This window comes from Zea mays, chromosome 8, assembly GCF_902167145.1.
Source record: "Zea mays cultivar B73 chromosome 8, Zm-B73-REFERENCE-NAM-5.0, whole genome shotgun sequence".
Lineage (NCBI taxonomy): Eukaryota > Viridiplantae > Streptophyta > Magnoliopsida > Poales > Poaceae > Zea > Zea mays.
The window spans coordinates 9,373,210-9,445,298 of record NC_050103.1 but is presented as its reverse complement, the minus strand read 5'-3'; the positions used below and the strand labels follow the sequence as shown (position 1 = coordinate 9,445,298).

At 44.4% G+C, this 72,089-nt stretch overlaps 2 protein-coding genes and 4 pseudogenes across 3 annotated transcripts; 4 read left to right on the top strand and 2 right to left on the bottom strand.

The window, feature by feature from the left end:
* Positions 1-26,592: 26,592 nt before the first annotated feature.
* On the bottom strand, positions 26,593-29,390 carry LOC103636736 (EEF1A lysine methyltransferase 1). Its single transcript, XM_008659074.1, has 6 exons — positions 29,370-29,390; positions 29,068-29,137; positions 28,510-28,617; positions 28,092-28,309; positions 27,892-27,973; positions 26,593-26,714 (listed from the first exon to the last, which is right to left on the bottom strand). Exons 1-6 carry the CDS (start codon positions 29,388-29,390, stop codon positions 26,593-26,595), a joined length of 621 nt encoding a protein of 206 aa, XP_008657296.1.
* Positions 29,391-29,562: 172 nt separating this feature from the next.
* Positions 29,563-31,776, bottom strand: LOC103634755 (uncharacterized; annotated as a pseudogene).
* A 1,454-nt stretch (positions 31,777-33,230) lies between these two features.
* Positions 33,231-35,808, top strand: LOC103634753 (probable LRR receptor-like serine/threonine-protein kinase RKF3). The gene is made up of 3 exons (NM_001154412.2): positions 33,231-34,176; positions 34,296-34,483; positions 34,583-35,808. Exons 1-3 carry the CDS (start codon positions 33,392-33,394, stop codon positions 35,656-35,658), a joined length of 2,049 nt encoding a protein of 682 aa, NP_001147884.2. The 5' UTR covers positions 33,231-33,391; the 3' UTR covers positions 35,659-35,808.
* Positions 35,809-41,444: 5,636 nt separating this feature from the next.
* Positions 41,445-42,548, top strand: LOC109941503 (rust resistance kinase Lr10-like; annotated as a pseudogene).
* A 9,278-nt stretch (positions 42,549-51,826) lies between these two features.
* On the top strand, positions 51,827-53,356 carry LOC109941632 (receptor protein kinase pseudogene; annotated as a pseudogene). Its single transcript, NR_161321.1, has one exon. The product of NR_161321.1 is annotated as a receptor protein kinase pseudogene (transcript).
* On the top strand, positions 54,785-56,134 carry LOC103636735 (40S ribosomal protein S4 - DUF4505 superfamily pseudogene; annotated as a pseudogene).

Below are 72,089 nucleotides of genomic sequence, written 5' to 3'. Positions count from 1 at the left end.
ACAGAGGATGAACAAGGCACGATATGGTTCAAGAATCGGATCTGTGTTCCCGATATTGATAGTCTTCGGGAAACTATATTGAAGGAGGCACATGACTCAGTTTTATCTATCCATCCTGAGAGTACTAAGATGTATCAGGATTTGAAGCAAAAATATTGGTGGTACGAATTGAAGAGAGATGTGGCTGCACATGTGGCTATGTGCGATGTATGCCAAAGAGTTAAGGCTGAACACCAGAGGCCAGCCGGACTACTGCATCCACTGAAGATACCTGAGTGGAAATGGGAAGAGATTGGCATGGACTTCATTGTTGGATTACCCCGCACGTCTGCTGGATATGATTCTATATGGGTGATTGTGGATAGGCTAACTAAAGTAGCCCACTTTATTCCAGTAAAGACCACGTATTCAGGAGCCAAGCTGGCAGAGTTGTACATGGCACGGATTGTATGCCTACATGGTGTGCCAAAGAAGATTTTGTCAGACCGGGGATCACAGTTTACCTCTCGGTACTGGAAGAAGTTACACGAGTCATTGGATACGAGATTGAATTTTAGTTCGGTTTACCACCCCCAGACTGATGGGCAGACTGAGAGGACTAACCAAGTGCTAGAAGATATGTTAAGAGCTTGTGCCCTTAAACATGGTGGAAGTTGGGACAAGAGTCTACCTTATGCAGAGTTCTCCTATAATAATAGCTATCAGGCCAGTTTGAAGATGTCACAGTTTGAAGCTTTGTATGGCAGAAAGTGCAGGACTCCACTGTATTGGGATCAAACTGGTGAAAGACAGTTGTTTGGTCCTGAGATTATACAGGAAGCAGAGGAACAAGTTCAGCAAATAAGGGAGAATTTGAGAACTGCGCAGTCAAGATAGAAAAGCTATGCTGATACCCGGAGAAGATTGCTTGAGTTTAAAGAGGGAGATTATGTCTATTTGAAGGTGTCACCAATTTGGGGTATGAGAAGATTTAAAGTCAAAGGAAAGTTGTCCCCTCGCTTTATTGGACCCTTTTTAATCTTAAAGCGAGTGGGAGAAGTTGCATACCAATTGGAGTTACCGGATCATCTTGCGGACGTTCACCATGTATTCCACGTATCTCAGCTGAAGAAATGTCTCAGGGTACCTGAGGAACAATTACCAATGGAGGACCTTAGTGTTCAAGAGGATCTGACTTATGCTGAGTACCCCGTCAAGATTCTTGATACATTGACTCGGGTTACGAGGAATAAGGTTATAAAGATGTGCAAAGTTCAATGGAATCACCATGGCGAAGATGAAGCAACTTGGGAAAGAGAAGAAGAGCTTCACATAGATTTTCCCCACCTTTTCCCTAGATCTTCCTAAATCTCGAGGACGATATTATTTTTAAGGGGGGTAGGATTTGTAATACTCAAAATTGTATACAAGGAATATATAGTGATTTCCTCAATTTTATGTGCCTCCTTTGCATCATAAGAAGAGCATACCTAAAAATTTAGAAATGAATTAAAACAATGATGAAAAAATATGCATCATGCTGGAGTTATATGTTTGTGCATTAAATAAAAATAGGAAGAATAATAATAATAAGATAACAATTCTAAGGTTGGACTAAACCCTAAATTAAAATTAGGGTTTTGAAAATAAGAAGAAGAAAAATGATATGAAAAATATAAATAATATATATATAAATAAATATATCCAGAATTAATACCCCTAATTCCACAAACATAAATTATAGTGATGAGCTCAAGTTTGAATTCAAATTTGGGTTTGAAAATAGAGAGAAAGGAAAAGGAATAGAAAATAAAAAGAATAAAAACAAACTCAGCTAAATGGGCTTCTCACCATCTATTCAGCCCACCGAACCTAACACACTCACGCGCGACCCACACCCACGCAGATGCTTCCGCGCGCACGCCACTGACCGTCCGGACCCACTTGGCGATCTCTGTCCCTCGCGCCCGCTTCTCTCGTCTCCGCTGACTTGCGGGGCCGTGATGTCAGATGCTCTTCCCTCCGCGCGCGGACTCCGTCCGCCCACCCCGTCAACGAGCTCCGTGCATGGCGGGCCAAGATCCAGGATCGTCCCCACGCGCAACTACCCGCCCATAAGAACCCTCGCGCAGCGCTTCCCGTGACCCGTCTCTCCCCCTACTATCCTTGCGCGAGCTCAGCTCTCCCAGAACAGCGCCACCTTCGTGTTCCTTACCGCCGCCGCGCCACCTATCCATATTCCCTTGAAATTGCTGGCCAGGGTGTAGTCACGAAGCCTAGCGGGGATCCTCACATCGTGTCTTAACCGGGCGAACCGGGGAGGCGCTCTCAATCGCTGCGAATTGGTCATCGGAGTCTTTACCGCCGGTGTGATCCGCACCCTCCCGTGGGTAGGAAACTGCGTGCCATAATCGCCGTTAAGCGCTTGACCATCGTGTTCGCTACTCCCTCTTCTTCGCGTACGACTTGTATTAGGGGGGGGGAGTTAGTCTTGTTTTACCCGGTTGCCCGAACTCCGGCGAGTTGCGCCGCCGCGGTTCCGCGCAGCCGTGGTCGAGGATGGGGACAACGCGCGCACCGTGAGATGGGGAATGGGCGGTCGATCGGAACCTGGCATCCTCTCGGGTCGGTTTGATCCGAGCCATTGGTAGTTTGATCGGGCGGCTCAGAGCGAATCTCGTCTCATAAAATCGGAACCGTTGATCCCAGATCCAACTACCGTGATTGAATACCGGTTCGCTTTAGTACAGATTTAATCTTGCGCGCTGAATTCGGATCCAACGGCTAGCGTAGCATGCGGGTTCGGTATGATGAAAGATTCATCTGCGCCGTTCGGATCTAATCCAACGACCCACATCTAAGGATACCCCTTCACGACACATTTTTTTATTAAAGAACCCTTACAGTTTTAGAGAATAGAACCCGCAGTCCATGGACCCTATTCCCTGAGTCTCGGTAAACTTACGCCAGGGCCCCTGAGCTTTCCAAGAAATGTGGCCCAGTCCAGAGAACATATAAAATAGGTAAATAAATACATAAATTGATTTTTAATATAAAAAGAATCCCTAAAACTTGTTTATTGCATAGAAAATTCATTTTAGCTCCAAATTGAACCATTCCAATTTCTAAAATTTTGTAATAATATTCTCTATCATTTAGTGTCTCTGTTTTGACATGAAAGAAGTTAGAAAATTAATTTATCATTTAATCCTATTTCAACCACATTAAATCTTAGGAAATTCATAACTAGAAATCTATAACTCCAAATTTAGTGATTCCAGTTCCTATGATCTCATTTTAATGTGTAGATTTTTACTGTATATTTTATTTACATGTTTAGTGTGATGTTGATTTTGGCTATACTATGTATGTATTGTGTTGATGCGAATAGACGAGCAAGCCACTGTGGAATCTGAGGTTCAGCAGGTAGAGATAGCTGAGCAGGAGCTCATTGAAGGCAAGTTGTGCCCTTGATCACTTACTTTTTCCCAGCCATGTTCTTGTTAATTATAATGATCTGCATAGGTTAATTTTGATGGGATCATTTATGTTACCCCAGTTTGGTTATCTTTATACCTTGTTCACCACTGAAACATTTTTGGGTAGTACTTGCTATTGCTTTATGTGGATTGGGTATGGAGATACAACATTCATGATTACTCTTTTATTATATTGTTATTATTACTATTCATGTTAAGATCATTAAATTAATGAGAACATGGAGCGACCACCCGGGAAAACAGTGCTACCACAAGGGTTTAATGGGACGCCCTTGGCTGATTAACTAGGAAAGCTAGTGGAGGTCTTCCTTACCCGAAAGGGGCAAGGGCAGTAGGGGAGTGGTCAGTGTAGGGAGGTCCTTGGGTTGATTTTGCTGCGATGGCCGTCAGGCGAGGGATTCCTGCACTGGAGCTTCCTATAAACTGTAGCGAGATTTCTGAAGCTAGTGGAACTTTGTAAAGGCCTCGTAGTGTTACCCTGCCTCGCCTCCTCGGTAGAGGTGTATGGGATTGGCCGTCTCTTGGCAGATGGGTAACATGACTTGTGGGTAAAGATGCGCAACCTCTGCAGAGTGTAAAACTAGTATACTAGTCGTGCTCACGGTCATGAGCGGCTCGGACCCTCACATGATTAATTATGGAACTTAAATTTAATTTGACATTTGCATCGCATTTGGGATTATTTCACTATTACTTTTCTTTATTATTATTAAGGTTTGGTATTTACTTACACTTAGTAATTGCTAATAAAATTTTGACCAACTTATAAAAGCAATGCTCAGCTTCAACCTTTATTTCATTGATCAGCCTTACACTTCATGAACTCCCACCTTTGGTGAGTTCATGACACATTATTCCCCACGACTTATTGAGCTATGAACGCATGTGAGCTCACTCTTGCTGTCTCACACTCCCCCCACAGGAGAAGAACAGGTGGTCGAAGAGGAGCCGCCTAACACTGAGGCATTCGACTTGATCTAGGTGGCGTTTCTCAGTTGACATTGGCGCCAACGATCCTTAGTTCGTTTTACATTTATTCTTTATTTTGTAATAAGTCTTCCGCTATGTAATAAATACTCTGATGTTTTGTGACATTTATCTCTATACACTCTGTTATTATATATGTTGTCTTCTTTGGCGCATGTATGAGATGCACCCGGCTTTGTCCTTTAAAACCGGGTGTTACATTCGTCTTCCCGGCCATCGCCCTGTTCTTCCTCCCCAACCTACTGCCCCCACCCACGGTCGCAGTCGTGAGCCGACGGACGCTCGTCGACGCGGGTATGGGACGAGTCGGTTATGCTCCTGGCCTTTCTCCATGTGTGCCGTCGAGGAGGACATGGTGGCGCCTGCCACACTTTGGTTATCTTGGCGATGAGGAGTCCAGGTTTGAGATATTGGACAACCAAGGCCCGTAGCGTGGCAGCAGTCGATATATGCTACGGAGTTGGTGGTGGTGTTGTGTCGCATCGGTGGATCTAGGGCTGGGAAGACACTTGCATTCTCTCGCCCTTCTCGGATTAACGTCTGGTGCGGGTGCCTCTCAGTTTGGAGCTGCTCCGGCTAGGCTTTTTTATCCGTTTGCGTGCTCTTTCCCTATATATCTAGCGGTATACTACCTATGTCGCCTCCAGATGCCCAGGTCTTCATCATGTCCTTCTCCGGCAACGAACAAGTATGTCCGCCTCTTCCCTTCCTCTCATGTTGTACGAAACCTTGAAAGTGGGGGAGATAAGGGATGTGAGGTCTCTGATTTGCTGCCTTTGGTACCCGTACGTTCATAAAAAATATTATGCGAAGAGCGGAGACAATCAATAAAAAATCTTGATATTTTTTGGTAAATAATTTATGTAGGTATTGTTGTGAGCCGTCGCAACACACGGGTAACTGACTATTATGTAATTAATGTACGATCAACTGACTAATAAAAAACAGAGGCCCTTCGAAATACGTTCGGTTTTTAACAAAATATTCCCCATTCGAACTCCGAATGCTTTTCTACATGAGCTAAATCAGGCCCATGGGCCATTAAATCACATCTCCTCGCGCTGACGGCCACCTGTTACAGCCGACACAACGCCACTGTTCGTCGCACTTTTTTTTTGTGTGCGTCGCCCGCTAAACTGCGCTACGGCTACACGGCTACGGATTTCACTAGTACCTCGTAGCCACAACGAAGGAAGTCGCCAATCCCAATGCCAGGAAGGAAGTCTCACGAATTCCCTCATGTGCCGATGTGCGCACCGCCTCCGAATGCTGGAACGGGTATTCCTCTTCTCGCCGCCGTCCTCCGCTCCGGTAAGGGTCGCTACCGCTTTCCGGATGCGCTTCCTACTCGTTACTGACAGAGGTAATAACACCTTGCTTTTGCATACCACGTTGCTAGATTTTAGGACAGTTGCGCTCACAAACCTGGGGTATATGCGGGGTGACATTGTTACTTGGGGTGTGGCTGTGTGGGGAATAAGAAACTATGCGTAGTTCAAGTGCAGATCTAGGTCTGACCCTGATGGTTTGAAGTTGAAAATCACTGTACGCACTGTATTACTGCAGTGCAAACTCTAGCTAGCAAAGTGGATGACCTGGCGACTTACTTGGCTGGCTTCGTCCCTGGCACAATTTAGGTTATAGTGTCTTTGCATCTTGACCAATTATGGCCCATCGGAAGGACATATAGAACACATTGCTGAGGTTTAGTTGTTTATCAATTACCCAGCATGATGAATTTATAATAACTCTTATGCACCACAAATAGGAAAAGTAGAACACCTTGTTCCACACACACACAAACACAAAAAAAATGAGATAAAATGGTAGAACATATTTGTTCTACTATTTGTTCGCTTTGGATTAAAGCCGACTGTTTGGACTGCTGCAGCTGCAATCCATAAAGACAAAAACACTGTAGAAACAGTAGAAATACAAAGTTTTGGAAGGATAAGTGGTTAAATGGTAAGAGAATTAAAGACCTTGCTCCAAGTTTGTATAATGTTATACCCAAGAGGATTGTCAATAACATGACTGTTTATGAGGCAATTACAGATAGAAAATGGATCTATGATATTAAGGGTCCGCTGACAGTGGGAGTCTTAACAGATTATCTCCAGTTGTGGAATATGACTTCAGTTTGGCAGCTGCAGCCTGAGGTTGACGATAAACGTCTTTGATGACTGCAACCCTAGTGTTACCATGAGTCTTAGAGCCGCGGATGAGGAAAGGGCACAATGGGAGATTGCTGGTGCCAAGGGGCTTTGCCATTTAGCAGCACCCTTAGCTGAGAATTAAGAAGGTCTGATGGATTCATTTATGTATGCTTCCTACTGGCCTCCGTAAGGAGGCCGTTTGTATTGGTCTTTTTTGGCCATCCCTTTTTCTGCTTAATATATAATGGGGCACAGTTCTCCTGCGCTTTCGAGAAAAAAAAACAGTAGAAACCGGTACGGATTAAAGCCAACCGAACAGGTATATTTTCTGGAAAATCACAATAATTGAACAACACTGGAAATCAAATCCAATGTGATACGTCTCTAATTAAGTTACCACACATCGAAAATTAAAAGAGTCACAGTTCATGTGTCTGATACAGTGGAATGATCCAAATACTGTGTAATCTATTGCTAAGCATTACTAAGCTCGCAAATGAAAGTAAGCATAACTGCTTTTCATGCTTCCTAAAACATGGTGTATATCCTCCATGTTTTATGGCATAGGATGTCTTTCAGGCTAGGCATATGGCTTAGGTGGTATTGGTAAATTCTGTAACCTTCCAGTCAACATGTTAACCACTTTTGTCATTGATGGCCTGTTTTTGGGGTTCCACTGAATGCACCAGAGTGCAACAATGGCCAGCTGCCTCACTGTTTCTTTCTCCTGATCAGCTATTTTCTTACTAAGTGTGAGGTCCTGCCCAGTGACTACTCTCTCATAGACCCACTCTGGTAGATACACCCCATTTTGGTTCTCGATACCTGGGTCTGAATTCCTCCTTCCACTCACCATCTCTAACACCAGCATGCCAAAACTGTAAACATCTGACTTGTATGATACCCCACCGAAATTTGGAGAATATATTTCTGGTGCGATGTACCCCATTGTGCCTCTTGCTGCGGTCAAGGTAACAATGTTTTGGTCCCTGGCACACAGCTTAGCAAGACCAAAATCTGAAATTTTTGGATTGAAGCTGTAGTCCAGCAGAATGTTGTGAGGCTTGATGTCAAAGTGGAGGATGCGCTGGTTACATCCTTGATGTAGGTACTCCATTCCTCTAGCAATGCCTGTAGCGATATCTAGCATTTTTTCTGGTACTAGGAGCTCTTGCGGCAAGAATATATATCTCCCCAATGACTCGTTAGGCATGAATTCATAAATAAGCGCACGTCTTGTTCCTTCAGAGCAAAAACCTAGGAGGCGGACGATATTTGCATGATGTATTTGTCCAATGGTTGCTACTTCATTGATGAAGTCTTCTCCCTCTCCTGTAGAGTTCTCTAGCATTTTGACCGCCACTGGAACACCATTTGGTAGCTGCCCTTTGTAAACAGTTCCGAATCCACCTTGGCCTACTTTTTCCTTGAACCGCCTTGCTATCTTCTTAACTTCGGAGAAAGTGTACCTTGTGGGTTTTGATGTGCCATATGTTTTGAGAAACATTTCTACTTTGAGATGTATTGCTTCATTATATCTTTTCTTCAGTGAAAGATAGAGTGCAGTGACTACCAGAACAACGAATGTGGCTACTGATGTTGTAGCTGAATCAAAGGAAAACAAATGAGCTAGCTGCATTAGGACAAACAACTATGTCCCATGACCAAATTTCTTGTTTGAAAAATATTAGTGTTATTGTTGGAAAATGACAATGTAAAAGTGTATTGTATTGTAGCAAAAGAAAAAGAATCAGAATGGTAGAATTTTCAGTGGCAACATTACCTGCAATGAGGATGACATGTGAACCTGCAGGTATGAAGAGTGAATATTATTAGACAAGTAACCATGGGTTGAGTAGTGTCAAGGACACCAAATCCCCGACTGGCCGGACCCCGGCTACGTAACTTGTAGCCGCTGTCCGTCACGCTGGCGAGGTTATACCCCTCAGCCGTCGGTTTGTAGAGAAGAGAGGGAGATTAGGACTGACTTATTTCTTATTCCAAATGATATCTCGTACATGCTTATATAGCCACAGAGGGAGCAGCTATAAGGAAATAACTAACAAGGAAACAACTAGTAAGGAAATAACTAACAAGGTAACAACTCACAAGGAAATAACTCACAAGGAAATAACTAACAAGGAAACGACTAATAAGGAAATAACTAACACAGGAAACAACTAATTAGGTGGCTAACTTTCCTTCTAGCCACTTGCCTTCCCTTCCTGTGTCTTGGCTGCTCGCTCTGTTCCCCTGCGCACATCACGCGCGCGCCTGGCGTATGTGCGCCCGCACATCACATCTCTCCCGCCGTCGAAGACCAGCTCGTCCTCGAGCTGGAAATCAGGGAAGCGAGCGCGAAAGTCGTCGTAGTCCTCCCAGCTTGCTGACGCAGCTGGCTCACCTTGCCACTGGACCAATAGCTGGCGAATCCCACGAGCCAGGCGCCCGGCTGTGACCACTGCTGGCACGGGCACCACAGCGCCGTTGTGCGTGGGGGGTAATGCCGGGGGTGATGCCGGTGGTGTGCCGACGAACTTCTTGAGCACTCCAACATGGAACACATCATGGAGGCGGGCCCCTGGCGGAAGCTCGAGCCGGACAGCCACGGCGTTGATGATCTCTTGGACGCGATACGGTCCAACGAACCGTGGCTTGAGCTTGCCGGTGGAGGTCCGTGGAAGTGATGCTGCCGGGCGTTGTCGGAGTCGTAGTAGTGCCCAGTCCCCAACTTGGTACTCCACCGGACGATGGTGCTGATCATAGACACGCTTTTGGACCGCCTGGGCCTGTTCGAGGCGGTAGCGGACGTCGGCGAGAAAAGTCGTGCGGTCCTCCATCTCCTGTGCAATAGCTGCCACACGCGTCTCGCCAGGCTCATAAGAGCGGATGGAGGGCGGGTCGCGACCATAGACCACGCGGAACGGCGTCTCCCAGAGCGACGATTGGAAAGCCGTGTTGTAGGTGTATTCGGCCCACGGAAGCCAGCGTAGCCACTGCCGAGGACGATCGCCTGTGAAACAACGGAAGTACATGACGATTACCCTGTTGGCGGCCTCCGTCTGTCCATCCGTTTGCGGGTGAAAAGCCGACGACATGAAGAGCTTGGTGCCAGTGAGCCGCATGAGCTCGGTCCAGAATGTCGACGTGAACACCGGGTCGCGGTCCGAGACGATGGATTGCGGCACACCATGAAGGCGGACGATGTCGCTGAAGAACGCTTGGGCGACGGACTCGGCGGTGTAGGGGTGTGCTAACAGGATGAAGTGGCAGTACTTGCTGAAGCGGTCGACGACGGAGAGGATTACGGTCTTGCCCTGCACCCGGGGCAGTGCTTCAATGAAATCGATGCCGATGTCGGCCCACACGCTGGATGGAATGGGCAGTGGCTGGAGCAGCCCGGTCGGCCTCAGGTGGTCAGTCTTGTACCTTTGACATGTGGCGCATGCCTTCACAAAGTCCTGCACCACACGGCGCATGTTGGGGAAATGAAAATCACGCCGCAGGCGGTGCAGCGTGCGATGAACGCCTTCATGGCCGTCGTCGTGGACCGCGGCCAGGATTTCCTGAAGTAGTGGCGATGCTGGCGGGATGTAGAGGCGCCCCTCCAGGGCGACCATGCCGTCGGTGATGGTCCACGGCGCCGTGCGGGTCCCCGCCCGGAGCTCATCGTGGACGACTACCAGCGCCGGGTCGGTAGCCTGGGCATGGCGGAGGCGCTCGATGAAGTCGAACCGGGGCGCTGAGATGGCCAACAACTCTCCTTCCTCGTTGTCGCGGCGGGACAGGGCGTCGGCGACAGTATTCGTGGCCCCGGAGCGGTACTCCACTGTGAAATCGAAGCCCAAGAGCTTGCCGACCCAGTGGTGCTGCGGAATCGTGGCGAGGCGTTGGTCGAGGAGGTATTTCAAGCTGTAGTGGTCCGTCTTGACGAGGAAGCGGCGCCCCCATAGGTATGGCCTCCAATGCCGAACCGCCTGGACCATGCCAATGAGCTCTCGCTCGTAGGCGGCCAGCGCGCGGTGGCGCGGCGCTACTGGCCGGCTGAAGTATGCCACCGGATGTCCCTCCTGGACTAGGACCGCCCCAAAGCCGATGGTTGACGCGTCGCATTCGACGACGAACAGCTTGGCGAAGTCGGGCATGGCGAGGACTGGTGCCGAAGTGACCGCCGCTTTGAGCGCGGAGAACGTCGTGGCCGCTGCATCATCCCAAGTGAAACCGTCCTTCTTGAGCAACGCCGTCAGGGGCGCGGCCACCGTGCCATAGTTATGTACGAACTTGCGGTAGTACCCCGCGAGACCGAGGAAACCACGGACGGCACGGGCGGATCGTGGCGTCGGCCAATCATGGATGGCTTGCACCTTGACGGGATCCATGGCGACGCCTGCCGCAGAGATAACGTGGTCGAGGTAGGCGACGGCGGAGACCCCGAAGGAACATTTGGTGCGCTTGACGAAGAGCTGGTGACGGCGCAGTTCTTCCAGGACAGCACGCAGGTGCTGGAGGTGATCTGCCCAAGTCCTGCTGTAGATCAAAATATCGTCAAAAAATACGAGGACGAAGCGACGGAGGAACGGCCTCAGGACGTCGTTCATGAGGGCTTGGAATGTGGCCGGCGCGTTGCAGAGTCCGAACGCCATGACCAAGAACTCATATAGGCCGTCATGCGTGCGGAACGCCGTCTTGTGGATGTCCTCGGGTCGCATGCGGACCTGGTGGTATCCCGACCGTAGGTCGAGCTTGGAGAAAAATTTGGCGCCGTTGAGCTCATCCAATAGCTCATCCACCACCGGGATCGGGAAGGCGTCCTTGACCGTCATGGCGTTCAGGGCCCGGTAGTCGATGCAGAAGCGCCAGGATCCATCGGCCTTCTTGACAAGGAGGACCAGCGACGAAAACGGGGAGTCGCTGCGTCGGACGATCCCTTGTTCCATCATGGCTGCACACTGCCGCTCCAACTCATCTTTGTGGGCAGCTGGGTACCGATAGGGGCGCACGGCGACCGGCTGTGCATCGGGCTTTAGCAGGATGCGGTGATCATGTGCGCGCTTGGGGGGCAGTCCCGTTGGAGTGGCGAAGATACTTGCAAACGCTCCGAGGAGAGCATCCAAGAGCGATTCTTCAGCGGACAAGGCGCACACCGTCGGACCCGACGTCGTGGATAGGCCCGCCCATGAGATCGTGCGGTCCCCTCGCTGGAAGGACATGCGCCTGTTGGCCAGGTCCCAGACAATGGGTCCCAACGCGCCGAGCCATTTGGTGCCGAGGACGATGTCGTACCCGGCCAAGGGCATGACGAACAGCTCCGCCGGGAACGCAGCACCAGCGATGATTAGTGGGGCTTTGCGGATGACGCCGGCGCAGGTGATCTTCTCACCATTGGCCACCATGGCCGTTAGGCGGGGACGTTGTTGGAGCGGAAGACCCGTTCGCCGAGCGGCTTCTTCGGAGATGAAATTGTGGGTGCTGCCGGAGTCGAGGAGGGCTACGAGCTGGGCGGCCCCTAGTGTGACCGCGAGCTGCGTGGTGTCCGTCATGGACACCCCAGCCACCGCCTGCAGCGAGAAGCAGGGGGCGTCCCTGTCCCCGTTGTCGGTGACGGGTTCGGTGTCATCAATCTCAACCCCGTCCACGAAGAAAATCCGCTTGCAAAACCTGTTATGGCCACGAGAATACTTTTCATCACAGTTAAAACAAAGGCCAAGGCGACGTCGTTCCGCCTGCTCCGCCGTAGAGAGGCGCCGCTGGTTGCCCTCGCGTCGTCCCTGGTCGTTACCCGCCGGCAGGTTTGGAAGAGCCAGCTGCTGGGGTGGCGCGGCCGGAGCGGTTCGAGGCGGCGGTGGCGGAAGGAGACCGCACGCTCCCTGTCGTACCGGCGGTCGCTCGAGCTCCATGAGCTCCACTTGCCGCGCCAGGCTCATCGCAGCGGCGAGCGTGGTCGGATTATGGATGCGCACCGCATGACTGAGAGGCGGGAGGAGGCCTCCGGTGAAGAGTTGCACTCGTTGAGCTTCGTCCAGCCGACCGGCACGGGGCAGGAGCGTCTGGAAACGATTAGAGTACTCCACAGATCCGGTGCGCCGGCACTCCGAAAGTTCGAACAGCGGCGCGGAACGGAGTGGAGGTCCGAACCTCTCATTCAGGAAGTCTTTGAATCGACCCCATGACGGGGCACCATCATCTTCTTCAAGCTGGCTGTACCACAGCTGCGCGACGTCGTCCAGATGGTACGATGCCATCCGAACACGTTCCTCCCCCAAGGTGCGGTGATGCCGGAAGTATGACTCACATTTGTTGATGAACAACATCGGATCGACGGAGCCGTCGAAGCGGGGGAAGTCCCACTTGCGGTGCTGGATGTACGGATCGGGGTTGCGCTGCCCCTCGGGTCGCCGACCGTGGCCCCCGTTGTCCAAGGCCGACGCGGACTTGTCCTTCATGGCCGCCATGTCGAACTGCAGCGTGTTGACGTCCGTGCGGAGTGCCCGCAACTCAGCGAGGACGTCGGCAATGGTGGGCTCGGCCATGGCTGTGGTGGAGGCTGGGGAAGGTGGTGGCGTTGGCGGCTGCTGGGCGTGGTTGGAGCGGGTGGGTGAGGATCGACGAGACCGTGATGCCAGGTTGTCAAGGACACCAAATCCCCGACTGGCCGGACCCCGGCTACGTAACTCGTAGCCGCTGTCCGTCACGCCGGCGAGGTTATACCCCTCAGCCGTCGGTTTGTAGAGAAGAGAGGGAGATTAGGACTGACTTATTTCTTATTCCAAATGATATCTCGTACATGCTTATATAGCCACAGAGGGAGCAGCTATAAGGAAATAACTAACAAGGAAACAACTAGTAAGGAAATAACTAACAAGGTAACAACTCACAAGGAAATAACTCACAAGGAAATAACTAACAAGGAAATGACTAATAAGGAAATAACTAACACAGGAAACAACTAATTAGGTGGCTAACTTTCCTTCTAGCCACTTGCCTTCCCTTCCTGTGTCTTGGCTGCTCGCTCTGTTCCCCTGCGCACATCACGCGCGCGCCTGGCGTATGTGCGCCCGCACATCACAAGTAGATTGATTCATTAGATGTAGAAAGGTTTACAATATATAGGCCAGGAGGGTGGCGCACCAGGGAAGGTGCGGCAGCCTGGTAATCAGGATCCTGATTAGTGATTACCATATAGGTAGCTCTTGATAGCTATACTAAAATAATAGATCCTAGATGCCATATAGGACTGCTCCTAGTTGCTATACCTGACAGAGTGACAGAGTTGCCATACCAGCCCTCATGCAGGAGGGGAGATGCAAAGCAGCCTACAAATTATAGTAATAATCTAACACCCCCAGTCGAAACATCTAGCCACTGCAAATGTTGAGACTGGACTTGAACTCAAGAAACACTGATGTCAGAAGCCCTTTCGTGAACGTAGTGGCGAAGCTAGAGCAAATATAAAGGGGGTGCACCTCCCTTGTGGATTCATAAGGATGAGATGTGGGTGGTGCTTATATGGTGAAAAATTGAACACTATAATTGATTTTTGGAATTTTAGGGGGTGCACTTGCACCCACTGGCTACACAGTAGCTTCGCCCCTGCGTGAACGTCACCAATAGCAACGCGTTCTCGAAAAGTGGAGATCAATTTCAACATGCTTCGTATGATATGTTGAACTGGATTGGTGGATAAATAGACGGCGCTGACGTTGTCACAATAGACAAGAATACTCCTGTGAAGGGGGCATCGAAGTTCCAACAAGAGATGGCGTAACCAACTAGCCCCGACAACTCCATTACCAAGTGCAAATGCACCCCGACGACATCGCCAAGACAACCTTCCGCACTCATGAACGAGGTGTTGAAGTCGTACATCCGCAAGTTCATGCTGGTCTTCTTTGACGCATCCTCATCCGCAAGTTCATGGGTCGACCATCTCCAACACGTTAAGCAGACGTTCCAGTTACCGTGGACACACAAGTTGGCGCTCAAGTGTTCTAAGTGTCTCTTCGGCACTCACACAGTCGCGTACCTTGGTCACGTCATCTCGTCGAACGGCGTGGCCATGGACCCCGCCAAGATTGAGGCTGTGGAGGCATGGCCACCGCCAAAATCACTTCGAGCTCTACGCGAATTCCTCGGATTGATCGGGTACTACCGCAAATTCATCGCGGGATATGGTACAGTGGCCACGCCTCTCACCGCTCTCCTCAAGCAGGAGGCGTTCCGCTGGACCGACGACGCCTTCAAGACCCTCAAGCAGGCGCTCATGTTGGCACCTTTGCTACAGATGCCGGACTTTGAGTGGCGTTTTTACATCGACTGTGACGTCTCAGGTGCCGGTTTCGGCGCCGTCCTGCACCAAGGCGACGGTGTGATCGCCTTCTTCAGCAGGACCGTGGTGCCTCCCCATTAGAAGTTGCCTGCCTACGAGCGTGAACTCATCAGTTTGGTCAAGGCGGTTCGTCATTGGAGGCCATACATTTGGGGACGACCTTTTACTGTTCGTACTGATCACTATAGTTTAAAGTATATTTTGGATCAACACCTCTCTACCATTCCTCAGCACACATGGGTGAGCAAGCTCTTCGGATATGACATTGCTGTCGAGTACAAGCCAGAGAAGATGAATGGCACGACTGATGTGCTGTATCGCATGACGAGTAGGTGGTGGCCTCCCTCCACACCATCTCTACGCCCTCCTTCGAGCTCTTCGAGGTGTTGCGCACCGAGCGTCTCACCGACCCGCAGGCTGCGACATTACACCGACAGATAACCGATGGCTCTGCTCCAGAAGGCTGGACTAAGGTGGACGACCTCCTCACCTTCGGCGGTGGTGTCTATGTGCTAGATGCTTTGGCCCTTTGGCCACACCTACTGGCGTACGTCCACGACTGCAGCCATGACGACATCCAGAAGACGGTCAACCGTTGGCACACCTCCTTCCACAACCCAAGCGCATTGCAGTAGATCCGCCGATTATGTGCGCGGGTGTACCACTTGCCAGAAGAACAAGACGGATCATCTACATCCTAGCGGTCTCCCGCAGCCCCTAACCATCCTTTTGGAGGTTTGGAGCGACATTTCCATAGATTTTGTGGAAGGATTTCCACGTGCTGGTGGCAAGACAGTGGTCCTTACTGTGGTGGACAGATTCTCGAGGTATGCAAACTTCATCGCTATTCGGCACCCCTACACGACAGCGTCCGTGGCCAAGGCCTTCTTTGATGACATCATCTGCTTACATAGGCTCCACTACTCAATCGTCAGCGACCGCGACACAATCTTTACCAGCCTTTTCTGGACCGAGTTGTTCAAGTTGGCTAGTGTCAAACTGAACATGAGCTCAGCATTCCACCCACAGTCCGACGGTCAATCCGAAGTGGTAAATCGGGTCATAACCATGTATTTGAGGTGTCTTGCAGGAGATCGACCGAAGTCCTAGCTGCAGTGGTTGCCATGGGCAGAGTATTGCTACAATACTTCATACCAGACAACCATCAAGTGCTCGCCATTCCGTGTCGTCTATGGCCGGGAACCGCCAACCCTGCTGTCCTATTAGCCGGGCTCCACTAAGGTGGCAGCACTGTACCACCAGCTGCAGGACCGCGTCACGTTCTTGGTGGAAATCCGGGAGCGTCTTCTTCAGGCCCAAGTAACCATGAAAGCTTACTAGGACAAGAAACGTCGCCAGGTGGAGTTCCATGTTGGCGATTGGGTGTGGCTTCGCCTACAACAGTGCACAGCAGTCAGGTTGACTTCTGCTGCTCCCTCCAAACTTGGGCCAAAGTACTACGGTCGATACCAGGTCCTCCTTCGGGTAGGGCTGGTCTCATACAAGCTGCAGTTACCACCTCATGCTCGAATACACGATGTCTTCCATGTTTCCTTGCTGAAGAAGTTTGAAGGGGAGGCGCCAACACAAGTGGTACCATTACCTGTGATCTTGCATGGTCGTGTCCTACCAACACTATCCAAGGTGGTACGTGCCAGGCTCAACAGAGGTGTTTAGGAATTGTTGATTCAGTGGTTTGGTCGTGCTGAGACAGATGCTTCCAGGGAACCACTCGAAGAATTCAAGCAGAGGTATCCAGAGTTCGAGCTCACGGACGAGTTCTTTGTCGGTGTGGAGGGAAATGTTGTGGACTAGTTTGTGGGCCGCCAGTATCACAGGTGCCCAAGGCTGGCAGCAGGCGCAGGAAAGGGGCAGCATGCATAGGAAAGGAAGGAGTCAGCGCAGGAAAGGAAGAAGAGGTCAGTAGGAAGGTTTTGATTGAATAAATCAAATCCTCCAATCAAGGGCTGAGTTGTTAGGAAGTTTAGATTTGATATTTCTGTTTCCAAATATCTAGGTTAAGTAATAGGAAAGGTTTGGTGGCTCATCATCTATAAAGCCAGCCGATAGTTTGTACTAGGGGTCTATCGAAGAAGTTATTCCTTAGTGGACAGCTCTTCGGTCACCCTGGCTCATCCAGCCAGCTGCGACATCAGCTGCCCACTACCCCCATATCCACTGCGTTCCAACCCTCAAGCTCGCCTCCTTCTCTACTCACCTCTGAAGAGTCCCCGGCGCCATATCATAATCTAACAAATATTAATCTTCCCATGGTTTAGTTTTGAGAAGCTAAAGTAAAGCACTTATGAAATGGGTTCAGGAACAAGCATTGTTGATTCCTACTTTGGCACCAAATATGAACTTAGATATTGGGTATTAAACTGATGTTTAGCTTCGGCTCAGAAAGACTGGTACAAATCTGGCAGCCGACACAACCAACTACAGCAGCATCGTCAGGAGTCTCAGATATCTGGTAAACACCTGGCCCGATCTTGCTTACTCTGGTATATGTGAGTCATTTTATGGAGGCACCCAGAGAAGAACACTTAGTTGCAGTGAAACACATCTTGCGGCATGTGGCTGGAACTGTGAACTGGACGTCAGGTATGGCGCAGGGAGAGGAAAACAGAGGCTGGAGGTTATTGGATACATTGACAGCGATATAGCTGGAGATGTTGAAGACCGCAAGAGCACCAGCAGCATGGTTTACTAGTCAACCAAGCAAAGGGTAGTGGCTCTGTCTTCATGTGTAGCAGAGTACATTGCTGCTTCCATGGCAGCAACTCAAGGTGTTTGGCTAGCAAGGCTGATGGAGGAGCTGCTTGGGAAAGCAGGTGTTCCACCTCTGCTGTTGGTAGATAATAAAACTACGATCTGATCAAGAATCCAGTTTTACATGACAGGAGTAAGCACATTGAGATTAGATTCCATTACATCCAGGAGTGTGCAGACCATGGTTTGATCAGAGTCGACTACATCCAAACAGAGGAGCAGCTTGGGGATATTTTCACCAAGTCCCTGGCGGTTATAAAATTTGAAGAACTTCGATCAAAGATCGGGGTTCAAGAAATAAAGTAAAAGTGCCACAGGTTTTAGGAGGAGATTGTTAGATAAAGCCCTGTGATCCACTTAGTTTTAAGTCAGTTAGTTTGTTAAGTCATTCTGTTTGCTATCCGTTTGAGCTCGATGCATGCCCAGTTCATACAGAGCGGACTACGCGCTGCGCAAGCCGTGCGCATGGCACGCGTTTAGTCCGCCACCACCTGTTGAGTGGCGTGAGTTCAGAAGGTCGTGTTTAGACTTAGCATCCTTTAAATACTGCAATAAAAAACAGAAAAGCTGCACTGTCATTCACAGCACCAATCCACTTCCACTCTCCACGTTCATGTCTTGCCAGAGCTCGCCATTGGCGTTCACTGTGCTCAGCGCCGGTTCACTCTAATCCATTTGGTCCTCATGGTTTGGGCGTGTTTGTAAAGCCAGAGTTGTTGCGTCGTTGGGATGTGATGTGGCTCGGCAACAATGACACAATATGCCTGTTCTTGCTAGTGACAATGTGGTTGCTATGGGTGAGAGATCGACAACCTTGGTTTGAGCTGAGGTTCATCGTTGGAAGTCAGAGCTGCTCTTCACTTACGTGTGGAGCTTGGCAACGACGACCGGTGGACTCCGTTAGTGTGACCTTGCTAAACTTGGTGTGCATGCCGGTTCACTTTGGATTCAAGCCGGCCGGCTGTTTGGACTGCTGCGGCTTTAATCTATAGAGACAAAAACACTCAGCAGAAGCCAGTACGGATTAAAGCCGAGCGGACAGGTATGCCTTCTTGGTGCTGCTTCTTTCTCTTGGCGCCCTGTTGATATGGAGTCCGGCCTGTTTCGTTGGGGGCATGATGAAGCTTGGTGACGATGACATGTGGTAGCCTCTTTCTAGGTGTGTTTGGTGAATCCAGTTGTGTGCAGGTGGCTGTGTCTTGGTAGCAGGGGCTAAGGTTTGTCATGAAGAATCCACTCTGTTTTGTTCTTTTGCACGGAGTCTTGGCAACGGTTTGTGTTCACTCTGTTTTGTTGCTTTTGCACGAAATCTTGGCAACGATTTGTGTCTTAAGGGCTACTGGATCGGCTGTTGTGCGGTTGTAAGAGTACAGTGTGTTGTTGTATGAACTTCTTTAATTGAGTGGCAGAGCTCCTGTCTTTTCATTAAAATTAGTACTGCCAGCCCCTAACCATAATATGTGCCTTGAATGGACACAAACATCAATTAAAACACTAACAATTTACTGATTATTTCAGTGGCGCTCTTGTACAAATGTCCCATATTTATTTTTTCTTGACTAAACGATTGTTATTCTTTTGGAAAATTCTTTGAGTCAAGTAAAAAATAAATATGGGACATTTGTACCCTCCGACAGAGGTATGGAATACCATTAGCAATTACCCTCCGACAAGGCTCCCGGTCCGGATGGTTTTAGGGGTCAATCTATAAAGTTTGTTGGCCTATTATTAAGGATGATATTATGTCTGCAGTGGCTGCTATTTGGAGGAAAGATTTTAGAAATCTCAGATTTCTTAATACAGCCTTTATTGCTCTTTTGCCTAAGCAGGATGGAGCTGTTTTTGCTAAGGATTTTAGATCTATTAGCCTCATTCATAGTTTTGCCAAGCTACTTACCAAGGTGCTTGCTAACAGGCTACAAAATTACATGGAGAAACTGATATCCAAAAAAGTGCTTTATCAAAGGGCGCTTCATCCTAGATAATTTCATGCTGGTTCAACAAACAACTAGATTCCTCCTTTCTCAGAAACATCCAAGGATTTTACTCAAATTGGACATTTCTAAAGCATTTGATTCTGTTTCCTGGCCTTTTCTTCTAGAGGTGCTGGAGAGGCTTGGTTTTGGGCCTATATGGCGCGATGTGCTTAGTAGGCTGCTCATGACATCATCTACTCAGATCCTCAATGGGGTGCCTGGTGATTTCATTACCCATAGGAGAGGGCTGCGGCAGGGGGACCCTTTGTCCCCATTACTGTTTGTGCTGGTCATGGACATTCTCAATGCGCTTATTGTCAAGGCAGCGGATGATGGTCTACTCCAACCTCTATCTTCGGATTCTATCAAGCATTGAATCTCTCTATATGCTGATGACATGGTACTCTTTCTAAGACCAGTGGCTAGTGACCTTAATATTGTTGCTCAGATTTTGGATCTTTTTGGAGATGCTACTGGTTTGAAAACCAACATTCAGAAGAGTAGAGTGGTGCCGATTCAGTGTTCTCCTGCTCATCTCTAGACGGTCCAGGAATGTTTTCATAGCGGTTTGAATGTGTTTCCATCCATGTACTTGGGTTTACCTCTTACCCCTAAGAAGCTCAGTAAGGCTCAATTGCACCCCATAATTGACAAACTAGCTGACCTCCTTCCTGGTTGGAAGGCCAATTTGATGACTAGTGCTGGTAGGGCCATCCTAGTTCAGTCTGCCCTCACTGCCACCATTATTTACCGTGCTTTGGCTCTTGACCTTCCAAAGTGGGCAATTAAGGCCTTTGACAAGATTTGCCGCAGTTTTGTTTGGAGAGGTCGTAAGGATGCCAACGGGGGTCACTGTTTAGTGGCATGGCCCACTGTCACTCGGCCTAAAGATCTTGGGGGTCTTGGTATTTCCAATCTTCAGTATTTAAATTGGGCTTTGCGTGTAAGATGGTTGTGGTTGCAAAAAAACTGACTCTTCGAAACCTTGGGCTGCTATTCCAATGCAGTCCCACTCCATTGAGCCTCTAATGTGGGAGATGGCAAAACTACTCTTTTTTGGCAAGATAGATGGCTGTTGGGTCAGAGACTGGTGGACTTGGCCCCTCGCGCTTCCGCCCTTGTCCCAAAAAGGATTGCTAAAATAAGGACGGTTGCAGAGGCTTTGGAAAATTCACGTTGGATTAATGATTTCAGGGGGGTCCCTGGGAGGTCATCCCGGACTTCTTGACCCTTTGGGAAGCTATCTTTGGTTGTGTGCTAGGATTCATGATAAGCATTTTTTGAGGCTTTCCAATTGTGGACAATACTCTTCTAAGTCGGCTTATGATTTGTTGTTTAGCGGCTCTACTTTTGGTCCTTTTGAGCGCATTTGGCACTCTTGGGCGCCAGCCAAATGCTGTTTTTTCTTTGGCTTGTGATGCACAACCGGTGTTGGACAGCTGATAGGTTGGCTAAAAGAGGCCTTCCGGATCTGGCCTTTTTCCCCTTATGTGATCCAAAGGACAAAACAATTAATCATTTGTTGGTGTCTTGCGCTTTCGCTAGGCAATTTTGGTTCAACATCTTCTAGAAGAGGGGATTGACTGCACTATCCCCAGGCATTGAGGAAAGCAGTTTTGAGGCTTGGTGGAGTTCTTCAGCTGCTCGCCTTAATGGAGGCATCCAAAACGGCTTCAACTCTCTAGTGATTTTAGGAGCTTGGTGTATTTGGCGGCACTGTAACGAGTGTGTTTTTGAAGGTGTTCCGCCTAGTGTCGCTAGGGCCTTGTCTTTAGTTGAGGATGAGTATTGTTTGTGGTGTCTTGTTGGTGCTAAGGGTTTGTCTGGCTCTCAGTTTATGGTCATGACCTAGGCTGAGGCACGTTGTTTCTTCTCTGGAGTAGGTGTTTAAGTGTTAGCTTTTTTTAGTGTTTTTAGTGTTATGTCTTTTTCTTTTTCTGTAGGGCTTTTTGGCCCTTGTATTGTTCTCTTATCTTTTAATGCAATGATACACAACTCTCTTGCGTGTTCGAGAAAAAAAACCATCGTGATTATAATTCGACATTGGCGTCTAATAATTTAAGTTTCTGTGAGGATGTCCTTGAATGACTAGTCTTAAACTCTTAATGTAAGCTACCACAAAAATCTACAATACTTTGTCAGAGCAGCAGCCAGCGACCCAGCTCTGCTACAAGATCGTAGCAGGAAACCATTAGACTTAGGTTTATTGCAGTTGAATTTTGCAAAACAATTTAAGCATAGACAAAAGCCTTGTAGGATGTTTAAAATGCAGGATTTCTTTGAATCTTACTGTAGCAGAATTCATTAGGTTTGTTTGCAGTACAATTTCATAAAACTATTAAAATTTCTTGGCATGAATCTTGTGGATGTGAAAGGATCTTGGATAACACAGAAGATTCTAAGCTAATAAACATCAATCATGGCACAACTTAGAACGGAACACCACAAACATTATGGGATCTAGGCTGGAAAACAATACCGTGATGCAGGCAGAATGCTTGTCGCCTGTTTGAACTGAATCCACAATGTTTCCCTTCCTGTTCACACCTTTGACAAGAGCCGGTGATGTTGTTGAGGTTCCAATTGAATGATGTTTCACCAAAATTGATTGCTCTATTTGCATTTTCGTTGAACAGTGACCTTCCGGAGAATGTCTCATCTATTGGACCATTTTTGTCGTAAGTGTAGGGTACTGGGATTCCCTTTGCAACAACCTCGCAGCCCATGGGAAGAGTAGACATATCTGTAGAAGGATCCACCAGGTACCAGAGCTGGCTTGCATTGTTAATGAGGCTTAAACAAGAGCTTGGGCCGACAATACCATCTTGATTTGTTGCTTCTCTTGAGCATCCTACAAGTACTGAGAAAGGATGTGCTACAGGTGTGTACACATCAGTTGATTGATTTCTTTTAACAAGCTTCTGAAGTTGGCAGTGTGATGATGAGTCCTCTGGCGGGATGACATTCATGACACGATGCCTGTAATATATTGCTGTCACTCTGCAGGAGCCAAGAACTGGATGATCAAGGATGGTGTCATGCCCAGAGCATGATAATTGCATCCCAGGTGCGCCACATGATGGAGGGTGGCTTGGAAGCCGAAAGGGGAACCGGATCTCTGGTCCATGCTTGTGGCATCGATGCGATGGGCAAGTTTTGAGGAAGTCATCATCTTCCTTCGATGTGGCAGCATAGGATGCATAGTTGTGAAGCAAAAGCAGCAGCACTGCCAGAAGAAATTTATGCGAGTTCATGGGATGTATTTGGAGATGAAGGTGGGCGAGGAGAAGGTTGCAAGTGTTTCAGAATGAGCACCTATTTCTATTTGCTTTAACCTCTCGGGAGGAGAGATTCTGTGAATGTCATGACCGCTACGCGGTGGCAAGGAATTCCTGCTGCCAGTATTGCTTTACCAGGAAGATGCCTTTCTTCTTCAGTCTTATTCCTCCCTTCTCGAATATTATATTTATTGTCTGTTACTGCTCCCTCCGTTTCTTTTTAGTTGTCGCTGGATAGTGTAATACTAATTTGTGCACGCCTAATGACTTGGCTTTTATTTTCCTAGTCAAGTCACTATAAGACTTTTTAATTTCGGATAGGGCTTGTGATAGATGAGTGACTGGCGTGAGTAGAAGTTCAGCTATCAGACGGGACCTCTGCCGTGTTCCAGCTTCCAGTGATTGACGTGTTCCAGCTTCCAGTTGCGTGAAAGACCCAAAAGAGAGACCCATGCGAACCAAAAAAGTGAATACACAAAAGAAGAAAGGACTCTAAGTCAATGGCATCACAATCATGTAGGGCCAGTTGAAGTGTGATTCTCTTGTTCAAATAGCTGTTACGTGGAAGGTGCATACGAACCATAAGACAGACAAAAGAAGATAGACTACCAAGTCAGCGGCATCACAATCATGTAGGGCCAATTGAAGTGCGATTTTCTTGCAAGTTGCTATGCTCGGCCTATCTAGGGTGTACCGTCCCACTAGCAGGAGATAAGAATATACCTACATGTTTCGGACGTGACGTTGGATGATCGTCAAAAGTAGTGTTTTATAGTAGTTGAGATTGTGATGCTCTAGATATGCTTAAGTTATAAAGGATATGTTGTTAAAATTTTACTAGGTGAGTGCCCGTGCGTTGCAACGGAAACATATAATATCATGAGAACTTATTACTAATATGTGTTATACTATTACGAAAAAGGTTACATAATCCATTCGAACGGAATTAATGAATCCGAATCTGGATCAAGCAATTTCTACATTTCTAAAGGATAGTCTCTTTCAGCTATCGTACACACAGACTTCAAACCGTTTGCGACCTCTAGCAATTAAGAGCATCTCCAACAAATCTATTTAGATCCAAATATCTTAGATTAGTATCTCCCTAACCATATTTGAGATCTAAACAAATACCATTCTCTAATAACTCCCTAGCGATCTCCCCAAAAAGAGTTAAACTTCCATGCACGTCATATCAGGTTGTTAAATCCAATACTGTCAGACGGCAAATGAATCGCTAGAAAAAGAACAATCATCTCACTAAATAAGGATATTTCTTTCAGAAAACAAGAATGATAACAACTTAAATATATTTACCTGCACAAATAGGAACATAAAAATAAAATTCAAGCTAATTAATATGAACAAAAAGGATATAATAAATTCTCCCTCTATTTTTTTACCTTAGATTGCTCGAGTTGCTACCATAAACTACCAGAGATTTGCTGCAGCAGGAATGGCAAGAATCCAAACAAACTTGGGTTGGTGAAGCAACAGCAAGACGATGAGGATACTTAGAATCCATTACAATCACTTGTTCTGCATACATCAAGGATAGAGCCAAACGATCTGGCTTTCAGAAAAAGAAAAATAAAAAAGACATATACTTCTCTTTGCACTACTATCATTTTCCTTAGCATGGCCAATTCAGAGTGGCCGTGTGTTAACACCCCCCCAAAAAAACTTCTCTCGGTCATGGCTGGCTACTTATCTTTACATCCAGAACTATGTGACAAGAGGGCGTAGGACCACGACCTAAACAGAACACTAAAACACGATAACGAGAGGATATTTATGGTTTCGGTACTCTAGTGGCAAAGCATATTTTCAGATCGTCCTGCAAAGGCTTTGGTGAGGTTGTTGTGCTGTCTTATTTGGCTGTGTCGTTGTGTGCTTCAGGTTCAGGTTGGACTTGATGGCATTCGGTCCTAATCCGAGCCATGCCTGGCTCTCGGACTCCTTCTTGACTGGTGCAGCGTCTAAAGGAGAAGTTTGGTATGGTCCATTTGCATATATTGAGACTGAAGAACATCAAAAGGGCACAAATTAGTTCCAAACAGAACACTGAGAGAGAGAAAAAACAAACAAATCGCCACACCAAAAATAACAATCACAACAACCACAACTTATCGGTCCTTTCTCTTCTCAAGGAAGCGGTGAAGAGAAGCCTTCCTCATAATTGGCATATCTACAAAAGAGAAGACATGTCTTGATTAATAATCGGTGTGGCAAAGTTCACCAATCACATTTTAAAACTTCAACCAAGGATAAAAACACAGAGAGAGGAGTATTTACCAAAGACATTGGTACAGAACGTTGTTTTGCCTCAACCCTCTGCACCTGCTCCCTCTATAGAATCAGAAAAGAGGAAGAGTAACAATAGTTGCAGACACTATTCTATCTACCACACCAGCAGGCAAATGTCTTATTCTTATTTTCCTTCCATCTATTGCCGTCTCACCATTCTCATCCCCAACAATAGGGAGCTTTACTATCACAATCTCTTCCTCCTGTTTGTGTAGAGGGAAATACAGTGGGGGCAATCTGCATTGTTTAATTGCTTATAAGAAGTTGATGAACAGCTAAAAGGTAATACAGATTCTAGGGTTCAGTTTAAGTATCGTTTGCATATCTATATGTTAGATGATGGCCTAGTACAAAAAAACAACACCAGCTATTTTGTCCTTTTTCTTCTCCAGAAAACTTCTAACAGTTCCTGCAGAATATAAAATAAATTCAAAGAATAAAATAGCTATTTACCTATAATATTCATGGAGTAAAAGCATGAGTGTAGAAAGAACAATTCATCCATAACTTCCATTTTATACCACTAACTGTGTTGTCCTATACGTGGTTGAGAAATGGGAGGAGTGTTGAGAGTTACTTTTTGCTAAGGTTAGTACCACATCTAACATCAATATTTATAGATCTCGAGCGGTCACCTTGCAGCCGCATCCTCTGCCATCCCGAGCGGTCACCTGTTGCTGCGGGCGCTGTACATGGCCCGCCAGTAGTCGTAGTACTCCAACGCCCCCATGGGCTCCCACCTCGCATCCACCTCCACCGCCATCTCGAGCGATCGCTTGTCCACCGGCACCCGCAGCGAGCGCCAGCTGCATCCAGGGAGGGAGCCAGGGTGGACCGCACAGCCGTGAGGGGTAGGGGCATCCACGCGACCGTCGTCCCAAACCCCAAATGCACCGTCGTCGGCCTCCATGGGTTGTTGCAGATGGAAGGAGGTGCCATCGCCGCTGCCGCCGATGGGAGCAAGAGGGTGCCTCTGTCGTTGACCCATCACATCTGGAGAAGTCGAGGCCCAGTTGCACACCCAAATGGCCAAATACAAATCAATCAATTCAACTGAGTGATCTATACATTGATGCAAGTTCAACTTGAATCCAATAGCAGAAATTAACCAAGCATAAATCTGACAGGGACTGGTCCATCTGGTTAGCTGAAGCAATTTCAAGGCATCATCGGTTCAATTTCAAATACTATCAATGAACACAGTAAATAAACAATGTTGGGACCGAGATGAGAAGAGCAGGCAAGCACTTACCCACTTGCGTCAACAATTTCCCTAGAAATCTTCAACTTCTTGGTGATGCCCTTGTACAGCTACTCAAGGTTGCACGACAGGTTCTGCTCGATGGTGGGTGCCTTCACGACCTGCCCGCCGGTGTGCAGGCTGTGCCCGTCCGGGATGCCGCCGCCGAACGAGATAATGAAATTAAAAAATACTGATGAACTATCCCCAAGATAATGTCATTTTGGCTATAAATCTGAATAAGCCAACGAGACATTCTAAAGAATATTGATGAAATTAAAATGAAACATACACTAACAGTGTATTTTAAAATGAAATTAAAATGAGGTACACTAACAGTGTAAATGTTGATTAACCATACATCATAGCACACAAATTCCTCAAATAATTGTCACTACAATTTAAATTGGAGGGATCAGTGAGTTGTGGATCAAAGATGCAGCATGTTCATAAAGATGGAACAACTCTAGAACAAAAATTGTATTAGTTTATAGTTAAATGGGGGCACCATCACTTTGCTCCCAACCACCAAGTCTGTCAGCAGGATCTTAATTCGTGAACAGCCGGAACTCGTTGCCCAGTTTGTTCGAGTGGCGAGGCCTGAAACCGCAGGGACGAACATTCAGCAGCTCCAATGCCCGGTCCATCTGAACTTCCCCTGGCAACATAGAGTGACTCCAACTAAGTTTTCGCTTGATAAATACAGGGTTTAACTATGCTTTCAGTATGAGATGGAGAGACCTTTTTTCTTGAAAGGAAAACAAACAGACTTTGATATGGAACAACAGTACAATTTGGAACTGTCAGCACATCGTAAATGGTTTTAGCTACATTATATACAGTTGCATACATGTAGAAGCAGATGATGCCATCGTAAATGTGTAACTCCTGCACTATTAAGACATTAATTAATGGATCGTTCTGTCAAAAGTAAGAAGGCACAATGAAGTCTAAGGCATCATAAACACCCTTGGCTAGATTATAAGGTGAAACTACAATATAGGAGTTCAACAAGAATGTTTATTGATTGCATAAACAACATTAAAATACCAAAGCAATATCAAACTAATCACGTTCACTTGACACAACATTAAACTTGAAGTCATCACCAGCACCCTTAGCTAGATTATAAGGCGAAACTATCATCTAGGATATTTGCACTATTGCTAAATTGCCAAAACAATATTAAACTAACCATGCTCGAAAAAGTTGAAGTCATTATCAACACTCTTGGCTAGATTATAAACGTGAAGCTATCATATAGGAATTCCAAAATATAGCTTATTGATTGCAGAACAAAATCAAAATACCAAATTAAAATCAAATTAATCGCTTTCACTCCACAGAGCATTGCCATGAGCTATAATTACCTGTGAGTAGCAGCAGGAATGAACCTTCAGGTCGTGCGAGGAAAGATACTGCTTTGGCAAACTTTTCCAAGCACTCCTTACTCTGCATCATCAACCAACGAATAATAGCCATTTCTCCACGATATTTCCTCTCATCTCAAATGTTAAGAACTGATCAAACACTTTTTAATAGGCAATCTCTGGTAGGGTAGAAACAGTACCAGATAGGGAGGGTCGGCAACGATGACTCGGTAGGCGTGCTTCATCGCCGCCGGCAGCTCCTCCGGTCGGTTGTAGTCGTAGAAGGTGAAGTCGCAGCCGTACTGCCCGAACCGCTCGTCGTACTCCAGCAGCTGCGCGGGCACTCCGGGGTCCGTCTTCTTCAGGTAGGCGTAGAGCGTCGGGCATGCGATGCAGGCCACGGCACCGGCGGCGGAGCCTGATCCAGAAGGGGAGACATAAGGGTATTGATTTGACCCTTCTGTGTTCCTTCCTATCAGATGTATGAACACACATTAATATTGGATATGTTGCTGACTTAATCAGTTCAGTTCAAAGAAGCCCGAGCAGCATTATCTCCAAATCAATACCCTTATGACTCGAGACCAAAACAGCTCCGCATCATATGAGGTCACACACCTTTATGGGGGGAGAGTAGTAGGGATTCAGTGTTCCAAAGTTCAAGGACCCAAACTGTATGATAAGATGAACATATACAGTTATGAAAATATGAACATGAAACTGAATATTATATGAACATGAACAAAGAGAACATTATTTAACTACACATCTAACTATAGTTATCTCAATGAGCAAACAAAAAAATAGCCTTTAACTCAAATGTATTGAACAATTAAATTTCAAGGAACATACATCTAGACAGTTCGAACATAACAAATTTACTGTCATACATCAATTTCTAGATCAGTAGTATATGTGACACACTAACTACGAGAGAAATAATAGGGAAAAACCTTATTATACTTAGAAAACAGTACGGTTTATCTTCCAGCAATCATCTTATCTTAAAGAAATATAATTGTTCAAGAGCAGTACACTGCAAGATATTTATCTAAAAAGATATTATGCTAAGTTTTGCATAACGAAACCTAAAGAACCTTTTGTAGAGCAGATGTTTTTACATCATTCACGCATGTGATAGTATGAGTGCGTGACTTGACGAAGTAGGGAACTCACTATCGGCGTTGCGATTGAAGAGAAAGGCGATCTTCACGAGCAGGGAACAGTGGACGAGCTGCTTTACAATCTGAAAAAGAACAAGAACAAGTATTAAAACCAAAAAGAGCTATACTCTTAGAAGCTATTAAAAAAGAGGTAAATCTGTGTCCTAAGAATAACAGCCTCAAAAGATTAGGCAGAGTAGTACATTAAAAAGGTAGCACATTAAAAAGGTAGAACATTGTTTCTGCCTGAGTTGCTTATCACCTATCAGCTAGCACATTAAAAAGGTAGATGGAAGGAACTTAAGCTTACTTTACTCTGCCATCCTTTTCCAGCATCTTCGCTAGGGAAATCAACACTGAGCAGCTTATGAGCTGAGTATCCAAGACGCTTTCGCAGAAATGTAGCATCCCATGTGTATATTTTCCCATTTGGTTCCCCAGATTTGTCCAACAACACAACAACATATTTTACAATTGATTGTATAGTAATTAACACATCATAAGCAACATCTATATCTATATAGAATTTCACAAGCAACAATTGCATTGAAGAAAGATAAACACAAAGCACATGCTAACAGAAGGATTAGTGCTTGTAAGCTACAACAAACCAGTGCATTATAAATTTATGCTCATTACTGTTGCATGGAGTCAAATTGAAGCTTCACATAATTTCTCTGAATCGTAGAAGATGATTTTTTCTGCAACAAGAGTGGGGCGTTAAAAATTATATTCTACACCTAGCCCGGACATATAAAAAGGCAGAAAAAGACACAAACAATTAGCACATTGGCATCTCCCTTACTTATATATTTAAATAACAATAATCTACCAGTTTAGTACCAAAATGTCAGTCTGAACATATGAAGCATTCAACTTCAGCTAAATTCCAGAGCTGAAACTATCACCTGCGACCGAAACAAGAGAATTAGAACACCCTAGGCCATAACTGATGGTGATATAGCCAACAAAGAATCACAAATATTACCATATATAAAACATTGTGCAATGAACTTGCATTTGGGATAGTCATTTTCAATCTTCTCAACTTTCCTTTTGTTCTTCAACATGTACACAATCATCAGTTCGAGTTACTGGTTAGTGGTTAGTTTACTGTGATGGCAACTGTTGCTAATAGACTGAAACGTCACGGCTATAAAAATAGCACCATTTTTTCTTTTATATTTGGGGTTTCTGATTATGAATACATGCCAAAATAGATATAAAATTGATTATTCTAACTGGACAGACCAACAATATTATCAACCTCCCCTTCTAAACGCTTTTAAAGCATGATGCAACTCTAAAATTTAAGTACACTTACCTCTGTTTATGTTTCTTTGTCACCAATATCTCCAATGGTGTGTACATAGTGTCCAGATGAACCAGCCGCAACAACAATTCTTTTTTCACAAGATTCTGAAGATGTTGTTTTCAATTCGAACCTTAGGAACTTTTTCCTTAGCTTATTTACTATGCATGGTTAATGGTCACAATGCAAACCGAACATCATAAAAGAATATTTGGTAAACTCAAATTATTAACATGTAGGAAAAGTAACAGCAAGCAGCACCTTTGTAATTGACCAGACCTGTGTTGTGACCAGAGTAAGGACCAACATCGCAACAAGATCCCTTTCACGTGGACCTGGACCCAGTTGGTTCCTGGATTTATCACTCAGCTAAGACTACACGGCCACCATCAAAATGGATCTTGTAAAACAAGCAAGAAAATGATACCGCACCCACTGCCGAGAAGGCCCAGCAGCTGCCGCACTGCCCCTGGTCCTTCACGGCGGTGATGGCTCCATGGTCTCTCCAGTCTGCAATGCAGAATAAATTAACGCCGTTCACGGCGGTGACGGCTCTGTGGTCCTTCACGGCGGTGATGATGGCGTTCACAGTGGAGGCAACCAGCTGCGGCGGCAACTCGTCGCTGGACAACACGCGCACGCCGCTGGCGAGCCTGGCGGCGGTAGCGGCAGCCTCGGAGTCGGGGTCAACGACCTTGGCGCCCGTGTACTTGCTGACAAACTCTTCCCGCGTCAGGTCCGCGAACTTGTTGAGGCCGAGCTTGTAGGGAACGTCTTTCATCTTGTTGAACTCGCCGATGTGCCTGGAGTTCGCCTTGAACGCCTCGAACCTGCTCTGCTTCTCCGTGAGGTCCCGCGACACGGTGTGCACGCTGCTCCACCGCTCGTACATGCTCTCCTTCGACTCCAGGTCCTTATCCATCAGCAGCAGGGCAACCTTGGCCGGGTTGGTCTGCGAACGATGGGGCCACGCGCTGTCGACGTTGTCGGTACCCCATGGCGATGGTGTGGTGCCTCGATGTGGGGAAGCGCCGAACTGGGGCAGGAATTGGGGACACGAACGTCGACGCGCGGAAGCGCCGTCCGCGAACGGGAAGGGAAGAGGAGCCTGGGATTTGGGGACGCCATGGGTCGAGGGCTCGGAAGCGCCATCCGCGAACCGGAAGGGAGGGGAACCGGGGATTTGGGGACGCGTACGTCAACGCACGGAAGCGTCGTCCGCGAACGGGAAGGGAGAGGAATCGGGGGCGGGATTTGGGGATGCCATGGGTCGAGGGCGCGCACGTGGTTTGTGCCGGCGAGGAGCCGGGGCGAGATCTGCGCGCCACGGGGATTTCGGGGAGGAGAATAGAGTCGGGCATGCTGTGTGCGGTGGAGACGGTGGATGGGTGGTGGGGAAGGGCGGGGGAATTGAAGAGCTACTACCTTGGGTTGTGATGACGACCTTGACCTTGTTGCCATCGTCGTCGAGCCCATGGTGACCTTGGTGGGCAGGGACCGACGACTCCGAGCCATGAAGGCGGCGACTGACCGTCGTGGGCGTGAGGTGCTCGACCGAGCCAATGGTGGCCGGCGGTGCTAGCCCAGACTTATGCGGCTGGTGGCGCTCGACCGGGCGCGCGGGGATGGCGATGGCGATGGCGGGGTCGGACCTTCCTTCCTTGGAGCAGCCGCGCGGGGATGGCGAGAGGGGAAGGCAGCCGCGCGGGGATGGCGATGGCGGGGTCGGACCTTCCTTCCTTGGAGCAGCCGCGCGGAGATGGCGAGAGAGAGCGGACCTTCCATGATGGCGGCCGAGAGAGGAGAGCGGGGGCGGGGATAGTGGGATCAGAGTTTCCTTCCTTGGAGCAACCGCGCGGGGACAACGATGGCGAGGTCGGACCTTCCATGATGGCGGCCGAGAGAGGTAAGCGGGGGCGGGGATAGCGCCATGGCGGGATCAGACTTTCCTTCGTTGGAGCAGTCGCGCGGGCGGCGGACTGGAGCGAATTGGCGGGTTTGGCGGCGGGGGCGCAGAGAGCGCGGGTGACTGCAGGCAGAACCGTGCACCAAATTGTGTGTACGTCTACACTACTGTCTTATAGAGTAGTAGAGATATGTTATAGGATATGTTGTTAAAATTTTATACGACTTGTGGGTAAAGATGTACAATCTCTATAGAGTGTAAAACTGGTATATCAGCCGTGCTCACGGTCATGAGCGGCTCGGACCCTCACGCTGAAATGCGGAGAAATCTACCAAGGAAGTTCACACAATTTTTATATTTCTATTTAAGGCTAGTTTGGGAACCTCATTGGGTTTTCATTTTCACAAGAGAAATTAGTTCATCTTTCCTTGGGAAAATAGTAATTCCCTAAGAAAATGGAGCTCACAAACTAGCCCTTAGTGGTTTTTTCTTTTGTACTTCCGGGACTTTGTTTTGCTGGTCTGTTGTTGGCTCCGGCAAAAAAAAAAAACTCGTGAGCAAATTTGAATGAGCACCTTATTTGTTTTTCTAGACCTTAGCATTGGGAAAATTCATATTTTGGCACTAAGGCTATCTGCAGCGAGATGTATATATGGACGTGCAAAGTACTATTTACGGAGAATGTAGTTTGAGATATGGAATCAGATAGACTCTGGACTATGGATATGAAGTCTGCTGGAGATAGCCTAACACTGACTTATCTAGGATGCCGCTTCAAGGTTTGCATTTGAAAATAACACTCCAGATATTGGTTACTGCATTGAAAAACCTTTTTTCAATTACATTTTAACCCTATCCAAGTATATACTGGTTGCTGTGTTAAAATTCTCTCTTTATCTCCGGTCCCATCCCCATCAAAGGCCATTTGCAAGCCAGAAAAAGACGCAAAAGAAAGACTACCAAGTCAGCGGCATCACAGTGGAACAGTCATGTGCGATTTTCTTTCTCAAAAACAGTGAAGATGCTCAGGCTGTCTGTGACTCTGGGTGACTCTTGTCTTCCACACATCGCCACGCCACTGATTGGCTCGCGATTATGTGATTCTTGAACCTTCTTGCCATGGGGATGTCTGCAGCGTCTCATCTCTGTGCTTCTTCGTCCCTGCGAGCTTTAACCGTGTTGTTTTTGTTGGCAGCTCTTGTTTCAGATGTAGAGGGGCGACATCATCGTCATGTCTGTCCTCATTTCTCCTGCGGTGGTTTAAGCAATATATCGTATCCATTTCGTCGGCAAGGTGATCCATCTGGGTGCGGTGTCCAATCGTATGAGCTGGTTTGCACGGATACAGATGCTACAATTCGCATCGGCAGTGGAACATACAAGGTGCTTAGCATCAACTCCACATATTCTTACTTCTGGGTTATTGATGCCGACCTGGACATCCAGAGCAGTTGCCCCCTTCCCCGGTGGGATTACCATGCTCGTTGGATCAATCTCTACTTACATCTTTGGAGGATTGAGTTCATCTATCAGTATTTCTATCCTTCTTCTTTTTATATTGATTCGGGGCGGTGGGCTATCTTTGTGAATTGTTCTCAGCCAATAGAGAACATTGATACTGATAAATATCATATATATGAGCCGGTGTCTTGCTTGAGCAATTCTTCTTTCATCTACTTGCTGGTAACTCACTACTGGGATGCTGACAACTGGGATGTTACTGCTGGGGTTCTGGAGCCTTCATGCGGTTACCTAGCCATGACTCCTTTGGGTGGTCCAGGCATGCAGGTGCCCTGGAATACAAGCTATCCAGATGTTGTTAAGTTCATGAGGAGTGGATTTGCCCTTGGATTTCCCGTTTGGTATGGTGATAACATCAGAGAATGTCTCGCAAACAATATGCGGTGAGTATCTGTCTGATCATCCTATTTCCTCTCTTATGCATGACTTTCTCATCTCAAAAGCGTCGGTTGCATTCCCTATGTAATTCTTGTATATGCTACGGCATGCCATGGTTTTGCAGTACTTTCCATAAAGAACCAAGAAATAGTACAGGCATCAGGCAACAGATCTTGGACATTCTTACGTTCGAGACATTATGGTTTTGTGTTATTGAACAACTTGGATCAACTAATAATGGTGTCAAATCTGTTCTCATCCACATCATCGAAGAAATACCATATGTTCTTTCCGGTCTGAAATCTGCACATGGTACTCACTCTAGATAGCATTTTTTTTTGTATAAACATCGTGTGTGGCTTCTGAAGATATTTTTTTATTCTTCATATATACAAACTTGTTTTTTTACAGTTATTTGCAGGTTCATATTGATGCCGCTGGCAGTATTTGTCTTCCTAGCCTATAAATACTGGAAAACACGGATAACAATAGATGCAGTTGAGAAGTTCCTGCGAATGCACCATATGCTCGTTCCGATGAGATATGCATACACAAACATCATTGCTATCACCGGCCATTTCAGAGACAAGCTCGGACAAGGAGGCTACGGTACTGTATACAAGGGGGTGCTACAGCCAGGTGAAGTTCATGTCGCTGTCAAGATGTTGGGCAACTCAAACTGTAATGGAGAAGAGTTCATCAGTGAGGTCGCCACCATTGGCAAGATCCACCATGTCAATGTTGTGCGCCTCATTGGGTTTTGCTCCGAGGAAAATATTAGGGCACTTATCTATGAGTTCATGCCCCGTGGATCTCTCGATAAGTACATCTTCTCGTCGGAGAAGACATTCTCATGGGACAAACTCAACGAGATCGCTCTGGGCATTGCTAGAGGTCTTAACTACCTGCATCACGGGTGTGATATGCAGATTGTACACTTTGACATCAAGCCACACAACATCCTTCTTGATAGCAACTTTGTTCCAAAAGTTGCTGATTTTGGGCTAGCCAAACTGTTCCCAAGAGATGACAGTTTCGTGCCACTAAGCGCTATGCGGGGAACGATAGGCTATATAGCTCCAGAGATGGTATCTCGAAGCTTTGGTGTCATCTCTAGCAAATCCGATGTGTACAGCTTTGGGATGCTACTATTGGAGATGACGGGCGGGCGAAGAAACGCAGATCCTCATGCAGGAAGCTCTAGTCAAGCATACTACCCATCCTTGGTGTACAGGCAGCTCAGCCAGGGTGATGCGAACAGGATCAGTGAAGGTGTTGATATGCACGAGTTAGAGAAGAAGCTATGTATCATTGGGCTTTGGTGCATCCAGATGAAGCCGCAAGATCGGCCGACAATGAGCGAGGTCATAGAGATGCTTGAAGCTGGTGTCGATGGCATCCAAATGCCTCCGAGGCCATACTTTTGTGATGAAGAGGGTGAAAGTTCTTACTCTACAATCTCTGAACTGGATACAATAGAAGAGTAGTAGTAGTAAAATGCACTTGTGTCTATGTGCTCTTAATGTATCAGACTATTAAGATTGCAAGGTTGCCATAAGCTAAGGTATTGGTTGTATACTTTTATTGAGAGTGTGATAATGTGATATCATATAAAATACCTCCATGAAGTTTTTTACAAAGAATTCCTCAAGAACATTTTGTTTGCCTACAAGCAGAGGATCAGAGTCCCAGCCGTTGTATCTTCCAAAGGGCTGCAGTTCCTATATACGAATCCTTGCAAAGGCTTAGTGTACAATTTCTATGTTATGCATAATAAATTAAGTAAACTAGTATATTGCTTGTGCTAACACTGCAATAGTATTTGGCAATACAAATCAAATAACCAAAATATTCAAAAATGTTTACAGGGCCTTAGATAAGGAGGAGCGAGAGAGAGCAGATGAGGCGGAACTGGATAACTTTATCTTGGGTGTTCTTTTTGAGGATAATACAGATGAGGTGATGGACATGGAAAGTGGACATATAGTAATGTCTCGTACTGACATGTCCGAAGTCACAAAGGGTTCCATGAGGAGAATTAAGTCAAATTCTTTTGAGTCTAAATGAAAGGGGTGTTTTGGAATTGTGATGGGTTTAGAGACCCTTTTAAACATAGATTTATTTCAGAGTTAACAAAGGAGCAAAATTTATCTTTTATTGCTATTTCAGAAACAGTTAAGAGATCGTTTGCAGAATCTTTTTTAAGGAATTTATGTGGAGGGAGAAATTTTATCTGGCATACAAAAGAACCTTATGGTCATTCAGGGGGAATTCTAATGGGTATTGATATGGATATTTATAACATAGGAGCTATTGATGAAGGGGATTTCTATGTTAAGTTCATTTTGTGCAACAAAAATGATTGCTTCAAATGGGCTTTAACTGTAGTTTATGGTCCTGCTCAGAATGATAGGAAAGATGCTTTCTTGACAGAGCTTGTTCAATTAGTGAGTCGTGAGACCTTGCCTATAGTAATAGGTGGTGATTTTAATATTCTTAGATGTCCAAAGGACAAGAATAAAGACAATTTTCAAAGTAGATGGCCTTTTATGTTTAATGCAGTAATTGATAGTTTAAACCTGAAAGAGATTGAGATGTCTGGAAGGCAGTTCACGTGGGCTAACAGGTTACCTAATCCGACATATGAAAAGCTGGATCGTGTCCTAGTAGCTACTGAATGGGACAATAAATATCCTTTATCTACAGTAGTAGCTCTGAACAGGGATATTTCCGATCATACGCCCTTGTTGTTGAACACTGGAGAATCTAATTATTGTGCACATCCACATCCTTTCAAATTTGAATTAGGATGGTTACTTCGTGACGGTTTCTTAGATATGGTAAAGACTACTTGGGCTTCAGTTACAGTGGGAAATACCCCGTTGGAAAGGTGGCAGGCCAAGATTAGACGAGTGAGGCAACACCTTAGGGGTTGGGCAAAAAATTCCAGCGGAGCGTACAAAAAAGAGAAGAAAGATATTCTGAATAAACTAGATTTCTTGGATAAAAAGGCAGAGGGGGTTGGTTTGGCAGTTGATGAAATTGATTTGAAACAATTTCTTCAGAATAAGTTAGCCCATATGCTTAGAGAGGAATAAATCAAGTGGTATCAAAGAGAGAAAACTAAGGAACTTCTTCAAGGTGATTCTAATACTAAGTATTTCCACCTTGTTGCTAGTGGGAAACATAGGAAGTCTAGGATTTACCAATTGCGGGATGGAGACAATGTCATACATGGGGAAGAAGCTTTGAGGAAGCATATAACGTCCTATTACAAAAGGTTGTTCGGTCCACCGGAGGAAACAGATGCGGGTCTAGATGAGAGCCATAGACAAGACATACCTCAGGTCTCGGAAGTAGAAAATGATCTTTTGATTTCACCTTTTACTGAGGACGAAATTCGTAAGGCTCTATTCCAGATGGAGCATAATAAAGCTCCTGGTCCGGATGGATTCCCTGCGGAGTTTTACCAAGTGTTTTGGTCTACAGTAAAAGATGATCTAGTTGCTATCTTCTAGGACTTTCATAGAGGCGACCTACCTCTTTATAGTCTGAATTTTGGCACGATCATACTTTTACCGAAATGTAGGGAGGCGGAGACGATTCAACAATATAGACCTATCTGTTTACTTAATGTAAGTTTTAAAATCTTTACAAAGGTGATGACAAATAGGCTCTCTTCGGTTGCTTCGAAAGTAATTTCTCCGACCCAAACAGCTTTTATCCCTGGCAGGAACATTATGGAAGGGGTGGTAGTTTTGCATGAGACGATTCACGAACTTCATAGAAGGAAAAAGAGTGGGGTAATATTTAAAATTGATTTTGAGAAGGCATATGACAATGTTAAATGGAACTTTGTGCAGCAGACCTTACGTATGAAAGGTTTCTCCAGTACTTGGTGTTCATGGATTAATTCTATTATGACAGGAGGCCATGTCAGCATTAAGGTAAACGATCGAATTGGGGCAAATTTTCAAACTAAAAAGGGATTAAGGCAGGGGGATCCATTGTCCCCTATTCTCTTTAATATAGTGGTGGACATGCTTGGTATTCTAATTAAAAGAGCAAAAGAGGAGGAACAAGTTGTAGGATTGGTGCCTCATTTAGTAGAGGATGGTTTATCTATCTTGCAATATGCAGATGATACTGTCCTATTTTTGGAGCATGACTTGGAGAAAGCCAAGAATATGAAATTACTTCTCCTGGCCTTTGAGCAAGTCTCAGGGTTAAAAATTAACTATCACAAAAGCGAGATTTTCTGCTTTGGTCAGGCCTCCGATGTTAAGGATCAATATCAACTGTTGTTCGGATGCAGAAATGGGGACTATCCGTTTAAATATTTAGGGATACCAATGCATTATCGGAAGTTAAACAATAGTGATTGGAAAATAGTAGAGGCAAAATTCGAAAAGAAGCTCAGTGGATGGAAAGGGAAGCTTATGTCTGTTGGAGGAAGATTAGTACTAATAAATTCAGTGCTTACCAGCTTAGTTATGTTTATGATATCTTTCTTCGAGATACCCAGAGGGGTTCTCGAGAGAATAGACTGCTTTCGGTCTAGGTTCTTTTGGCAAGGAGGGAATCATAAGAAGAAGTATAGACTTGCCAAATGGAACATCCTATGCCAACCTAAGGATCAAGGAGGGTTAGGAATTCAGAACATAGAAGTTCAAAATAAATGCTTGCTATGCAAATGGCTTTTTAAGCTTATTAATGAGGATGGGATGTGGCAACAATTGGTGCGTAACAAATATCTTAAGAGATATCCGTTGTCGAATGTGAAACTTAAACATGGTGATTCACATTTTTGTTCGGGGTTAATGAAAGTAAAGGATACCTTCCTTAACCTAGGAAGTTTCATTATTAAAAATGGAGAACAAATAAGGTTCTGGCAGGACATTTGGATGGGTACTCAATCCTTTATGATTTGTTACCCGTCTCTTTATCATATTGTAAGACATAAAAGTGCCACGGTTGCTACAGTTTTGGCTATAGTACCTTTAAATGTATCATTCCGTAGGGCGCTTGTCGGTCAAAACCTCACTTTGTGGTATAATTTAGTGGCAAGTATATTACATGTTCAGTTGAGTGTCGATAGGGACATTTTTAAATGGAGTTTAACTAATTCTGGGCAGTTTACAGTTCAATCTATGTATATGAGTCTTATTAATAATGGGAATGTTTTTAATCATAAGGAAATCTGGAAACTTAAACTGCCACTTAAGATTAAAATCTTTATGTGGTACTTATTAAAAGGAGTAGTGCTGACGAAAGATAATTTAGCAAAACGCAACTGGCAAGGTAGCAGTAAGTGTGGCTTTTGTAATTTGGATGAAACCAATCAACATTTATTTATTGACTGTCATGTTGCTCACTTTATGTGGCGGTTGATATCAATCTGTTTTGGTTTACCAGGACCTAGATCTGTTAAACATTTCTTTGGGAACTGGTTGATGGGAGTGGATTTAAATACTAAGAATCTCATTATTACAGGTGTCTCAGCATTGTGTTGGGCTATCTGGATAAGTAGAAATGACTTAGTATTTAATAGAGCACAAATGTTTACTTATTTGCAGGTTCTATTCAGAGGAACTCATTGGCTCAGACTTTGGGCGCAGCTGCAAAGAAGTGACGATTCAGCGGATCTGTTAAGAAGAGCTTGTCGACATCTGGAGACGATGGCCATGCACTTTTTTGCTTATTGGGGTTGGAGATTTTCTAATAGGATTACGTTGTATTGATCATTTTCGTTTTTAAGTGAGTGTTGAATCGGTGAGGAGTAAGAGAGAGTTTAAGTCTTTTAGGCTAAATGTTTTGGCCTTATTTTGCGAGTACTTGGAGTTGTTATTTGGTGTCTGACCTTGGCCCTACCCTCGAAAGAGGCGAAAGCCGGATTTTGTTCCATTATCTAAAAAAAATGCAAACAAACATATTATCTACAAGTTTGATAAGATTGAGATAAAATTCAAGTTTGATGAGAGTGCATGTACTAGCTCGTGAAGCATTGCCATTTTTTCATTTTTACATTTAAAAATATTCAAAAGATCAAAACTATACCCTAGAATTGAAAAAATGCATAAATGGTTACCTGTCATCCCGTCAATGGGTGGTAGGACCAATTGTAAACATTTTTGAATATTTTCTGACTAGGGTCCATGGGGACCTATCACCCCTTAGAGAGTCACGATAGACGCTTGCCGCCTAGTGAGGGGCGACAGCCCCCTTCCCCCTATAATCTAGTTTGCACTTATTAAATAGGGTGTCTGGTGTGTTCTATATGAAAAATTGTCACAGGTGGATTAGCTAGCGAGGGGAGGTGCAAGGCATGATGTCACTAGATTTTGTATGTCTGGTTTGTGGACATTGCAAAATCTAAGTGTAAACCAAAAAAGTGCCGAGGAGGGATCAAACCTAGCTACGACAACTTGCCATACACCTCCCAGAGCTAATCAACCTGCTTGTGTCAATTTTTCATATCGAATATATCAAAAACCATATTTGATATGGGTAAACTGTAGTATAAAGGAATGGCGGCCTACTGCCCCTCCACTAGGCACAAGCCCCTAGGGACCCTAATGCAAAAAAGTTCAAAAATATTTATAATTAGGTAACTGTCATCATTGGTGTGGCGACAGACACCCATTTGTTTGCCTACAAAAACACATGTGTCTATGAACTGAATACAATAGAAGTGTAGTAGTAGCAAAATGCACATGTGTCTATGTGTGTATGAGACTACTAAGATTGCAAGGTTGTCATAAGCTAAGGTACTGGTTGTATACTTTTATTGAGAGTGTGATAACATGATGTCATATAAAATACTACTCAGGAACATTTTTTTACCAAAAATTACTCAGGAACATTTTGTTTGGCTACAAAGACAAAATCACGGACCCAACCGTTGTACTCTTGAAAAGGGCTACATTTGTTGTATGACATTGGTCTGAAGGCTATTGCACAATTTTCTAAGTTATGCATAACAAATTAAGTGAAAACTAGCATAATACTCATGCTAACGTTCCAATAATATTCAACATTACAAATCAAATAACCAAAATGTTATTCATCTCATATATATAATATCCAGAGCATATATTTTCCTAGTCAAGGCACTATTAGAGTTTTAATTTGGAATAAGGTTTGTGATAGATAGGTGGCTGGTGAATTGTTCGTTTGAGCTATCAGAGGGGACCTCTGCCGCGTTTTTTGTATAAACATAGTGTGTGGCTTCTGAAATTATTATTTTTCTTCATATATACAAACTTGGTTTTTTACAGTTATTTGCAGGTTCGTATTGATGCCGATGGAAGTATTTGTCTTCCTAGCATATAAATACTAGAAAACAAGGATAACAATAGATGCACTCGAGAAGCTCTTGCGAATGCAGCAAGTGTTGGTTCCGATGAGATATGCATATACGAACATCGTTGCTATCACTGGCCATTTCAGAGACAAGCTCGGACAAGGTGGCTATGGTTCTATATACAAGGGAGTGCTACAGCGAGGTGAAGTTCATGTTGCTGTCAAGATGCTGGGCAACTCAAACTGTAATGGAGAAGAATTCATCAGTGAAGTGGCCACCATTTGCAAGATCCACCATGTCAATGTTGTGCGCCTCGGGTTTTGCTCCGAGAACAAATCAGGGCACTTATCTATGAGTTCATGCCCCGTGGGTCTCTCGATAAGTACATCTTCTCGTCGGAGAAGAGTTTCTCATGGGAGAAACTCAATGAGATCGCTCTAGGCATTGCTAGAGGTCTCAACTGCTTGCATCAGGGGTGTGATATGCAGATTGTTCACTTGGATATCAAGCCACACAACATCCTTCTTGACAACAACTTTGGTCCAAAAGTTGCTAATTTTGGGTTTGCCAAACTGTTCCCAAGAGACGATAGTTTCATGCCACTAGGTGCTATGCGGGGAACGATAGGCTATATACACTACAAGAAACAAGGCAAAGAGTGTTGGCCAAAAACCTACACTCTTACTGAAATAAGCCGACACTCTAAAATCCGATGTGTAGAGCTTTGTGATGCTACTGTTGGAGATGACGGGCGAGCAAAGGAACGTAGATCCTCATGCAGGAAGCTCCAGTCAAGCATACTACCCATCCTTGGTGTATAGCCAGCTGAGCCAAGGAGATGCGAATGGGATCAGTGAAGGTGTTGATATGCATAAGTTAGAGAAGAAGCTATGTATCATTGGGCTTTGGTGCATACAGATGAAGCCACAAGATCGACCGACGATGAGAGAGGTCATAGAGATGCTTGAAGCTAGTGTCGATGGCATCCAAATGCCTCCAAGGCCATTCTTTTGTGATGATGAGGGTGATAGTTCTTACTCTGCAATCTCTAAACTTGATATAATAGAAGAGTAGTTGTTGTAGTAAAATACAATTGTGTCTATTTGATCTTAACGTATTATACTACTAAGAATGCAAGGTTGTCATAAGCTAATGTACTGGTTTTATGAGTTATGCATAACAAATTAAGTGAACTAGCATATTACCCACGCTAGCACTAAGATAATATTTGACAATACAAATTAAATAACTAAAAGGTTATTCATCTCATTAATATAATGCCCATGCTAAAGACCACTCATATAGAACGCAACATTCATTAGAAGGCATTAGTACCAGTTGTTGTAGAATCGATATTGACTCAGGCGTCAGTACCGATTTTAATGGACACACCCTCATGGAGGGCAATAGTATAGATTGGTGTCTCAAATTGATGCAAAAGGACTCTATCTGAGTTGGTTAGGTGGTCTGAGTGACACTTAGGTCCTAAGTTTGACTTCCTATGGAAGCAAATTTTAGGCTAGGGTTAAAAACTCTATTGTATCATTATTCTTGTGTATTCAACTGATGTCATTATTCTTGTGTATCTTCACTATAGAATTTGCATTTCCTACACACACACTACCCATATCATTGAAGGTTTAGGATCATAACTCAAAGTAATTGGATTTAGGGTTATTTTAACAAGAACATCCATTTTTCATGAGCTCAATATTAAACCCTTTTTCGTTTTGTATGTTTTTCATTGGAATCATGCTAAGATGAATTGTCGTAAAATAGAGGAGAGGTTGAATCATGAAGTAGCACTTAGAAAGGAAATTAGAAGATACATCTAACTAGCTCTTAGGGATACTGTCTCACCCTTCCAGATGCACCTCATATGTGTTCCATGATCAAGTTTTACACATATAAAGACTTACTGTATAGTAGCCAATGTCACAAGCTTTATTACATAACAAAAATGACTTATAAAATAACTAGAATAAAATAAATCGAACTAATAACTATCTCCAAAGGCACGGTTGATTGGGAGACGATGGCGTATAGATCTTATCGAACTCATCATAGTAGTATTCCTTCACCGATACCTGTTCTTGAGAGTGTGATAATATGATATCATATAAAACACCTCCATAAACCTTTTTTTACCACAAACTCCTCAAGAACATTTTGTTTTCCTACAAGCAGAGGATCATGGTCCTAGCTATTCTATTCTTAAAAAGGGATGCACTTCTTGTATGCACATCGATTCAAAGGCTATTGCACAATTTTCTAAGTTATGCATAATAATGTACTAGCAAAGTGTCTATACGTTGCTATGTATACTTAAGTAACAGAGATATATGTGTTGTGTTGGTTAGGTGGGTGTTAATATAGGTTTAGAGCCAACAATCATGGTTTTAATCTCTGTTTGCGTGTAATTTTAGTTTTTTATCATTTAAATATTGTTAAGCATGATTGGTGTTTTATATAGTAGAGAAGTGAATTAACATATTACCCACGCTAATAGTACGATAATATTCGATAATACAAATTAAATGACCAAAAGGTTATTCATCTCATATAATATAATGGCCATGTTAACGACCGCTACTAGAGAACGTGACATTCGTCTTAGCCGTTTTATTCTTCCAAATGGCTACACTTCTTGTATACGCATCCGTGCGAAGGCTTAGTGTATAATTTTCTATGTTATGCATAATAAGCTAACTAATATATTGCATGTGCTAATGCTACAACAATATTTAACTATACAAATCAAAATAACCAAAAGGTTGTTCTTGTTCATCTCATATAATATAATACCCATGCTAACTAATATGATGACACTTGATAGTGCAAATCAAATAACCATTGGACCAAAGAAGAGGCTACTAAGATAAAGCTATTTTTATCCTGAATTAAATGACATAATCGATATTTAATATGACAAAACAACAATGTATAATTCAAATCTTGAAGAAACATGTAGACCAAATAAGTTGATACAAAATCTATAAATACAGAGCTTGATACATACTGTTTATGAGTTGTGGTCGCGAGGCAAATTTATATTTCGACAAACCTTTTTTGTCTTAATGATTCGTAAATATATCATGCTCAATATAGTGTAGCATGCTATTATTCATCTACTCATCATCTATTTTGTTTCTTCTTTCGATCTTGACCCTTAATGATCTTCATAGGACAGAAAACATATAGCAGAGGGCAGCGATGGTCCGTAGTCAGCCAACTATGGTGCTAGTGGCTTGACGGCGGGCGGCTGATACCTTATAGTGGGCAATCTGACTGACTATGCATTGTCGCCTGCCAGTCTGGAGCCTAGGTGTGGGCACCTACCGGCTATATATGGCCACACCATGGAAAAGATAGAGGACAGCCGCCAGACAAACAGTGATGATTGACAGGGAGCACAACACAAAACATCGAGCGGCAAGAGTTAGGACATAGACAATAACGATATTGTTGTCGTGGTGGGTTGCCTTGCCTGTATTAGATGTCACAACGTCCATATAGTAGAATGCGACCAGAGTAGCTTGGACGACGAATCAAAAAAGGTTTACACTGCCGAAATGGTTTGGCCTAAGCAGGACAAATCTTCGGCTTGTTCTTCCATGCAGCCGGTTCAAAAGAAACAGCAGGAGGAGGTTAAGTTTACATTTAATGTTGGCAAATGTGATAAGATATTCAATGAAATACTCAAAAATGGCAACATTAAAATAAACCATACTGTTCCACCCGTCGACGAACTAAAACGTTGCGCATACTGCAAGTGGCACAACTCATTTTCTCATGCCACTAATGATTGTAATATATTCCGATGACAACTCCAATTGGCCATTAACGAGGGACGATTGAAATTTATGGAAATGCAGGTGGACACAGAGCCCTTCCCAATAAATATGATCAACTTCGATGGCAAAAAAGTCCTAATTCGGGCCAACGCGACCGATAAGGGCAAAGGCAAGGAGGTCATCATTGGCAATGCGTGAGAGGCCAATGAAATTACAAAAAACTCTAGTAGGAAAGTGATGACAGAAAGTACTCCTGATGGAGGGGAGACTCTGAAAGTTACCATCACTACCTCAAACGCCGAGGGGCAGGTGCAGGTAGGTAACCAGGTGTGGGTCCCTGTTCTATGCATTGCGGACGGTCCGACACATAGACACGGACGGTCCGACACATCATCGAATAGTCCAGATCATTTAAGCGAACGGTCCAGCAACGCCAAGAGCCGTGACGACCACGTACCTTCAAACCACGATGACCAGATATAGGTACGTGGAAAACTAACTCATTCAAGGTAGCTGGTCGATTGGTCAAATATGGCCCGACCTTTGATCAATTAATGTCTAAATATGTGAAAAAGAAGGCCGGCCCAAGTGATCGGCCACCAAAGCGACCTCGCTCACCCACTCAAGAGCGACAACAGTTAAGACCGATTGGATCACTGCACCAATCGGAAAGGTCGATATGTCATAATGTCCAATTAAGACCTAACGTGCCTGCATGGATACCTCCACCCCCATACACACCTGTGCCATATCATTATGCGTACATACCACCACCGCCATATGTCCCGAATCAAATGTGGAGCATGCCACCATATCCATTTGGGATGCCACAATACCCCGCTTGGGGGGCAACCCAAACATCTGTTTTTGATAGGTTGGCACCTCCAATACAATACCGATTGAGTGCCACTCAATCCGGTCACCAGTCATAGGCCTAGCAAAATTGCCAAACCACTCAGTCCCAAAGACCGACTGATCCGGCAGGGGGGCATATATCTATAGCCTCCAAGAGGATGACAAAAGGGGACGTCATCAAGATAGGAACAACAGATGTCGTCATACAGGAAAATAACGAAGGGCCGATGATTTTTGGTAAATCGGCCAATACAGGCGAAAAAGAAGACACGATTGCCAGCGAAGTAGCCGACCCAAATACTCCATGCCCAGATGGTGCCCATCGGGACTGACACGGTCTCGAAAGCGAAAATTGCAACACTTGAGAGCAAAGGAAAGCAAGGTCATATTGATGGAATACCGATTGCTAAGATGTTGGTAGACGGAGGGGCTGCCGTAAATTTAATGCCTTATTCATTGTACAGAAAATTAGGAAAGCAAGATGACGAATTGGTCAAGACCAATATGACGCTCAGCGGTGTTGGGACTGACAGTTCAATCAAAGCTAAGGGAGTCATGTCCGTTGAATTAACCATCGGGACCAAGACCCTTGCTCTCGCATTCATCGTCGCTGATGTAGAAGGAAATTAAAGTCTAATCTTAGGCAGAGATTAGATTCATGCTAATCAATGCATACCTTCTACTTTACATCAAATGTTGCTACAGTGGGTAGGCGATGATATAGAACAAGTGCATGCTGATGCATCGACCTGCATCGTCGTGGCCAATGCCCCTATACTTTGGGCCCATGAGACTGCTACATGTCTCACAGGAGTAGACTTTTCTAATTATCAGTTCATAAGTATAGATAGAAAAGGTTTCATTCCTATAATGCTAGAGCTGATGGAGAATCGGTTGAATCCTAAATAAAGTTTAAATGATGAGTACACCCATAAGGAACATGTCACAGGTCATGGACGGTCCGGCCCCTGAGGCCAAACAATCAGAGGAAAGGCAAGCAGATTCTCAGGGTTCATCCTAGGTTGCGGATAGTCTAGCCCTGAGGTCGAACGGTTCGGTCTTCCGCAGGACAGTTCGTGCCTTAAGGATGGGCAGTCGCTGCAGCATGGATCTGGTGTCGCGTACGGTCCGGCCTTCGAGACCAGACGGTTCACAGCCACGCAGAGACCGCCTAATTCCTCTGTGGGAGGCATAATAGAGGAATTCAGGGATCTCGACAAGTCAGGATAGTGGTTTACATCGACCGATCCTTTGGAGGAGATCAACATAGGAGATGGCAAAACTCCGAGTTCGACTTTTGTAAATAAGACATTGGAGAACGATCCTAGAGATGAAATGATCGGTCTATCAAAAGAATATACTGATTGCTTTGCTTGGAATTGCACTGAGATGCTAGGATTAAGCCGAGAGATAGTAGAGCATGGACTGGCTATTAAGTCCGGTTTCAAACCTTTCAAGCAGAAACCCAGAACATTTCATCGAGACTTACTCCCACGAATAAAGGACAAAATTCACCGGCTGCTAGAAGCTAATTTTGTTAGACCTTGCAGATACGCATAGTGGGTCTCCAATACTGTGCCGGTGGAAAAGAAAGAATTAGGTAAGCTCAGAGTATGCATTGATTTTCGCAATTTAAATACAGCAACTCCTAAAGATGAATATCATATGGCTATAGTCGACACATTGATTAATAATGCGTCAGGAAATAAAATTATTATTTTTCTTGATGGTAATGTCGGATATAACCAAATTTTATGGTAAAAAAAGATGCGTCTAAAACGGCCTTTATATGTCCAGGCTTCATTGGTTTATTTGAAAAATGCTGGCACTACTTATCAGAGGGCTATGAATTTGATCTTTCGAAAAAGAGTTGTTGGGAAACACTATGGAAGTTTACATCGATGATATTATAGTTAAATCGACTGAGTTTAGTTCTCACAAAGCTGATTTGCACAAAGCCTTTGATAAAATGTGTCGGTACGGTCTAAAGATGAACCCATGTAAATGTGCTTTTGGAGTGTCGACTGGTAAGTTCTTAGGATTTATCATTCATAAACATGGTACAGAAATAGACCCTGACCGAATTAAATCCATTCGGAATGTGGGACCTCTGACCTGTAAGCTCGAAATGCAGAAGTTTCTCGGTAAGGTAAATTATTTACGAAGGTTTATTTCTAACCTAGCCGGAAAGATTGATGCCTTCACTCCTATCATTCGGCTTAAAATGATGTCGAATTCACCTAGGAGGCAGAACAATAGGAAGCATTTAATCTTATTAGAAGATATTTGTCTTCGGCTCCCATGTTAAAAGCACCACAAGCAGGAGTGCCATTCAGGTTATACATTGCAGTCGAAGATAAAGTCATTAGAGTTGTTCTGACACAAGAGACCGAAGGAAAGGAGCATGTGGTAACCTTCCTAAGTCGGAGGCTGGTGGATGCTGAAACAAGGTACACTTTCATCGAGAAGTTATGCTTATGTCTGTTTTAAGCATGCACCAAGTGTAGGTGTTATTTATTATCTAGTCATTGCACCGTATCTGGTCAAACCGATGTGATCAAATACATGTTGCAAAACCCGATCATGAGTGGTAGAATTGGTAAATGAGCTTATTCACTTATAGAATATGACTTGGCCTATGAACCATTAAAAGCTGTGAAAGGCCAGGTCGTAGCGGATTTTATTGTAGAACATCGTATTGATGATACTTATAAACTAGATATATCGTACCTCACTGTTACTCCCTAGACTCTGTACTTTGATGGATCGGTTTGCAATGAAGGACAAGGGATTGACATCGTGCTTGTTTCACCAAGTAACACCTACTTTGACTTCGCTAGCCGATTAAAAACTTATTGCACTAACAATCAAGCCGAATATGAGGCCCTCTTATTCGGCTTGGAGCTTTTAAATTGTATGGGAGTAAAACATGTGAAGACATTTGGTGATTTTCATCTGGTTGTCCAACAAGTATTAGAAGAGTATTCATGCTTAGATGGTACTCTAAATGGTTACCATGAAAAGTGTTGGAACATAATTCATTGTTTTGACGAATTCAGCATTCATCACATATCCAGGATTGAGAATATCAGAGCTAACAATTTGGCGTAGGATGCATCAAGATATCGGATAAAGCGAGGGAGATTTCACAATACCGAAAATCCGATAACAAGTGTTGCACCAGATTCTCAGGTCGCGGACCGTCCGGGCTGCCAGCACGGACCGTCTGCTGCATGTTCGGAACATCCGGGTGCGGGATCCGGACTATGCGACATTGCCAAGAAAGTTCTCCTGATTGAGTCGACTGATAACAAAGCCGATGCGATTGATTGGAGGATGCCTATAATTAATTATCTACAAAATCCTAGTGCTAGAATGGACAGGAACGTTAGGCGTACATCTTTCAAGTATATTTTAATGAGTGATGAACTCTACCGCCGAACGGTCAATGACGTCCTGCTTAAATGCTTGGGCCCAGATGATGCCATATTAGCCATGGACGAAGTACATGAGAGGATTTGTGGTACTCATCAATCGACTCCAAAGATGAAGTGGTTATTGCGAAGATCTGGCTTCTATTGGCCTAACATGATAGCTGATTGTTTCAAGTACTACAAAGGATGCCAAGTATGTCTGAAATTCGTCGACTTACAGTTGGTCCCTGCAACCGAATTACATCCTATCATCAAACCTTATTCTTATAGAGGATGGGGATTGGACTTTATAGGAGAGATTCATCCTTCATCATCAAAAGGGCATTGATTCATGTTGGTTGCCACGGACTATTGTACCAAATGGACTGAAGCTGTTGCTCGGAAGAATATGATACACAGGGAGGTAATTGAGTTCATCACTGAGCATATTATTCATAGATTCGACATTCCCTAGACTTTGACCACAGATCAGGGGCTTCTTTTCTGTCAAAGGAGGTACGTCAGTTTGCTAAATTATATAGAATTAAGTTGCTCAATTTATCTCCATATTATGCTAAGGCCAATGGGTAGGCCAAGTCTAATAATAGGACATTGATTAGCCTGGTAAAAAAGAAGATATCTGATCACCCTAAGAATTGGCATAAGATTTTGTCCAAAGCTTTATAGGCTCATATAATATCTAAGCACCGTGCTACTAAAGTGTCTCCATTTGAGCTTGTTTATGTGCAGGAAGCAGTGTTGTCTGTAGAGATAAGTTTAAATGCTGTCAGGTTCACCAAGTAAAATGATTTAACTGTCGGTGATTATTATAATTCAATGATGGACAATATTGATGAAGTGACCAACAAGAGAGTGATAGCTCTAGGAGAAATAGAAAAGGACAAAATCATGGTCGCCAAAGCTTACAACAAGAAGGTCAAGGCTAAGTCATTCCAGGTAGGGGACCTGGTATCACTACTAGAAATATGTTTATTTAAGACATACATCTTAAGACAAATATCAGTGCATTTTATAGAAGCGTCTTTTATCATATGGTGACGAGTAAGGTAAGACAGTTTGTTGGAGATCCGTCTTTAATGAAGAAGGTTTTTGAGACAGATATATAGTAGGAAATGTCTTATATTGATTTAATACAGATTGATTTTGAAAACCGTCTCAAATAAATATACCTTTTGAGGCATTAAGTTTACAAGAATTGTCTTATATTTTGGTTAGTATATTAGACACTTCTGTATATGAAACCATCTCAAATAAAGATATTATTAGAGTCATCTAGACTATACAAACTGTCTTAGACGTTAGTGAGTATACTAGAAACTTGTAAACATAAAACCATCTTTGTACGATATTTCTGACAAGACACTGTGAAAAAACGTAGTAAATAATAAATTATGCTTAGATTGAACTAAGTATGTTCCATAGTGTTTCTAAAACGCAAAACATGTTTGAATCATGTTAATATATCCTGTAGAAGTCCCTATAATTTTTCAAATTTTTTCGATTAGTTTTTTATTTTTGAAAAGAAAAATCTAATTATGTGTTTGTAGGGATGGCCCATCGATCACTAAAAGTCTAGAAATTTAACCAATTATGATCGGTCGCTATAGAGTTAAGTGTGCGACTGATGGTGGGTCGCTATAGAGATAAGTTGGATAAAACCATCTTTGTATGATATTTCTGACAAGACACTATGAAAAAACATAGTAAATAATAAATTATGCTTAGATTGAACTAAGTATGTTCCATAGTGTTTCTAAAGCGCAAAACATGTTTGAATCATGTTAATATATCCTGTAGAAGTCCCTGTAATTATTCAAATTTTTTCGATTAGTTTTTTATTTTTAAAAGAAAAATCTAATTATGTGTTTGTAGGGATGGCCCATCGATCACTAAAAGTCTAAAAATTTAACCACTTATGATCGGTCGCTATAGAGTTAAGTGTGCGACTGATGGTGGGTCGCTATAGAGATAAGTTGGATAATAGAAACATCTCTTTACATTTAAAACCGAGAGGATTCTCGAGGTGGAGCTGTCCACGTCGCCCCAAAAATCACAGCCGTCTGGCGACTTGATCCATCTCACGCGGCCATCCGACGACTAGCTTCTTTCACTTTGGAACCCTCGTGTAAGGCCACCATCCCCTTCTCTCTCCCTTCTTTCATCTCCCCTCCCCATCTGGATCCTCCGTCGCCGGTTCCCCATTGCTGCCTCCACCGCCCCCACTCCTCACCGGTTCCCCATTGCTGCCTCCACCGCCCCCGCTCCGAGGAGGGCCACGACGGCCGGATCCTGGACTCATTGTCGCGCGCCAGGGAAAAGTGAGACCTCTAGTCCTTGTTCCTCGTTGGATTATTTGCTTACTATCATGCTTCTGGTTTTCATTTTGGGGGAATTTTTTGGGGACTATTTGATAAACTTGGAGGGTGGAGATTAGGAATTCTGCTGCCACGGACGACGACATGGCTAACCATCAGTTGGTCTCCTACCACGAGCTCGCTCGTGCTACCGAAAACTTCAGTGATGCTAACTTGTTGGGGTCTGGAAGCTTTGGGAAGGTTTTTAAGGGCCAGCTGAGCAATGGCCTGGTGGTTGCCGTAAAGGTCATACGCATGCATATGGAGCAAGCTGCTGCAAGGTTTGACGCAGAGTGTTGTGTGCTTCGAATGGCTCGGCATCGCAACCTGATAAGGATACTGAACACCTGTTCCAACTTGGACTTCAGAGCGCTGGTGCTCCAGTACATGCCCAACGGGAGCTTAGAGGAGCTCTTGCGCTCCGTCAATAGAGGAATGCGACTAGGGTTCGTTGAGAGGTTGGACATCGTGCTAGATGTGTCCATGGCAATGGAGTATCTGCACCACGAGCATTGCGAGGTGGTCCTACACTGCGACTTGAAGCCTAGCAAACTAAGGCATGAGACATTGAAGCAGCAGCTGTGCCGAAAGCTAATAAATGGTGTATCAGTGCATAAGCATGTTCCTGGGCAGAGTTCTGTTATACCTCCAGAGACAAATTCCATCTCCATGCAGGACTTAAAGGCAGTAATAGAGTTAAACCCTTGTTTGCTTGGGATTAATGCATCACTGCTACACGAAAAGATCCATTCATATGACTAGTAGGATGGAGCTAGTTGTATTCATCTCGTCACAAGATCCTATGATCTTGATGGTCTGTCTTGTTTCATGGCTGTTGTAATCAAGCCATAAGTTTACTGATGGGTGGCGGTGAAGGCAAGCGCATTCTGTGCAGTACCCTGATTGTTTTGCATGTCATCTCCAGTGCAATCTTCCAGAATGAACAAAAAACTGTGTATCTGCTGGGTGCAGTTCTAAAATAATTCATTTCATCCACCTAAGGAGTAAGGACTACGATGGGCGAAAGTGCTCCAGAGATAACTATGTTGTTGGACTCCAGACAAATTGAGGAACCATATCAAAGATTTGATCTGTAAGTTTATCATAACTAATATGTGCTTGTGCATTTCAACTTTTACATTTGTAGCATAGATACAACTGTTTCTAGTTATTTATTTGCACTCAGTTTTGTTTCAATGTCACAATAAATAGAAACTTTTTATAAGACATGTCGGGAACACTTGTAGCGTTGATGTGTGAGTATATTTTCATCAGAACTGATGGTAACAAAGACTAAACTGACACTAGTCATGTCCAACTATTAAGACAACAATTGTTTCTCAAAGATGAACAGTGGAAACACCCTTTTGTAAGATAGTAGATTCTGTTGAGCTCTTGGCCCCAATTATGCCAATAACACTCTGTTTATATTGTGGTACTTGGCAGTTGGCACACGATTTTCTTATAATCATCTGCTGTTGCTGAGACAAAGCAGTCCTATGGTATCAAGTACACTTTCTTCTTTCACTTGAGTTTTATATTCTATCTTACTTTCTTCTTTCACCAACAAGTTTCGATTTTGGTCCCGGTAATTTGGCTGTCTTTGGTCATTGATTAATTATATGCCCACCACTATAATTTGGTCATGTTTCTCTACTTATAGTTGTCATTTATGAAGTAACAATATCTGTTCTCCTATTTTGTACTGTGAGAAAAGGAAGTTCACTTTATAACTCTCTAATTTTATTTCTTCCCGCTAATCTAAAAAAATTGTTTAATTGTCTGTTCAAGTAAAGTGAAATTTCCTGTCCAACTTCTGCATTGTAGCCAAATGAAAGCCTGTATGAGCAGAAGCCCGAAGAAACAACTCCTGTCCTGCCATCATCGGTGATTGCAAGTACTGCAGCTAGGAGCAAACCCCATACTTCCCGATTTGAATATGTAGAAAATGCAGCTGCTCCTAAGACTGGGAGCAGCTCAGAAGGCAATCTCATGAGTGGACATGTTGCACCCCCAAAGTCATCGAACTTCTTTGTTGAATTTGGGATGGACAGTGGATATCACAAAAAATATACATCCAGTTCATCCAAAGTGCAGGTAACTGTTTTATTCAGACATATATGATTAATCATCATTCATCAATATGTGAACTCCATTGAACAAGTATACTGTAAAGTCAGAACTAAAAAGAGGAACATTTGGTTCCACCATTTCACCTTATTTTGTACTAAGGGGAAGTATTTAGAGATTGAATTGATGGCAATTACTTCAGTCTTTAAACCTGTTATTAGTGTTGATAATGTTGATTCTATTCTGTCGCACATTGTTGTGAACAACTTGGAAATACCTTGCGAGGTTTCCTTAAGCTGTTCCTAGTTTGGCATCAAGTTTGTCTGTGTTCTCTGCTCCTCCTCCCCTCCTGTTAAGACTGCAGCTTAGTATTCCATTTGAAATTGGTCGTCTCATTTCACCAAGACTCGCTCTTAAAAGAAGGCTTGCCATTATATGTCCTACTCAGTTAGGGAGGAAAAGAAGGGGAATGCTGGGGCCAACTGCCAAGCTAGTTATGCACTTGTATCTAATATATTGATTTGAATATGATGACCTCTATATTGTTAGTTTCTGAATTTTTGCAACACAGATGAACCTCTCAATTGACAAGTGATGCAGGATAAATAATTTGTCCACAAGCATGATTGCATTATCCCAGGTGCTTATGAAAGTTTTTACCTTTTCTTCAATATGAAGTCTGAATGTGTGGTGTGGCCTGTCTGATCTATCTAGCAGGTTTAGTGGTACTCACAACAGCTAAACCTTAAACTTGTTTTCTTCTTAATGCCTCCGTGAACGGTTTAAGTTCTTTCGCTACGGAGATGGCAGCGGCGGCGGGGCCATACAAAGAGATGCTGGAAGTGGTGAACGCGTGCGCGGCCCGGATCCGGTGGCGCCTCCGTCCAGCTTCCAAGCGCCACCTCCTCAACGGTCAGTGCCCACTCGCTTGCTGCTTTCTCTTAGTAGTTGTAGTCGTTTTTTAACGGGAAATACATCAGGGAAGCCACCAGCCCACCACTATATAAGATTTTATTAATTAAAAAATAGTGTTAATGCACGGCCACGAAGAAAAAGTAAATTCATGAACAAATCTACCTAACTTATGATTTCTGTTGGATTTTAACTCTAGTCTACCTCTTTAAAATTAAAAGGTTGTGTTGTGGTTGTTGATGAACAAACCTAGTTGTTGCCAGATATCATGTTTCTCTGCACTGGGTTGCGGCCTGTGGTACTGGTCGACTATGGTGGCACAATGCCTCAGCTACAAGAAAATCTTTGTGGCCTGCTATATATTGCCCGACAGGTAATTTCACGACTTTGATGTATCAAATATTAGGATTATCTGTACCAGTTCAACACAGAATCAGGTATTGCATATGGATCATTTTTCTCCACTGCTAATTGTCATCCAACTGACAATAAACGATCGCCGGAAATAATACTGCCATTTGTAGTGTTACTCCCTTGCAACTTGCAAGCGCATCGGAATGATGTGGTTCTGGTCACTGTTTAAATTTCACCCACGTGAGCACTGTATGCCCTTTCCCCTTCACTCACCTGGCAAACTCCTGTTCTATGGAAGGATCCTTGTGCCAAAAGACATAAGTTTTTTGGATCTTGATAGTGACTAGAAGTTTGGGACTGAACCTGCTCTGCCGTTTAATCCATTGGCTGCTAGAGCAGCCACAATAAGTCTATCAGCGTTTGGACCATTTGGTTTTGGCTTCTTCAATGGCAAGGGCAAAAGGCAGAACAAGAAACCCAACAATCTAGATCAGTCCCACCAGAAGCCTATATTACATTGTACTTGGCCTTGAAAATAGTTATATTATATTTTACTTGAATTTATGTTTATCTTTTTTTATCTGTTTGGACAGATCTCTATTAAATGTCATATGCTACAATTGTTAGGTCTATTAATAGATGTTGCTCTGTCTATCTATCCATTTACATTGCTGGAAATTCCCATGCCCTTTCATAGTACGCCTTGTGAAATGCTCACTGCTTTTCTATTGGTTTGTGTGCAGTTCAAGCTCTGCAAGGTGAGGTCTGTTCAGTTTGGCCAGAAAGGCATCCCCTACCTGAACACCTACGACGACCGCACCATCCGCTACCCCGACCCTCTCATCAAGGCCAACGACACCATCAAGATCGATCTGTAGACCAACAAGATCATGGACTTCATCAAGTTGTATTTGCCCTTTCATGGACTTCATCAAATTATATACTTAGTTAGGCTCAATGTTAGCACAAACAGTTGATGAACAAGTTTAAATTTAGAGTACACTTATGTATGAGTTATTTGACAATGCTTATTTATGAGATATTGAATGTTATTTATCTATATTATATTAATTATAGTGTTATTAAATATATGTGTATGTATTTTTCTCTTTTAAATTATTATAATGTAGTAATTTAAGAATATACTGCCAAGTAAGTCGTTTCAAATCTTAATAAGACATTTCTCAAAACGTCTAATATCAGTCTCCTAAATAAGACGGTTTTTAAAACGTCCAATATCACTCTCCTAAATACGATGGTTTTTCTGTTGCGAGTGTCTATTATTATAGGCTATTCTAGTCAGTTTGATAAATACTTTGTGACTTATAATGTTCATATTTTCGACAGTTCTTTCGAAGAAGTGTCTTAAACAAAACCTAATGTAAGACGGTTTATTGGACAAAATGACGTAACAAATTCCTTTTTAGACGGTTATAAATTAAAAAATGTCTTATTTAATATCTTTTAAGACGGTTTATAACCATCTTAAAAACGGAAGATCTTTTGCGACTCCATCAAATTTGGACACATCATAAGTGTCTTAATAACTAAAAATTAACCGTCTCATATAACACGATTTGTAGTAGTGTATGGAAGACCATCTTTCCACTAAGGAGCAAAGACTGAAAGTTTGGGAAATGGTCACCAAGCTGGGAAGGCCCTTACAAGATCACACAGGTAATATCCGGTAACACCTACTTGTTGCAAACGCTGCAAGGCAAAGACTTATCCAAGGTGCTAAACGGACGTTTCCTCAAGCATTACCATCCTAGTATGTGGCAAAGATGCCTAAAAAATCGATGTGTTCACATCAGGTTAGTTTTAGCCTGAGTTAGTGGTTTTGGTTCGCTCAAGCTCCGCCAAAAGGTAGGGGGCATGTGTTGAGCACCAAATTGACCAGGTAGACGGTCCAGCCCTGAGGTCGGATGGTCCGCGGTCCAGACAGTCCGCCGTTGTGGCACAGACCGTTCGCGCGCGCAGAGCCAGTTAGGGTTCCAAGTTTCTTGATGGATTTGTTAGCTAAATCCGTGGAATTAGCTCGGGAGATGGCTTATAACGAGTCTAGACCTCCCCTCTATATATATAGAGGGCTACGGCCGATTGGAACACGAACAATCGATCAAATAATCAATATACATCTAATTCTTTACCTTTTGCCCTAGGAGTAGACAATAACTTAGATTCCTCTATCTAAATCTTCACCTCTTTCTGGCTCTACGTCAATTAGACGTGTCTTGGGTGGCATGCCAATCCCAAGACAAAGCCTAGGATCTCTCCTCCCCGACGGGGTCCCTCCCAGGAGCGAGATTTAGGCGCTGTCGGTGAACTCCGCCGCCCCTGCGCACACGCGGACCACCCAACCACCATTCGTGGACCGTCCGAGTCATCGGGCAGGAACACCAGCCCCTACGCCAAGTCGTGGACCATCTGCGCCTCCGCAGATAGCACCGTCATCGGTTCTCATCGCAGTGATTGGCGCCCGAATCAGTGCCAACAAGAATGTCTGCTATGTTCTATATGAAAAAAATGCATAGGTGGATTGGCTAGCGAGGGAAGATGAAGTCAATATGTCACAGGTTTGATCCCTCCTTACTATGATTTTTTGGATTTTGTTTGGCTGATTTGCGGGCGTTGCAAAATCTAAGCAAAAAAATGATTGCGCTGTTGAGGGATCAAACCTAGGATGACTTGCCCTACACCTACCCGAGCTAACCAGTCCAACTATGATAACTTCTCATATGGAACATGCCAGGCGATAGGCCCCCTAGGGACCTTGGTACAAAAAAGTTCAAAAATATTTACAATTCGGTCCCTACTGTCATTGGTGAGATAAAGGCAAATAGTAGTGTGGTGGGAGAGGACCTACTACCCCTACACTAGGCAACAGGCCCCCTCAAGACCGTGGTGCGAGAAAAGTTCAAGAATATTTATAACTGGGTCTGTGTCATCATTTGTGGGATGGTAGGCACCGTTTTTGAAATATTTCAGTTCTAAGGTATATTTTGAATATTCTAAATGTAAAAAATGAAAAAAAAACTATGTGAAGCCTTATGTCTCATGTTTTGCCTGTAATAATAAGCCCATATATCTGAACATATCATTTGTGTTTGTATGTGTAAATCTGAGTATACAATTTTCGACAATGGTCCACACACATGAACAAAATAATTGCAGAAAAGCTATAGAGTCACTACAGTAAACAAGGAAATGTTTGATGGCCTAAGCCGTCAGTCATAAGCCCTATACCGTCGGACATTACTTATTTCCAATGGCTTAGAGCCTATGTCCGACAGCAAGGGTCCATCAGTTCTAAAAGGTCAAAAATATGGTTTTGTTGGATGGCAGCCATCGGGGATATGATAAGTCCGATAACCGATTTGGTCTATTGATAGTTAAATTGGGTAACAGTCATGATGGCATCCAGTGGGCCCCATAGGGTTATGTCTGATGGTCTGCATGTGGGTCATCGAAGATAACAAGCTTATATCCACGGTTGCATGCTCGTCATCGAACTTAAGTTGGTGGTATGTTCGATGGCCCACGGGCAATCATCGGACCTTATAACATTATATCCAATGGCCACAGCTAGGTCATCAGACTTAATGAATTCCATGGAGGTAAAAATTCTCGTTTTTTTGTCAATTCCCACAATTCACAAGATAACAAATTTCATACACATCAGATTCATCTGGAATATCAATATATACATCCACATTCTCACATATATCAATCCACACATTCGCATTCCCATTTGCAACACATTGACAACCACAAACCACAAAAACGGCATTCACATTTCCACTCACAAAAACGACATTCACAACCACAAACCACATTCACATATAGTTCAACATCACATATACATCACATTGACATAGTTTAAGGTCGAGCTACATTCACATAGTTTGAAGTCACTAAAATGTCGTCATAAAACTACTAAAGTTCTAAAGTGCAATGGAATCCAAACTAACTAAGCCAACCAACCATCACCTGGTTGGTTTGAGTTGCGACCACTTCCTCTGACTGGACTATGGCTGACAAAGAGGTTGCTTTGCCATGAAGTTGCGTCGTCGTCTTGGACATGTGGCGGTGCTGCAATCGAAGGGGAAGGTGTCTGGAAGCCCTATAACACATATTTTTATATTGAACACTAAATTCTTCATTTGAAACACACACACATGTACATATGAATGAATACCTGATCTAGACAAACCAAAGGGACATGTGGCGACCGTGCAAGTGATAGAAGTGGCATCCCAAAGGCTAATAATGGGCATCCGTCTGTTGTGGCACTTGCTACAAATTAGATGCAAGTAACTATTGACGAAGTACCAAACGAAACAAGTTTGAAGTTACGAATAACATATTACTTCAACTTACCTAGAAGAAAGCCTACATGTTGCCTCAACACTTCTTGTAGACTGGTAATCTCCATGTCCTGTGTAGAGGCACAAGAACGAGACGATTGCGAGGATGATGATATAGACTGTCATCCTCGATGTCTCAGCTCCCTAGAATCAATCGAAGAATCAAATATACCCTACCGATAGTAGTGAACCATAGACTTGGTAAAATAGCAAGCATATGGGCATAACTTAAAAATCAAAATGGAATACTTTCACCGTCCATGGGCTTGTCTCCCTATGCTAGCATATGTTGCCTCTAGGTCACTTGGTTGGCTCCAATCATAGTCCTACCCATGGCGCTCAACCATCTGCTCCCCATATGCTTCCTGGAGAAAAACACACCAAATATCAATACATCATCAGGGCGATGGACGGTACCGGGTCGCAGCGACGGGGCATAGATGGTTTGTGGCAGCAGGAAGAGAGAGGAGCAGAGAGAGGAAAGAGAGGGAGAGAGAACGTGAGATAGAAATGGAACGGCATCAGGGCCATTACCTAATCTAATTTATTTCTGAGAACTACACTAAGGGTCGTCATACATAACACTAAGTCCGACAACTAGGACTATGAGTTGTTGGTAATACCACTCAGTCTGACGGGATCCTCATGTAGGAAGCTCCAGTCAAGCATACTACCCATCCTTGGTGTATAGTCGGCTGAGCCGACGAGATATGGATGGGATCCATGAAGTTGTTGATATGCACGAGTTAGAGAAGAAGCTATGTATCATTGGACTTTGGTGCATCTAGATGATGTCGGTCGACGATGAGCGAAGTCATAGAGATGCTTGAAACTTGCGTCGATGGCATCCAATGCCTCCAAGTTTCTTTTGCGTTGGTGAGGGTGATAGTTCTTATTCCACAATCTCTAAATTGAATACAATAGAAAATTAGTAGTAAAATACACTTGTGTTTATGTGCTCTTAATTTATCAGACTACTATGATTGCAAGATTGTCATAAGCTAAGGTACAGGTTGTATACTTTAATTGAGTGTGTGATAATGTGATGTCATATTAAATACCTCCATGAAGTTTTTTACAAAGAACTCCTCAAGAAAATTTTGTTTGCCTATAAGTAGAGGATCACAGTCCTAGCCATTGTATTCTTCTAGAGGGCTGCACTTCCTGTATACGCATCCGTGCGAAGGCTCAAGGATTGTTTAGTTAGAAGAGGATTGAAGGAGATCGGAGGGGATTGAGAGGAAAATTAGTTCATTTCCTCCTCAATTTTCTCCCATCCCCTTCAATCCCTTTCTAACCAAAAAGCCCTTACTGTACAGTTTTCTATGCTATGCATAATAAACTAAGTAAACTAGTATATTGCCTCTCTAATAATGCAACAATAGTTGGTAATACAAATCAAATATCCAAAAGGTTATTCATTTCATATATAAAATACCCCATGCTAACTACTATGATGACATTTGATAGTGCAAATCAAATAACCAAACGATTATTTAGCTATATGCCTGGACCATTACAAAATCCAACACACTACATACGAAAAAATATATTATCTACAAGATTCATAAGATTGAACTAAAATTCAAGTTTGATGAGAGTGCATGTGCTAGCTCGTGAAGCCTTGCCATTTTTACATTTAAAAATATTCAAAAATTTCAAATCTATACCCCAAAACTGAAATATTGCATAAATGGGTGTTTGTTGCCCCGTCAATGGGTGGCAGAGACCCAGTTGTAAACAATTTTAAATTTTGTTCCGCACCGGGGTCCCTGGGGACCTCTCGCCCGCTAGAGGGGCATGATAGATGCTTGCCGCCAAGTGGAGGGGTGGCAGGCCCCCTTCCCCCTATACTCTAGTTTGCTCTTATTGTAGGGTGTCTCGAAAATTGTCGCAAGTGGATTGGCTAGTGACGGGAGGTGCAAGGCAAGATGTCATAGGATTTTGTATGTCTGATTTGTGGGCATTGGAAAATCTAAGTGTAAACCAAAAAATGTGATGCACCTCCCAAAGCTAATTAGTGTTCTTATGACAATTTCTCGTATGGAATATACCGGTAACCATATATAATATGAGCAAATGGTAGTATAGAGGAATAGGGGCCTACTGCCCCTCCACTCGGAGGTAGGCCCCAAGGGACCCGATGTAAAAAAGTTCAAAAATATTTTATAATTGTATACCTATTGTGGGGGATAGATATCCCCTAGATTCTCATACCGAGGATCCAGAGTGTGGGCCATTGAAGGGCCCCAAGTAGGTCGGGCGACTAATTTTATGGGCCGACCGGTTGACTTGGGCCCAAAGACAGCGGGAAGACTTGAAGACCAAGGCAACACATACGACTTGGAAAACCGCCTTCCGAGAGTGTAGGCTAGCGATAAGGCAGATCACCGACTTCTAACCCTAAAATCGTCATCTATATAAGGCGGGTTAGGGACCCCCACAAAAAGAGAGATTCCCCCACCTTGTAGATAATTCTCCCTTTGGTGGTACTAAGGACCTAGATGTCGCCTAAAGGGAGGTGAATAGGCGAATAAAATTTTTAACCAAAACTAAAAATTTTCTTACTCTACTCATAGAAGTATATGCAGCGGAATCCTGATGAGTAGAGTTGGTCGCAACGGAATGGGGTCCTTGTCTCAAAAAGATCCTGCACTTCACAAACAACTTATACCAAAGATAAGAGTAGAAGTGCAAATAGAAATAGAAGAAGACATAAATAGATATGCAATTTTCCCACGGCCAACACTACTGGAATCAGCCTCTTTGCCGAGTGTTTGAAGCACTCGGCAAAGCCTGGAAAACACTCGGCGAAGGCTTTGCCGAGTGTGACACTCAGCAAAGAGAGCTCGACGAACTATACATTGGCAACGGCTTCTTTGCCGAGTACTTTTTATCGGGCACTTGGTAAAGCATTTGCCGAGTGTCGCTCGGTACTCGGTAAAGAAAAGTCGTCGTCACGACGGCTGGTAACGGAGACGGCGCCTTTGCCGAGTGTACTGTGTGACTCTCGGCAAAGAGTATCTCTTTGCCGAGTGTATTAGGTGACACTCAGAAAAGAGTTTCCCTTTTAGCCGAGTGTTCGCCAGACTAGCACTCGGCAAAGAGGCCACCATCGGGCCCCTTTGTCAGTTTCTTTGCCGAGTGCGCTAGGAGGCACTCGACAAAGCATGCTTCTTTGCCGAGTGCAAGGGCCATAGCACTCGGCAAAGAAGCTTTACCGGTGCCCATGTATTTCTTCTTTGCCGAGTGCTATGACCCTGACACTTGGTAAATCACCTCTTTGCCGAATGTTACACTCGGCAAAGTGACCAGTATACCCCTTTTTATTTGTTTTTGCTATTCCATCCAAACAAACAAAAGATATATCACATATACATCACAGATATCACATAATCATCACATACATAATAGAGACCACATATTTCACAAATCTAACAAGTTTTTCACAAACATGTCTATGTTCATACCAAGTTTCACCAACATAAGTATTACCAACTCAAACATAAGTTCAAGACAAGTTTCACCAACATAAGTTCGCACAAGTTCACCAACATAAGTATCGCAACTAAGCTAAAAAGGTGGGCGCCTGAACTGGTGTGGCGATGAGTTGGGGCTACCTTGGTGGTGGGAGGGACTGGTACCAAACATGCATTTTGAAGTTTGCCTTCGTAGCTCGATTGTACGTCCATACCCCTTCCTCCCAAGCACGTACCAGTTCATTAATCAAAGGCTCCATGTACATGCCCATTTTATTCCTCGGGTGTCTGGGAATTATCAACGACACGAATATATTCTGCCTTTGAAAGCACACACCGGGGGAGATTGATTAGGATAACAAACACAGGCCAACATGTGTATGGGGCAGCGCTCATTCTATAGGGATTGAACCCATCTGTGGCCAGCGTAGCACATACATTACGAGCCTCTTCGTCTTTCTCATGGTGAATGGCATCAAAGTGTTTCCATGCTTCACCATCGGATGCGTGCACCATCTTGTCATGATTGTATGGTTTTCCATTTTTGTGCCATGTCATCTGTTTCGCGGATTCCTTGTCGTGTATAGACACTAGATCCTCGGTATGAACGGAAGGTGGCGTAGGATTGTCACGGGGATGTCGAGCTACCTCTTCTGTCCATCACCAGATTCTACCTCCATGAACCTAGACGATTTACACTTCGGACAGTACTATGCCTCCGTGTATTGTTTCCTAAATAGCACGCAGCCCTTCAGACAAGCATGTATCTGCTCATACGTCATCTTGAGTGCACGAAGGAGTTTTTGTGCCTCGTACGTGCACTTTGGCAGAACGTGATCCTCCAGAAGAAGGCTATCAATAACCATCAACAAGCCATCGAATGTGTCTCGACTCATGTTGTACTGCGACTTGAACGCCATTACACACCCAATGGCATCCAGTTGAGAAACCTTTGTCTAGCCGTGAAGGGGCTTCTGTGCCGCGTCAAACATGTCGTAGAACGCCTTTGCAGTCGGCTCTGGCTCGTCCTCCGTACATCCTCCGACGTACTGTACCTCATGATAGTCGTTCAACATATCCGCTACCCTCGCATCAGCATCACAATGCTCGACGCGTTGTCTCAACACCTCCTCCCTCGTACGATGCGCTTCACCATGGAAGATCCACCGAGTATAGTCTGGTGTAAATCCATTCTTCCAAATATGTTCTACCATGACCTTCTTTGATTTTATTTCCGGTTGGCACAATTGCTGCATGGGCATGGGACTAGACTCGCTCCTTTAGCAGCTTCGCCATATGCTCATTCCATGAAATCATAGGTCTTTCTAATCCATTCAGGGGTGACATCATTCCTTCCTACACGGCCCGTGTACATCCACTCACGGTACTCCATCCTCTAAAAAATTAATAGAAGCCTATCAACAAAAAATTTCGACAGCACCTCCCCTGCACGGGGAGGTGTCCAAAACCTGCAAATAAAAGTAGCAGCACGATGGCTGACATCCACGCATATTTCAACGGCACATATATAAACCCTAAAACCCTAAACCCTAATCATTTCATATATATCATGCATGTAATATACCTAGTTGTCACATATATAAATTTGACTTAATATCAAACCTAATCATTTCATATAAATCATACACGTAGAACAAAGAGGTTCTTTAATTAGAATATCACAAAACGGAAGGAAGCAATCACCTCGGGGGACGTGGGCCGAGGCTCGCCGGTGTCGAGGCTGTCCGGAGATGGCCGACCGCAGGGCCAGGGATGGGGGTCAGGTCGAGCGACGGTGGGGACACGGAGGCAAGGAGGTTGCCGGCGCGTGGGGAGGCAACGACGACGAGTGGGGAGGAGGCGGGGAGGATGGACGGCGTGTGGGGATGCGGCGGCGGCGCGTGGGGAGGAGGTGGGGAGGATGGCCCTCACGTGGGGAGGCGGCAGCGGCGAGTGGGTTGGCGACGACGAGTGGGTTTGACAGATAGGAGAGAAGAGAAGAAGGCTGGTTAGGGCTATGTACACATACTTTGCCGAGTGCCATATCATGGGCATTCAACAAAGATTTTTTTAAAATTTTAAAATATACTTTGTCGAGTGTCAAGGATCTGACACTCGGCAAAGTATTATGTGTCGAATGTCCCACGGCAGGCACTCGGCAAAGAATGCTTTGTCGAGTGTCAGATCCTTCACACTCAGCAAAGTATATTTTTATTCTTTTCTTTTTTTCCAACCAACATTTTTGTGGTTTGTTTCTACACTATGTATACCTACATGTTCAATTTTGGCACAATTATAAAAGTGTTTGTTATAGCTATTTGATTTAGTTTGTTTAATTGAATTTCTTCGGATGGTTCAGATTTGAACTGCAAGTCACTCGAAAAATGGAAAACGGTGAATGCAAAAATGATATGAATGTTTTTAGCACAAGTTACGGCATATTTCAGAAACAGACTAGAATTTTCGAGCATTATGCTCACGAAACATGACCGTGAACTTGCCACACAGTTGTTTAAAAATTGTATAAAACACAAACAAAGTCAGAAAATCATGAAACTTATCGACACATCATGATATCATATGTAGAGTCCATGATAAAAATTTGAGAATGTTTCGTGAAAATTATCAACACTATGTGTAGAAACCTGAGAGTACTATACATGAAATTATAGAGTTTCAATTTAGACCGGCTAGGTTTCTACACATAGTGTGTCACAACTTTATCGAAACATTCTCAAATTTTTATCACAACCTCTACCAATGATATCATGACATGTGGACAAGTTTCATGATTTTCTGACTTTGTTAGTGTTTTATACATTTTTAAACAACTAGATGGCAAGTTCATGGTCATGTTTAGTGAGCATGGTGCTCGAAGATTCCGGTCTGCTACTTAAATCGGTCGTAACTTATGTTAAATAATATGGATACCATTTTTGCATTCATGGTTTTATATTTTTTGAGTGACTTGTAGTTCAAATCTGAATTATCCGAGGAAATTCAATTAAACGAACAAAATCTAATAGTTATAGCAAACACTTTTATAATTGTCCAAAAATGGAACATATGTAAGTCTACATAGTGTTGAAACATAACACAAAAAATTTGGTTGGGAAAAGAAAAAAATAATAAAAATATACTTTGTCGAGTGTCCAAGTGTGACACTCGGCAAAGCATACTTTGACGAGTGTTGGACGTGGGACACTCGGCAAAGAAGCTACTTTGCTAAGTGACAAATCCCGACACTCGGTGAAGATAACGGGTAGCTGACGGCCCTTTGCCGAACGTCGCTTTTCGCCGAGTGTTTGACACTCGACAAAGATGTCTTTCTGTACCGAGTGTTCTGTTATCGGTAAACGTCGTCGTTACCGAGAGTAGAACTTTACCGAGTGCCCGACGAAAAGCATTCGGCAAAGTTGAGCACTCGGCAAAGAGCCGGATTCCGATAGTGCAAGCCTGAAATGCTTGTCTACATTCACATTGGAGTAGCCAACGTAGTTTGGATTCTATTTCAACTTTTCTCTGTTTGCTCAAATTTATTACCAGTGTGATAAAGCGAGTCTTCTTTTATATCGATTGTATTGCAGTACAATAGAACAACGACTATAGCTCAACGACGGATACGGATGTGGATGGCGGTGGCTACATGGATAGGATGAGCAGCGGTCACATGGATGGGGTTTTAATAATCTTGTCTCTATCGGTTTAAAAAGCCAACGTAAATAAAAGTTTTATTATGTCGGTTTTTCTCAGTTGTAATTCAGTTTTTTACGTCGACCACTATCACGCTGACTTAAATAACCACTTTATTTTTGTTGGGTTTTTTAACCTATGTAAATTGTTCTATCTAAATTAGTTTACTGTATAAATTGTTTTACAGCTGACGTAAATAACCTCACCGGCATAGATTTGTCCGTTTACTGTAGTAGTCTCTACTACTCTATATATTTATACTGTGGGTGTCCACATCTCATGGTGAAGCACGCCCCCACCCGTCTCTCCTCGCCTATGGAAAGCCACCCCCTCCACTACGATGCTCGCCCACGCTGTCGATGGAAGGCGCGCCCGTGTTCCTCGTCCCCGCAATCGACGCGATGCTCACCCCTGGCCAGCCTCGCCCCACCACTACCGGAATCAGCTCCTTTGCCGTGTGTTCTAAACACACGACAAAGGCTATTTTACACTCGGCAAAGGCTTTGCCGAGTGTAACACTCGGCAAAGAACGCTCGATGAACTGTACATCGGCAACAGCTTCTTTGCCGAGTACTTTTTGTCGTGCACTCGGCAAAGAAAAGTCACCGTCACGGCGCCAAGTAACGGTGACGGATCCTTTGCCGAGTGCCTACGGCGACACTCGGCAAAGACTGGTCCAGTGGACCCCACAGCCAGTCCCTGTGCCGAGAGCCCTAGTAGGCACTCGACAAAGGAGGGTTCTTTGCCGAGTGTCTGGTGGCCTGGCACTCGGCAAAGAACCCTCCAGTGGGCCCCTTTGCCAGTATCTTTGCCGAGTGCCTTGGCAAAAGCACTCGGCAAAGATGTCTTTGCCGGTTCCCAGGTTTCCTTCTTTGCCGAGTGCCACTGTCAGCACTCGGCAAAGATGTCTTTACCGGTTCCCAGGTTTCCTTCTTTGCCGAGTGCCATGGTCATAGCACTCGGCAAAGCAACCCTTTGCCGAGTGTTACACTCGGCAAAGTGACCAGGATGTCCCTTTTTTATTTGCTTTTGTTGTTCCATCCAAACAAACAAAAGATATATATCATTCACATCACATTATATATCAAGCACATCACAGAATGAACACATTTATCATCAACACCATATATATCACAAAGTCTCACAAAACAGATCACAAGTCTCACTAAAGTCAGGATCATCACAAAACAGATACAAGTCTGCATCATCACTAACATCACCAAGTATCTCACAAGATAAAGTGTAACTAACATCACCAACACTCATAAAGGTAAGTCTGGATCATCACAAAACAAATCATCAACGAGGTGGGCATCTGGACTGGTTCGGCGAAGGGCTGGACGAAGCATGAGGGTTGTTCGACGCCGTCGATTGACCCTGCACAGAGAAGAGATTGTATGTGTGAGAACATATGAATATATATCATGCAGTACTAAAATTTTGATACTCACAGGAGTAGTGAACTCTGTAGGGTCAGCTGCAGGGAACAACGGAGGTGGTGGAGCATGACCCTGTGCGGCGCCAAGGCTCTGCATGTACGCGAACATCTCCGCCATCCTCTTCTCTAGCTCCTCACGTTGCCTCCTCTCATCATCTAGCTGAGTCTGTAATATTTCGCCCTAATGTTACGATAATGCAAAGAGAAGATATATAAAAATCAATGAACGATGAATAGATAAGGAATAACCTGGAGTTGCTGGATACGATGCTGTGAGGTGTCCTGCCGAGGTCGTATGGCTGGGCTCGCGCTCGTGCTCCTTGCTCGCACCTGAGAGAGAGTGGGAGTGGAGGACGAGTCGATTGCCCCGTCGGCAATCCAATACCGCCCATGCCTCTTGCCTCCTCCGACCCTCATGAGGACATCTTCGTCGATGTCCTCGGTCCTCGGATCGTAATCTGGCCCATGGACCTCCTTGGCCATGGCGGTGTACTCACTGAGTCGGCTGTGGATGGCGGGGTTGGTGTACGCCTCGGGCCCGTCATCCGGGTTGTAGGTGACGTCGGACGTCGCCTTCCCCTTGTGGGCCATGGCATATGCCGAGAACGTGGAGCAAGGCGCGCCACCATGTGCCGCCGACTGCGAGAAAACCAACGAGATGGTTAGAAATCATGTCTAATCGAAAGTTATATACCTAAATAAAAAAGAGCGCGTACCCATGCTTCCGCGTATTTGCCCAGGCTGCGGCTGCCTTGATGGTGGGAGGGACCTTGCATCAGCAAACGCCGTTCCCGGCTAGCGTTGTGCGCCTCATCCCACTCAGCCGAGCACCACCTCTGCACCATCTGCTCCCAGCACTCAGGATGCGCGGCGCACCAATGAGGAATCATCTAAAAAAATATAAGTACACAGCATATCAAAAGAAAAAAATAAGCATATTTAGTACCAATAATAAAGTTTTGTATTTACCTGCAAGTACTGGTCTGGAGTCAACGACATGGTTCGGGCGTCCTTCTTGTTCACCTTCTCCCCAAGGACGGAGCCGTGGTAAGTGACGATGGCCTGGATGCGCGCCTCGTAGTGCATGTCCACGACGAGCTTCTTACAGCATGTCGTAGACACCACATCCGCCCTGGCCTCGTATCCAGCATCGCACCTGAAGAAATCCTACATACAAAGACGATGTATCCATACATTATTTCAAGAATATGCAACAAATGCGACTTATTAAACAATATAGTGCGAGGAAGACTTACCCACAGCTCTTGCTTCACCCGCTCCGCCTTGTTGTTGAATTGTCTGCCGTCCCGATCTACTGCATCGGGGGCGACGGCGTAGTGGTCGAAGGTGTATGCTGGGCTCGTCACTCCGGCGTACTCGACAAGTCTAGGGAAGTGTTCCCGGCATAGAAGGCCCAGGATGCCATTGGGGTTGCGGCCGTGACCCCCTGCAGTCTCCAAAACCATCCAAGACCTGTCCAAGTGATTAAGATGAAGTATTAGTTTCTATTATTAATTTGAACATATAATATGAAAAGGCAGCAACAATATCTAAAGTTACCTACCTCTCTCCATCGGGTCGTATCAGCGGACGTCTGTCACGAAGTATGGGTCGCTTAGGGAGGCTCGCGGGACCTCGCAGGTAGATACTCCTCGAACCTGAGGAGCCAGAACCTGAGATGTCCTGCTGAGCGGCGTCGTCGTCGTCGTCGTCCTGCTGCGCCGCATCGTCGTCGTCCTGCTGTGCCGCATCGACAGCGGCTTGCTGCTCCACCTGCTGCTATACGGCGTCGTCCTGCTGCGCCTGCTCCTCCGTCCTACGGGTGCTCCTCCTCCCCCTCCCCCTCCCCCTCCTCGTCCTCGTCCCACCGCCCACCATCTTTGTCCAACAACCTGCAATTAAGAGTAAACAATTAAGCACAGATAAAAAATATGTATTTAGAAACATATGCAAAATAAATGAAATATAGCATTACATCGATTAAAAATAATCTTCATATGTGTCCGGGTTAGCCGGATCATAAGTGTCATCATCACTATCAACCATTTCATAGTCGACATCATCTGAAGGCGCAATTTCTTCATTGGCATTGCCTTCAAGTATTTCTAAGTCATTCTCATTTTGCACCTCATCATCCTCGTCATCAACAACCATTTCAATATCTACTTCCATTCCGATCGCTTCGGTTAAGTCTATCTCAAATTGCCCTTCGAGCCCATCTTCTTGGAAGAACTCTCCGTCATATGTGTCCGGGTCTAAGTTATAATCTTCATCGTTTGGAACAGGTAATTTAGCGTGCGGTGATACCTTATACACAACATCCCAACCCTTAAGATGTTGTTTCGTTTGGCACGCATATGGAAGATAATACACTTGTGTGGCCTGTTGGGCCACAATATAGACATCGTCTCCTGGTAAGGTGGAATCCTGTCGAATTTCGACTAGCCCAAGATTAGAATGTGTCCGTCTCGTAACTTCAGGGTCAAACCAATGACATTTGAATATCACTGGAGTAAGAGGTTTGGAACCATAAAAATTGAGTTCATATATATCTTCAATTCTTCCATAATACTCGACCTCGTCAAGCCCGGGCGTATAGACTCCAGAACACGTGGTTTTTCGATTGGGCCGGCTTTGGTCGTAGTTTGTTGTGCGAAAACGGTATCCATTGACGTCATACCCAGAAAATTTCCTGACCCTATAGGCAAAGCCATTGGCTACTTGTCTCAACTCGGCACTCATAGACGGCTCTCTTTGGCCCTGCAAGTTCAAACACGCTAGATTGTTATATTATTCGCACGTAAGAGCAACTTCAAATGACAAACTAAGCACGTACCTTACGTTTAAACCAGGAAATGAAATCGGGCAATCCATTTCCCGCACCCTTTCGAAGAAGGGTATCATATTCCTGTGGAGTTGGGTCCCTTGATCGACGCCAGAATTCATGAAGAAATTGCTCCATGTATGGCGTCACCTCTTCAAGGTTGGTCAATACATATAGCATGATATGGCGCCACTCTTCATGTCTCAGGGTCTTGGTGGTCGAACCACTTGCGCTTCCGAGTTGCCCTCGAAAAATGCTGAGGTTCGATTCATTGTCGCCATCATTGTAACGAGGGGGTGGATTATGCACGCTCGGCAGTTTGTCACCATAGTAAGTTGTTGTGAAGTTTGACACCTCCTCCAGTATGTATGCCTCTGCAATGGAAGCCTCGATTTTGCATTTATTTCTACATTCTTTCGGATAGTCTTTAGACATCTCTCGATTGGATAGCACCAACGTCCCTGCACGGGCCCCCCCATTCGTGCCTCATACGGGAGATGAATAATCAAATGCTGCATCGGATTGAAGAAGCCGGGTGGAAAGATCTTCTCCAGCTTACATAGTAACACGGGTGCCATCCTTTCCAAGTCTGCAATCATGGTCCGAGCTAACTCTTTTGCACAAAGCTGGCGGAAGAAATAGCTCAACTCTGCAAGCGCTAGCCAGACATGCTCAGGGACATAGCCTCAAACCATCGCCGGAAGAATTCGTTCAATCCATATGTGGAAGTCATGACTCTTCATCCCTAAGACTCGCAGAGTAGATAAGTTCACCCCCCTACTAAGGTTAGCTGCATACCCATCAGGGAACATTAACATCTTGATCCACTCTAGTACTTCCTTCCTCTGGGCCCTGCTCAGGACGAAATCGGCCTTAGGCCTTCTCCATGTCTTACCACCACTAGGCGGCTTCATCTCTTGGTTTGGTCTATCACATAACTCTGCCAGATCCACTCTTGCCTTTACGTTATCCTTTGACTTATCAGGAATCTCCATAATTGTTGCCCAAAGTGCCTCGGCGACATTCTTTTCAGTGTGCATC

Coding starts and splice junctions, on each gene's coding strand:
- LOC103634753 (NM_001154412.2), top strand. CDS start 33,392: ATGGGGATGTCTGCAGCGTCTCATCTCTGTGCTTCTTCGTCCCTGCGA. Junction 34,177..34,295: donor TGTCTCGCAAACAATATGCG/GTGAGTATCTGT, acceptor ATGGTTTTGCAG/TACTTTCCATAAAGAACCAA. Junction 34,484..34,582: donor CGGTCTGAAATCTGCACATG/GTACTCACTCTA, acceptor GTTTTTTTACAG/TTATTTGCAGGTTCATATTG.
- LOC103636736 (XM_008659074.1), bottom strand. CDS start 29,390: ATGCTGGAAAAGGATGGCAGA. Junction 28,618..29,067: donor CTTCAATCGCAACGCCGATA/GTGAGTTCCCTA, acceptor TGTTCATATAAT/ATTCAGTTTCATGTTCATAT. Junction 26,715..27,891: donor ATTCCTGCTGCTACTCACAG/GTAATTATAGCT, acceptor ATAGTTCATCAG/TATTTTTTAATTTCATTATC.